At 38.3% G+C, this 67,808-nt stretch overlaps 1 protein-coding gene across 1 annotated transcript; it reads right to left on the bottom strand.

Annotated features, from left to right (window-relative positions):
• Nucleotides 1-7,097: 7,097 nt before the first annotated feature.
• Nucleotides 7,098-57,189, bottom strand: LOC150089711 (forkhead box protein L2-like). Its single transcript, XM_090368751.1, has 2 exons — nucleotides 57,075-57,189; nucleotides 7,098-8,427 (listed from the first exon to the last, which is right to left on the bottom strand). The coding sequence occupies exons 1-2, from the start codon at nucleotides 57,166-57,168 to the stop codon at nucleotides 7,550-7,552; spliced, it is 972 nt and encodes a 323-aa protein (XP_090224877.1). The 5' UTR covers nucleotides 57,169-57,189; the 3' UTR covers nucleotides 7,098-7,549.
• Between the last annotated feature and the right edge of the window lie 10,619 nt (nucleotides 57,190-67,808).

Here is a 67,808-nt window from a genome sequence, read left to right as displayed (position 1 = left end):
AGAATACACGCAATTTACAGACACAAATACGGGTTAATGTATTCAATTACGGGCAACCCTAAAATAATAATTTGATTTTTTTTTTTGTCAGTTTGCTGACGAAAAACCAAAATTTACAGGGTGTGGAGACAGTGCTGCCCACAATCATGTTTAACCGGTTTATCGAACATGGCCCCACGCTTAAATGGTCAAAACAATATTGTTGATTAATGTATTAAATATTATTCGTATTTAAAATTTTTGTTCAGTATAATATAAATTTATTTAATTATGTCTTAGCTACTGCAAAATTTGAAAAATTAAAAAAAAATCGCTATTACAAAAACACGCAGCATACGTTTTGCAGGGGACCTTAGGGGCCCCGCAAATTTTGGGACCGGCTCTGTGTGGAGAGGAAACCACGAAGCCTGAGATCAACTAACTCAGCTACGTTTTGAAAAGCTCAAAATTTCCTCACCTCATTTACGGGGTTCGAGCTCAATAGCCTTTTCCACCCAATGTGTGAGGATGTGCCAAGTAGCAAACTTAGTTTTCTCATTGTTACATAAAGAATGGTGCCATGTGTTGTACTTGAACAATGATGCTTTTATGGGTTTAATTACTCGACAAACCTGCAGTACAGTAGCAGATTTAAGAAAAACCTCCTTGTCAACAACATTTGTTTGATATACATTGTATCAGAAATGCCCCTTTTACTGTCTGTTTTTCAATTCTCCAACGTGAATTAACTCCACAGATTATATAATAATCAGTGAATTAACTCTATCATAAAATTCCATGGATCAGTTTTTAACCTTCGTCTCTTAATGTGTGAGTACTGCATTCGACTACTTTTGCGTGTATTCTCTGGTCGGTTTGCCTGGTTTTTTTTTTTTTTTTTTTCAACAAAAAAACCCCGAGTTTTGGGAGAAAAACATTGCTGTCCTTTCTAGCTACTGCCCAACTTGGCCACGGATTTTAAAAAATGGCGATAAAAGCTCCTTGTGCTTTGATACGATTCAAACCGGCCTTTCCATCTGACGTGAGGAGGACGTTCAAGTAATCATAACTACTATCTTCGAGAACGTGTATTCAACTACTGTGCGTGTACTAGCAGCCGTCAATATTTTGTCTTAAATGAATTGGCAAGGAACCAAAATAAAATCGAAGGAGTCGTCTAATAGAACGCCAACGTGTTAAAATGCATAGACAGAAGCTTAGACCAAAATTCTGTTAGGAACCAGTGTCAGTCCGTATATCACTGTTCTTCGGAGAAACAGTATCGATTTCTTTCCTTTTTTTTTTTTTTTTTGTTCATTTTAGGGATGACAAGATTCTTGCATGTAAGAATGTCCTTAATATAGCGAAAACAAAACAAACAAAAAAATAATAATAATAATAAATAAATAAAAATTAATTATATAGGTTTATTAAAATTTAGAAAGTGAGCATGTTAATTGGAAATCAAATTAACTAAATATGTTTTGTATCAATGAATTCATTATTGTATAATAGAAAAGAATTTATTGTTGTGATGGGAAGGAAGTACCCAAACATGCGTGCGATTGAACAATTATTTATTATATTTTTAGGAAATACAGCTAGAGGCCGAACGAGAGTTCTGTTATAGCTTCTTAAAAGTTGGCTACATAATATCTTATTACTTGTTCGAAGCTGTATTTTACCAAGCAACAGTACTCTCGTTATGCTTCTTACTGGTGCGAGATAAGCACTGCGAAAGGAAAAATAAGGGTAGGAGTGTGTTATAGGCCTAATGACTTGAATGAGTACAATGAACAATTGTACAGAGAAATAGTGGGCCAGTAAATCAGAATGTCTTATAATGGGGGATTTTAACTTCCCAGATATTGACTGGAACTTGTGGGTTGGTCACTCACACACCAGTCAGACTTTTGTGGATTTATTGGATGATTGTTTTCTGCAGCAGCATGTTCGAGAGGCAACCAGAGAAAGTAACACTCTTGATCTGGTTATCAGCAGTGATCATTCGTGTATTAAGAATTTGCAGATAAAGGAACCACTAGGTGGCAGTGATCACAATGTGCTGAAGTGGGATTTACTCAAAGAGGTAACTACCGTCAGGGGTAAAGGAAAGGGTTTTTGCTTCCGTAAAAGGGAGTACAGTGGTCTCAGACAGTTTTTAAATTCTGTACAGTGGGATCAACTGACGATGTTACCAACAGTAAATTCTAAGTGGGAAGCATTCAAGGAATTAATCGTGGAAGCTACTAGACTTTATATACCGATTAAGAAATATCGTTCAAGGTTTAGGCCTAAATGGTTATCAAATGAACTAATGAGACTCGTGACAGAGAAGAAAAATGCATGGGATGCATATAAATTATCAGGTGACGCAGAAGCCTGTGGCAGATATAAGCTAGTCTGTAATCAGGTCACAAAGGAGGTTCGGCAGGCGAAGGCGGATTACGAGAAATCTTTGGCAAAGGATGCTAAGAAAAACAGCAAGGATTTCTTTACTTATATAAACTCTAAAAGGAAGGGGATGAATATGATTGGTCCACTTGACATCGATGGTTCGATTGTTGATGATCCTGCTCAGATAGCAAACAAACTGAATGAGTATTTTGCATCTACATTCACACGTGAGGAATTATTACAGTTTGAAAATGGAAGAAGGTTATCAAATTGTAGCAGTGTGCTTAATGATTTTGTAATAACTGAGAGCAAAGTGGAGGAGAAATTGTTGAAGTTAAACATAAGAAAGGCACCTGGGGTGGATGGGATCTATCCAGTTATTTTAAAGGAGGCGGCAAAGCAACTAAGCAAACCCTTAGCCATAATTATGAGAGCATCCTTGGACTCAGGGGAGGTTCCCACGGACTGGAGATGTGCAAATGTGTCCCCAATTCACAAAGGTGGATCGAAGGGTGACACGAGTAATTACAGACCAGTTAGTTTAACTTCTGTTCCGGGTAAAATAATGGAGTCACTGGTTAAAGATGCATTGCAGGATCATCTAGACAAGACTGCAGCAATAATTCAAACACAGCATGGGTTTGTTAAGGGAAAGTCTTGTCTGACAAATTTGATTGGTTATTATGATGTGGTCACAAAGGAACTGGATGCGAAAAATAATTTTGATATCATATACTTGGATTTCAGGAAAGCTTTTGACACTGTTGCGCATGGAAGACTACTGTACAAATTGGAGCAGAATGGTATTAAGGGTAAGTTGCTACAATGGATAAAAGGATGGTTAAGTGGGAGAAGACAGAGGGTGGTAATCAATGGGTGCTGCTCTTCGTGGACTAATGTTATTAGTGGAGTCCCACAGGGTTCGGTGTTGGGTCCACTGTTGTTTTGTGTATTTATCAATGATATTGATGAAGGTATATCAGGCTTAATGTCGAAGTTTGCAGATGACACAAAGGTTGGCAGGGTTGTTAATGACAGTAATGGCAGTGTGCTACTGCAACAGGATCTAGATAATTTGGGCAGATGGGCTAAGAAGTGGCAACTGAAGTTCAACCTTGACAAATGCAAAGTACTGCATATGGGTAGAAGTAACCCCAGAGAAAGGTACCAACTGTGTGGTACTACACTTAAGGTGGTAGAAAATGAAAAAGACCTGGGAGTAATTGTGCAGTCAGATATGAAGTTTTCTGAGCAATGCAGACAGGCTGCTAGGGCAGGTCATGGGGTTTTGTCAATGATATATAGGAATTTTGCTAGCAGGGAAAAGGAGGTGATTGTCCCTCTGTATAAGGCAATGGTCAGGCCACGCCTTGAGTATTGCGTACAAGTCTGGAGGCCTCATTTTAGGAAGGATGTAGATTTGCTTGAGCGTGTACAGAGAAGAGCAACACGATTGGTGAGGGGAATGAAGGGATTCTCTTACCAAGAGAGGCTTAAGTTCTGCAAATTGCAGTGGCTGGAGACTAGGCACCTGCGCGGTGATCTGATTGAGGTCTATAAGGCCTTGAATGGGTTGAGCACGCTGAATTCTGATGGGATCCTTCCACTTGTTCAGATTACGAACCTACGGGGACATAAGTTCAAATTAAGAAAGGACAGATGTAGAATAGATGTGCGGAAATTTGCCTTTAGCCAGCGGGTGGTTAATTGCTGGAACAAACTTCCATCTGTCGTTGTGGAAGTTGATAGGTTAAATAAATTTAAGTAGGAACTGGACAGGCATTTGGAGGGAATGGTGTGATGATTTTTTTTTTTTTTTTTTTTTTTTTGGCTGATGCTGCATAAGCTCCTACACTTGCTTTCTTGCATCATGTGCCACTACTACTACTACTACTACTACTACTACTGTATTCCATAATAAGTTAGAGATGATGTACCCATGACATTACATTTCAGGCGCGTTCGATTATTATTTGAGTATAATATAGAAATTTTTAACCCCCGGAGGTGCGCTATTTGATAAGGAAACGCGACTGAAATGCAATGCGTACATTACCAAACATATTGAAACGAGTTAGGCAACGTGTGCATTACTTAACTTGTTTCAATATAAGAATAGACAGTTTTAACACTTATACTCCCTAATTTCCTGATCCTTATATTCACCACTGGCACTAGAACGAACCTGGCACCAAAGGCTCCGTATCAGAGTGAACTCGGCGCATCACCTTCGAAAAAAGTTGAGTTGCCAGCTCCCCGATATAAATTTTCCGATCTCTCAAACCAACTAAAAACAAACAGAAATCTTCAAATAACATTCTTGAAGAGAGGTTTAGAACAAATACGACTTGTGTTCGGTTAGCATCCTTTTCAATAGAATGGTCAAGGTCATAGGATATTAAACCTTGGCCAAGGCCGGATTTACCGAGACGCAGTGGCAGAGTTGGGCATTAATGTGGGTTCAGCGGTCCCCACAATATTATTTTTAAGGCCCCAGACTTCTTAAATGCGGCACTGACCACGGAGAGTCAGTGTGTGGTAAACTGTGTAAGTGCCCTTAACAGTGGGTTTATGTTTTAGTGGAATGCAAGGTAAAAAAAAAAAACCGTCTGAGACCGGCTACCTAAAACCCACTTCAGCTCCTCGTATTATTAATGGAACTCCAACCTTTTCCAACTGATAGTGAATGAAAAATCCTTGTCATAGAGGAAATTTCAAGGAGAGTAGGTGCAAAAACAGAACCAAAAAAAAAAAAAACACATCAAGTGGATTTTGTAACTTTATTTATCAAAAGGTTCTAAACGTGTGTGACCCTAAGAGTTTTCCTAGTTACGGTCGTGCTCGTAGAAACGGCACATTTTTCTCTTCTTTTTTTTTCCTTGCTCCTCTTAACATTAAATAATCTTTACGCGCTGGATTTGGCCTATCAGTTCCGTGATGCGATATGAAGAGAGTAACTATAGTTCAAGATGCCGCTCTTGTATTGCACGTGCCTTAACGAGCCGATTAATCGTTGAGTAACGGTCGTCGGCGCGTTGCTCTTTATGTCTCGCTGCCGAGGTAACGAGACCCAAGCTACTCTGCAAACGCTCCGACAGCTGCCTCGATATTTTGTCGTTTCTTCCTTCTTGCTTTCTCCGTTGATGACGACTCGTTGACATGGGTCGTTTGTCAACTCCTCGTACCCCGCTGCCGACAGTTTCCGTTTGGTATCACGGATGGAAGCCAGCAGCGTGTTGTGGTGATGGTTGATCTGTAGACGAACAACGCATTCATCAGGGAGTTGTTCATCTGTAGCGAGATGTCTGTAAATTAGCAAACTGCAGTATAACAAAAATACTACTAAAAGCATAAACAAAAGATAACTGATAAAACTGCTTTATTGTATTTCACATGAATTAATTAAAATACAGAACGTTACAGATACATTATGTAATACAGAAAAAATATTAATATTCTCAATTTCCAAAGAATGCACTTTTGGTGAATACTAAGACCATAAATGATCAAAGGCAGACACCTACTGAATCACAGTCAGTAGACGTCGTTGTCAAAATAACAAACATTAAACACAAACAGTTCAATTTGACCATGTACATACATTACATTTAATGTCAGCTTTTCATTTTTTTCTCTTTTAAAATAAAAAAAAAAATAAAAATAAAAAGATTGAGCGAGAGCTCTTTTCAACTGTTTTCTCCGAGCTTTGATAGTTTCTTCTACTTTCTAATGTTCATTGGCTTAATACACTACATAAATTTTATATTAAAAAGCACTGAAGCTGCAGTTTTTACATGTAACTGCAGTAGTTTGTGATCTACGTCAACTTCTATTATTAACATTGGAAACACGGAGTAGTAAGATATCTTACTGCTCTGTGATTTGAAAGGAAGAAAGGCAACATATGATGGTATAAACACAAATTGTCTCATGTGATGAATTAAATTGGTCTTAAGCAACACACTGAAATTTTCTATATTCTGTGAAAGAGCAAACAAAAAAAAATTATAGTAAAAGGAACTAAAAGTAACAAAATAAAGTAATATTTCAACAGCTAGAAGCAAATGCTGTTTTAAGGTTTTAAGAGAAGGAAGAGAAAGAACGTCTCTGTCGAAGTGTATCATCTGCTGCATTTTGATGTCAGTGAATCTTAGGAAAAAAAAAAAAAAAGGAACAAACAGTGCAAGGAACATTTTTATACAATATCAATTCACCGATCTTCACTTTTTAGTCCTGTAACTATAAATTCTTTCGTTGCTTTTATTGTTACTAGATCTGCACATTATTTACTTTGAAATATGAGTAAATCAATTAAATACGGTAATCTGAGAATTAACTACTTTCCTACGTAGTTTGTCTCTTGTGTAGCTCTTAATACAATTATTGTTATGGAACAAGGATTTCTTACAACTGTTAATATAGCTTTCTTTAGGTGTTTAGTAAACTGAATGTGAGTGTTATTTCAATCATCGTTGATTTTCCTACACGCATGCAGGTTGGTTACTTGAAGCAAACAACCCATAAAAGAAAAACTTTTCATTTTCATATTTTATCTTGGTACAATAAAGTCAGAAAGTTTTGTGAAAATTGAAAGAGGAAAACTGTTCTAACAAAGTTTGTGGAAAAAAAAAAAGTAGAAAGGAAGAACTTATTGCTTCTGTCATATTTGGTACTTTATAATCCTTGTTTTTTGACTTCATTGTTTTTTTTAACACCCACAACCTGTTATCTCACTGTTTATCTTTGCTCTCGTGACTGTAGTCTCAAAGCACCATCTTCTATCTAGCGTACCTGCACAGAAGTGCCAAACTTTGCATACTGATCTTATATTAATATTCAAATGATTATGGGAAACTTAGAATACCTTTTTGTTGCTGTCTCTGAACTTCTCGCCTCTCTCGCTTCTAATCTGAGATCGTCCTCTTCTTAACTGTTTGTGCATTGGGACTGTTGCAAATAAAACTCCAAATTAGTAAGTCTAGAATGTGTTTCTTAATCTACACAAACAGCTGAAATGCGTAAACAAAGTTGGAAAAGTTCGTAAAACTTCAGTAACAATGTTTCTTCTTTAGGCAGCCACTCCGTGAACTATCCACACTTCATCCCAAAGTTCAAGAATCATTTAAATATAATAGAAACTTTTCCCATTGTCAATGGTACGCACCGGACGAAATTAAATCTGTTTTTCTGTCCAAAAGGGATGGTAGTGAACCGTCGGCATAGTTCCTTCTGCATGACCTTGTCGACGACATGGACCAAACGAAGATGGGAACGTATTCGTTGCAGCAGGAGGACCACCAAAAGTATGTGGAGCGTAACTGGCCACAGGCCCTAGCTGAACGGACTGCATGGCGGGTTCGATCTGAGTCGATACGGTGGTGTATGGGCTGTGGAGACTCTGAGCCGTCATTCGTGCACACGGACTGTAGCTGAGCTGTGCTGCGGAACCCTGAATATGCGACAGCGGCCAACTGCTAACTGTCGTCTGCGGAGTCGGGTAGCTGGCACCGAAGAAGCCATTCGGTCCCAGAGCCAGGGGAGAGGAGAAAGGATCGGAATAGAAAGCTTTGTGCAGCGATGATGTACGACGGAATGGTCGCTTCATACGACGTCGGCGTCTGTAGTTGCCGTTCTCGAACATATCATCGTAATCCGGATGCAGAGTCCAGTAGCAACCCTTTTTGTCACCCTCTCTCTCTCGGGGAATTTTACGGAAGCACTCGTTGAGACTCAGGTTGTGTCGAATGCTGTTCTGCCAGCCGCTCTTCTTTTCGAAGTACGGAAAGCGTGTGCGGATGTAGCCGTAGATCTCTCGCAGTGTCAGCCGCTTTTCGGGCGACTCCTTGATGGCCATTGTTATAAGAGCGACGTAAGAATACGGCGGTCGGGTACTGTCGTCGGTAGGCGTCGCGTTGTCGGAGGAGGTATTGTGGTTCTGCTGCGTGGTCACAGGGGTCGATGTGGAAGTGAGAGAAAAACTGTCGTTGACTTTCGCATCGGAGGTCTTCACGAAATCTTTGCGCATCGGCGTAGGACGTAACAGGGGATGTGCTAAGAAAAAGAGGGAAAGCATAATAAGTATCACATTGAAAAGACACACATATACTTCCATAGAGACGTAGGCGCACCTACATGGAAAGAAAGAATGAAGGGAATAAAGTACCACCCCAAAGAATATTTTGTTTTGTATTATATAGTTATACTGGCACTTGTTGCCACTTGTAAAAGATACCAGTGTGTACTGTATGAGTCCCCCACCCCCCCAGTGCCGGACCAAGGTATTTTCGCGCCCCGGGCAGAAAGGTTTTTCGGCGTCCCCTTTACTAAGGATATATATATATATTTTTTTTTTCGTGATTTGTAAAAAATTGGCGCCCGGAGAAAGGACCCTGCTAGCCCGTGCCTTAATCCGGCACTGTCCACCCAAGGAAAAATTTCTGGGCACGCCACTAAATTGCACAGAGACACTCTCTCAGTCTCCCCACATCGGAGCATATGAGAAGGTGGGCACTCTGTCTTTTGTCATCCGAATAAATAGCATTGGATCTTCTTTCCTTTAATCATCAAAAAGACCCGCATACGTGAAACAAGTTTCAGGTCTTTATAATATCCAATAATGTTAAAAATCCGGAAATGTGTACGGTGGGGATGGAGAAAGAACAACTCCAATCGCAGCTAATATTTCTCCTCCCCAGAAATTAACACTTTACCCAGAAACAGAATTCAAAAAATTATAAAAATCATTGTAGAAAGATTTCAGAAATCCGAAGATTTCTACGATCTTTCTCAGAGGGTTTGTAAAATAAAAAATAAAAAATAAATAAATAAAAAAAACAAACAGAGAGAAAAAATCTCCCAACAATTCCTTCTCCATCCCTTCCCCCTATTTGAAACATTTGGATTCGACACTAACAGATATTCATTTTGGTTTACTGAAATCGTTTTGATATTACTTGAGGATATTCTAACGAAGTGTGATGCATTGAGCATAACATGGCAAGAGGAACTTATTAGTCATTTTGAAATATGCTGTTGCTTAGTGTTTTCGCTGAGGCAACTAAAGCCATAGTCCTTCAATATATTGTCACTCAACTGTGTATTATTCTCTGGTCGACTGACGAGACTACGCAACTCTAGCCTGTCTGACTAAGCTGTGAAAAATCACATGCAAATCCTCCCATATGGACAAGAATAGACTCAGACTCTCTCTCTCTCTCTCTCTCTCTCTCTCTCTCTCTCTCTCTCTCTCTCTCTCTCTCTCTCTCTCTTTTTTCACTACCAGCAATACCAATTAGTGGGCTAACCGCAAAGGTTTTTGAAATAGGCAGATACAAGGGGGTATCAAAAAGTTCGTACCTAAACTTACCTAGAAATAATAGCCCTAAAAAGGCGAACCTTCACAGGAACTTTAATCCTTTTCTGTGTACTCTCCATGTATAGCAACACATTTCTCTCATCTATTGATTAGTTTAATGCTTTAATCATAGAAGTCCGCACTTTTTGCCTGAAACCACGATTCCACTTCATTGATGACTTCCCGATACGAATCAAAGCGGCGTCCACGCAATGGTTTCTTCATTTCTCGAAACAAGGAGTCTGACGGTGTTGGTCAGGTGAATAGGGTAGGTGCTGCGCTAACACAAATCCAACAGTAAGCGAGAACATTGCATTCGACATTACTTCTGTAAAGACGTCAGCAATCTAGGAACCCATCGTGCGGATACCTTAGACATGTGCAGATGGTCATGTAAAAATGTTTGCGCGGGTAGAACAGTGGTATCGTCACCGTCCTTCCCACACCGGGTAGAAAAGGCCAGGGTACGAATCCCGTCGATGAAGCGAGGAACTTGAATGGGCTTTTTTCACAACGTGTAGTTAGTGGGTCTCAGGCGTAAATAGCAAGGCTTTTTACTCAGAAACTGGGATTTTTTCATCCAGTAAACAGACAAATCGACCATTTACAGACAAAATAAATATATGGGTAGATGTAATCATTTACGGGAGACCCTAATATCATAATTTGGTTTTGGTTTGGTCATGTAAAAATGCTGAGGGCAGACCCATAACTAACTCACAGTTCTATAATTACTTGTGTCAGCCTTTGATCCTCCTTTGTGAACTGGTGTCACATTTGCACATCTCCAGTCTATGGGTACCTCCCCTGAGTCCAAATAAGCTCTCATAATTATGGCTAAGGGTTTGCTTACTTCCTTTGCTGCCTCATTTAATATAACTGGATAGATCCCATCCACCCCGAGTGCCTTTTTTATGTTTATTCTCGACAATTTATCCTCCACTTTCCTCTCAGTTATTACAAAATCATCTAGCTCACTGCCAGAGTTTACTTCACCTCTGGCATTACCCTTTCTGAATAATTCCTCATGTGTGATTGTAGATGCAAAATAATCGTTTAGTTTGTTAGCCACCTGAGCAGGATCCTCAACTGTTGAACCATCAATATCCAGTGGACCAATCTGATTCATCCCTTTCCTTCTAGAGTTTACATAGGTAAAGAACTCTTTTCTTTTTTTCTTTGCATCATTTGCCAAGGATTTCTCATAATCTGCCTTTGCCTGTCTAATCTCCTTTGTGACTTGGTTACAGACCAGCTTATATCTATCATAGAAGCTTCCATGTCACCCATTGATTTATATGTATCCCATGCATTTTTCTTCTCTGCCATATGTCTCATTAGTTCATCTGACATCCATTTAGGCCTAAACCTTGAACAATATTTCTTAGTTGGTATGTAAAGCCTAGTAGCTTCCAAGATAAGTTCTTTGAATGCTTCCCATTTCGAATTTGCTGTTGGTATCATCACAAGTTGGTCCCACTGTATAGAATTTAAATACTGTCTCAGACCATCGTAGTCGCCTTTACGGAAGCAAAAATCCTTCCCTTTACTCCTGATGGTAGTTACCTCTTTGGGTAAATCCCACTTCAGCACACTGTGATTACTGCCACCTAGTGGTTCCTTTATCTGCAGATTCTTAATGCATGAAGAATCACTACTGATAATCAAATCAAGAGTATTACTCCCTCTAGTTGCCTCCAGAACCTGCTGATGTAGAAAACAATCATCCAATAAATCCACAAAAGCCTTGCTAGTGTGTGAGTGACCAACCCACAAATTCCATTCAATATCTGGGAAATTAAAATCCCCCATTATAAGACTCTCTGATTTACTGGCCCACTCTATTTCTCTGTACAGTTTCTTATTATACTCATCAGAGTCATTAGGCCTATAGCACACTCCTACTCTCAATTTTGATCTCCCAATGCTTATATCACACCAAACTGACTCGACACTGCACTGTCCAGCGATGTCGACTGGCTTCACTTCCTTGGATTTTATGTGTTTCTTAACTAATAGCATAACCCCTCTTCCCTTCCTATCCTAACTACCCTTTCTGTACACATTGTAATCCCCAAATTCCAGTTCTTCATTCCTTATTTCTGTGTGACACCAAGTCTCTGATATCCGGGTAGATATCGCGCTGAGAATGATACAATTGAACTGTGGTACGCTTTTAAAACATTAATTACAGATGCCTTGAATGCGTATATACCATTAAAAAAATACTCCACGAGAAGGGTTCCAAGTTGGATGAATAGTGAAGTTGCCACATTACTTGAGCAGAAAAAGGTGGCTTGGAAAGGTTACAGAGCAACAAAAAGTACTGAAGCCTATAACAGCTACAAGGTTCGACAGGCAAAGGCAGTTTATGAGAAATCACTAGCAAACAGAGCAAAGAGGGGGGATAAAGAATTCTTCACATATATAAATGCCAAGAAGAGCAGGACAAACCGGATCGGACCTTTACGTAAGGGAAAGGGGATAGTAATAAATACACCAGCTGCCGTTGCAGATGAACTCAACAGTTATTTTGCATCGATATTTACAAATGAAAAGCCTTTTGTGGCAATGGGAAATTGTGGGAGCGAAGTTAAAAAATATGTAATTAATGATATTGAAATTTCGCAAGATTATTTAATGAAAAAACTTTCGAGCCTACAGACCAGTAAGGCTCCTGGAGTTGATGGAATATACCCTATTTACCCTATAATCTTAAGAGAGGCGGCAAGCGAGTGCATTGAACCATTGAGGCTAATTATGCGAGCATAACTAAACTCTGGGGAGATTCCCTTGGATCGGAAAAGTGCAAATGTATCTCCCATACATAAGGGTGACTCTAAAAGTGAAGTTGGAAATTATCGACCTGTCAGTCTGACTTCAGTAGTAGGGAAAATCATGGAGGCAATGATCAAGGGTGGAATTCAGGATCATTTGGATCGAATTGAAATTCTCAAGGATACTCAGCATGGTTTTGTAAAGGGAAAATCATGTTTAACAAATCTGGTTCGCTATTTCGAAAGGGTCACTCACGAGCTGGATTTAGGGAATAATTTCGACATTGTTTATTTAGATTTCAGCAAAGCTTTTGACTCAGTCCCACATGAGGGGTTGCTTTATAAGCTGGAACAGGTTGGAATCACTGGGAAAATCCTTAGATGGATAGAAGGATGGCTTCAGGGCAGGAGGCAGAGGTTTGTGATAAATGGCTATTCCTCAGATTGGGTTGATGTAAGAAGTGGGGTTCCCCAAGGATCAGTATTAGGACCACTGTTGTTTTTAATTTTCATAAACGACATTGATGAAGGGATAGAGGGCGTGATGTCTAAATTTGCAGATGATGTTAAAATTGGTAGAGTAGTTAATGATCACTGTCAAGCTGAGCTTCTTCAGAGAGACCTAGATAGACTTCAGGAATGGTCAGAAAAATGGCAGCTATGCTTTAATCCAACAAAGTGTAAGGTATTACACCTGGGAAACAGTAATCCCAAAAAAACTTATTCACTTGGTGGAGTTCAACTAAACCCAGTACTGGAGGAAAGGGACTTGGGTGTTACGATACGGTCAGACATGAAATGTTTACCTGTTTACAATGCTCAGAGAGCATTGTAAACAGGTTTCAAGGAAGGGCCCATGGTGTCCTATCGATGATCTATCGAACTTTTGCAAGTAGAGATAGGGACGTGATAATCCCATTATATAAGGCTTATATTAGACCACACTTGGAATACTGTGTTCAAGTATGGAGACCGCACCTAAAGAAAGACATCGAGCTTCTTGAAAGGGTGCAAAGAAGGGTAACTCGCCTGGTGAGATCGGCAAAAGGGCGTCCTTATGAAGAAAGACTTCGAATATGTGGGTTGCAGAGTTTGGAAACTAGACACCTTAGAGGAGATTTGATTGAGGTGTTTAAGGCTCTGAGAGGCATCAGTAAAATGAATGAGGACAAAATTTTCAAGATTATAAATGATGCTAGAACTAGGGGACATAAATTCAAGTTACGGGGGGGGGAAATGTTTAGATTGGACTGCAGGAAGTTTTATTTTAGCCAGCGAGTTATAAATTACTGGAATAAGTTGCCTTCATGGGTGGTAGAGGCCGACAGTTTGGGGAAATTCAAAGGTCATCTGGATAGTACTTTCGGGTAAGGGAAGCGCATAGGATGATAGGTTTAATTTCCTTTTTATTTATACTTTATTTTATTTTTTTTATTTATTAATTATTATTATTTAGTTATTTATTTATTTATTTTTTGTTTTTATCATTGTTTTGTTCGGATTTTTTTTTTTTTTTTTTTTGGCTGGTGCAGCATAAGCCACAGGCTTTCTTGCACCATGCGGCCGTTACTAAAACTAATACTAATACTAATCCCAACAATATCTGCCTTTGATGTTTTGAGCAATACCTCAAATTCATCAAATTTATTTTCCAAACTCCTAGCAGTGTCATAAGATGGACAATTCTACCCATACACAGCTTTCATTTCTTCTTCAATTTCCTGAGCGTTCTTACCCTGCAAATACAGGAACTTGATCACTGCTCGATACTCCACTTTGTCAACCCTAGCACCCTTCCTCAGATTCAGGGCTCCATCTCTTATGTACGATCACCTACGGGAATGAAATTCACATGTTAGGTATTGAATATGTAGACAACTTATACAGTATTAAAAATGTCATCTTCCTGCTGATGTTTTATCTAGGTCAGAGTAGGAACTTTTTGATACCCCCTCGTACAGAACTCGGTTTTTCGTTTGGCAAAACAGGAAGATCGAACAAAGAACACATGCAATTTATAGATATTACACATTGGCAGATGAGTTCGTTCTAGTGTAATCCTAATATGAAGGCGCCTCCGTAGCCAGGTGGGAAGGAGCAGCGGTGCATAGCACACGCTTCTTGATTAGACGGGTTCGAGCCCGTCACCACCAAATACGGAGGATGCGGAAAGGTCAGGGAATGACCACCGCATATCCCGGAGCAATATGGCCTTAGTTGCTAATGCTCCTAAAAACCAAATAACAAACAAAACAATCCTAATATGACAGTTTTGATACCACAATTTAAAAATGCCTGAAATGTTCGACGTATTAAAGACAGTATTAATAGAAAGAAAAGCTCAGTAGTGTGTGATCAACACTGTCACAACGTACCCCAGAGGAACAAAACAAATATTAAGAAGTTACAGAGCGAATAGCATTCTATTTAAGTTATCATTGCCGGACTTCACATAAAAAGCAGAGTGGATTTTTAGACAAAAATTAGAAAGAAGAATACCTTCGAAGTGAAAGAATGCACTAAAATTGCGAATATTGGTATATATATTAAAAGGATTTGAGAATCCTTGGTACGAAAATCCACAGCATCAAAATGATTATCAACCTCAAATGGCAGGAAAAGGAAAGAGAGGGAAGATTAAATTCTCCAACATTATGGCAGAGACTTTCATATTAGTATTCAAAGTGGCCCAGAAAATGAAGTCAAGGAAAGTCTCTTCATCGGGTGGAGGCGAAATATACATTTTATAATAGATATAGTGGATATTACCTCTGCACAAATTCTAAACAACATAAAAAAAGAAAAATATCACATGGTGTGTGATATCTAGTATGATACCGTGTAACCAAAAGAGACCTGTTTGCAGATCATTATGCAGCACAATCCAATTCTCTTTAACACTGGTCTTTTTAAACGCATTCAAATATACGAATATGCGCCTAATATCTTCACCATGTCCGTCCTTCCACCAGTAAGTAACAACTCGACTTCCAGTGGGCGGATTTTCATGAAAATTTATGTTCTGGGCCTTTTAAAATTATTTGGTGGGCCGTTTCCAAATTTCAATAAAAGCAGACAAATAGAAAAATTATTTATTTTTTCCATACAAAGTGTATGTAAAAAAGCTCTTCATGGAATAAATGTAGTTTTAATGCAGCTTTGGACAGTTCATGCATGCTTCGCATGTAGTGTTACGCGTAAGACACGTGTGAAGATACCTCGTGACCGGTATTACTACCAAGTACACAGGGTGGTTGTTGTTATGTCTGGTGTTACTGTTGGTCGAGGAAATCTCTGACTATCCTACAGATTTTCAGGATTGTGACTTTCTGGAGTTCCTTGTAGGTGTTCGCTGGGAGTCTTATTGCTGCTAGGCTGTTAGTTTTTAGTTTAGTTTTTTTTTAGGAGCATTAGCAACTAAGGCCATATTGCTCCGGGATATGCGGTGGTCATCCATGACCTTTCCGCATCCTCCGTATTTGGTGGTGACGGGCTCGAACCCCGGTCTAATCAAGAAGCGTGTGCTACGCACTGCTGCTCCTTCCCACCTGGCTACGGAGGCGCCGCTAGGCTGTTATGTAGGGTCTTTGGCACCATACCTGTGGTTGACACGATGATCGGGATGGTCGTTGCTTGTTGCATATGCCACATCTCTTTGATCTCCTGTATTAGGTTCGTGTACTTCCTAATTTTTTCCCCTATGGGTTTCTGCAGGTTGCCAGTGTTGGGTACCGCTATGTCATTATTATTATTATTAGCCATATGGTGCAAGGAAGCCTGAGGCTTATGCTGCACCAGCCAAAAAAAAAATTCTGAATTACTCTGAGAGAGAGAGAGAGAGAGAGAGAGAGAGAGAGAGAGAGAGAGAGAGAGAGAGAGAGAGTCAGAAGTGGAAGGGAATCACCAAGAAAGAGAAGAATGATGATATCCAGCTCAGAACCCTGGGTGTGTGCCAAGCCCAAGCCATACTCACCATTTTAGTGATATTTCACATTTTTGGCTCCGGCTTTATCTCCAGTCTGTAATAAACCGACTGGAAATAACTCAAGTCTCCTCCCGTAAACAATTATTTATTGGCTTTTAATTTTAGCTGTATTTGCCCTTTGTCTGAGCAGGTAGCACAGTGGTATCGTCACCTTCCTCCCCACACCGGGTGGAAAAGGCTTGGATTCGAATCCCGTCGATGACGCGAGGAACTTTAATGGGCATTTTTCACTCCGTGGCTGAGTTAGTCGGTCTCAGTCGTAGATAGCAAGGTCCCCCCCCAAAAAAAAACTGGGGGGTTTTAGTCCAGCAAAACAGAAAATTCGCCTCAGAACACACCCAATTTGCAGACATAATATATAATACGGGTATATGTAAAAAATTACCGGTGGCCTTAATATAATAATTTGAATTTTTGTATTTGCCCTTTGGGGCTTCCAAGCTTGCCTGATAGCCCCAGTAAGAGTTTCAGTTAAAAAGCAGTCCCTGGCGCGCCTCCTCATGGCCAAGGTTGGGGGTTAGGGAACAGGGGATCAAGCATCCTAAACCCCCTGGCTACAAATACAATACACATACTTACTCACCTACATACACTTGCCGGAGACAGAGAGAGAGAAACTTGAAAAAGAGTACACAGGAGAAGGGTAATAAATATTACACAGTTGTAATTAAAGTGAATGGCTAAGTTTAGAGAATGTAAAACTCTAGAGTTTTATTGTGTTATAAAGAATATAAAGTTATATTCTTAGTAATTAATCGATAAGGTGACAACTGTATTTACTTTTCACTTCTAATGAATCAGAGAATAAGAAGTTAATTTAATTTAAGGAAAAAAATCGAACTCGTCTAAAATGTAATGAACTACATATATTAACTAATTTGTTTTCTTTTAAAGGCATCTCTCAGAAGAGACAATGTACAGGTCGAAACGATCCAATGTACAGTTATACTTCGACGTTATATAATGAATTCAAAGTGGATAATGCCTTTATAGTATTAAATAAAATAAAATAAAAAGTCTTGTCTTGTGCTATTCATATACCTGGCACTGTTTCATGGAATCCTCGCCCTACACCTGTGGCAATATATTAGGGTTGCAAATAGAAACTTTTTTGTTTAAATAGCACACAAACTAACATCCCAAGTGCTCAATCACCGGTATTTTACCGTTACTACATGTCAAAAAAAAAAAAAAAAAAAACAAAAGGGTTAAAATCATGGGCGTCCACAGAAAATTTTTCAGGTGGGGGGAGGGCAAAGCTTGGAGACAAATAATTACATCAATAAATTTTTATTTCATTTTTTAAATAATTCTTTAATTATTTAATTAAACAAGTACATTATAGAATACAGTATTGCATCAATACAAAAACATATACACATAATGTATATAAATTTAAAATATAAAGGAAACAAGAATTAGTATATATATATATATAGACAATAATAATTTCAATAATCACGTATCGTATAAGAATGGAATTCTCCGTCTATCGCTTGCAAACCCATTGATGACATTTTCAATAAATTTCTTCTTTACAGCTTCCTCTTCTAGTTTCTTCCTGTGCACACTAATCATACATAAACCTGATAAGAGAGTTTCTGAGATAGTGGACACCTTAACCATGTTTTCACACGTCTCAAGGTGCTGAAACTTCTTTCAATGGTACAGGTCGTAACAGGTAATGTCATACCAATAGTTATTGCCGAATTAATAGAAGGGAATAGTCGCAATGTTCCAAAACGTCTGGTAAAGTTTCGGGAATATCAGTCGATGAACCAAAAACAGGAACACGTGTTTTATTGCTGCAATAGATGAAACACGTGTTCTATGGTTACCCCGCCGAGGGCCGAAACCGGCTAACCCGTAATAAAATTTTAAGGCAGACAAAGCGTCCCATGGTCGAGGATGTAAGGTTATATATCTCAATCACTTTTACTATTATAATTTGTGGAATTTTTTACTCGATCCCAGGGAGGGGCAAGTGCCCCGTTTGTCCCCCTCTGCGGATGCCCATGGTTAGAATGCCTTATGTTTAACGGAATTTACCTCCTTAGCTGTGAACCCGTACTATAAAGTGATAAGTTTAACAATATAGTCTTTATTTTAAATACTATACATCTTTGTTGTTGTCAAAGGCATTCTTAGGGTATGTGGCGCCCGGATGCCAATCGAAATTTGGGCTCCCTTTAAAATTTTCTTCATATGTGTATGTAAGTTTCAGGTTTTCAGGCGCCCCTTGAATTGGCGTCCGGGTGCAGTGCACCCCTTCACCCTCGGGACGGCTCGCCCCTGGCTGTTGTACAGTATAACCTTCTTTATTGCCCTCCTAGCATATGAATACTGAGTCGGGACCAGTGTAACCTATTTATTTATTGAATAAATAATAATAATAATAATAATAATAATAATAATAATAATAATAATAATAATAACATGCATGCCTGAGTTGCATCGTGGGAAAAACTTAATACTTAATCACTAACAAACTTAAAACTTTTTATATTAACAACATTCATTTCTTCTCTTATCATTCACGAACCAACTAAAGATGACATTCGAAAGTTCGTTGTTCAAACTTTTGGTTCTACAGTATATTTTCAGTATGGGAAAGTCTCTATAACGAACACGGAGAAAGGTGTACTTTCCTGTGTGGGATTTCATTTTGAATACTTTTTAATACTCATAATCCTTTTTATTTAATTTTATTTCAATCAAATAAAAACAGATAAGGAGGTAAGTTCCACTTAAAATAAGGTATTCTAAACCTTTCCTTTTTTGTCAATATTTTTCCGAAAGATTAATCCGGAAAAAATAAGGTTAATCCATAATAAGGTTTAAGGTTTAAGGAAAAAATAAAGTTTAAGGTTAATCCATAAAAAATAAGAAGTTATTATCACATGCTAAAACTAGAATGTGTGCCGTGGCCTGGCGCTGTTGAAATCGCTACGACTGTGCGCCACTGTCAGCTTCTAAACATGTCAGGGCTTGTACGCTACTTTCAGATAAGTGTCTGAGTGTAAACGTAAAACGAGAAGAAGTTCTTGTTGTTATTGGGTCTTAGGAGCATCAGCGACTAAGGCCTGCGTTTTGAGGTCGATTTTCTGTTTGCTGGACGAAAAAACCAGGGTTTCCAGGAGAAAAAAAGCACGTTACCTTCGCTTGAGACAGACTAACTCAGCCACGTTGTGAAAAAGGCCTATAGAAATTTCTCTCGTCATCGACGGGACTTGAACTAAGTTTTTTCCACTGGGTGAGGGGAGGACGGCGATTCTACGAACTGTACTACCCCGAGGGGGGGTGAAAGAAAGAAGTTTCTTGAGTGTATAAGTGTATACGTAAAATGAGAAGTGTCGTGCGTTTTTATCGCCGGCGATCTTTCATGATATACTTCGTAGTAGTGCGTCTGGAGCTCTAAGCTAACTATAAGATTCTGGGCCACTGCTGCTACAAAATTGTATGTATTTGAAATTATTCCATTCTGAAGAATCCCATTAATTACCACCCCATCTTCTTTCACTTAACCATCCCTTAATCCACTTGAGAATCTTCCCAGCAATCCCAACAGCGGCAAGTTTGTACAGTAGTTTCTCATGGGGAACCGAATAAAAAGCTTTACTAAAATCTAGATATGTAATGTCAAAACTGTTTCCAGTATCTAATTGCTTTATGACTAGTTGTAATTAACTAGCTTTATCAGGCAAGGCTTTTCGTTCACAAACCCATGCTGAGTTCCCTTAAGGAATTCATTCTTATCAAGGTGCTTTCGGAATTGCATCCATAATCACTGACAGGACCGGGCAGGTTTTGGCAACAGCAGCTCCCAGCAATTTTGGTTCCATGTAAATACATCGCCTAATTGTTAACAGAAGAGACTGCTTGTTAACAGGAGAGACTGCTTCTACAGGGATGGGATACATTTAAATAGAAAGGGTGCAATAATATTTGCTAATGCTATCGAGGCAGAGTTAGTGGGTCGGAAAACTGCTGGCTTCGGGGGAAACACGAACTAATAGATTAACAGTAGCCGCTGGCAGAGGTAAAAGTGATTCTTGCACTGCTTCTATTGAAATGCAGAGCAGCAGCCTGGAAAGCAAGACAATGGGAATTTCCAGGACTGCTCGGAGTCATAGTGGAACAAGTAAATACATGGGCTGTGTTAGGGCAACGAAGAGTAGAAACAGGTGAATGTATACTTCATGTACACCAATACTTGTTAACAGGAGAGACTGCTTCTACAGGGATGGGATACACTTAAATAGAAAGGGTGCAAGAATATTTGCTGATACTATCGAGGCAGTGGGTCGGAAAACTGCTAGCTTGGGGAGGATACAAAGACTAATAGATTAACAGTAGCCACTGGCAGAGGTGAAAGTGATTCTTGCACTGCTTCTATTGGAATGAGCAGAAGCCTGAAAAACAAGATTCAGGATATTTCAGAGACTGCTGGGAGTCATTGCAGTATAAGTAAACACATGGGTTGTGTTAGGGTAGCTAAGAATAGAAACAGGTGCATGTATATTTGCTTGTACACCAATGCTAGGAGTTTGGTAAATAAATTTGATGACTTTGAGGTATTGCTCAAAGCATCAAAGGCAGATATTGTTGGGATATCAGAGACGTGGTGTCACACAGATATAAGGAATGCAGAACTGGAATTTGGGGAGTACAACGTCTACAGAAAGGATAGACAGGATAGGAAGGGAGGAGGGGTTATGCTATTGGTTAAGAAACACATAAAATCCAAGGAAGTGAAGCCAGTCGACATCGCTGGACAGTGCAGTGTCGAGTCAGTTTGGTGTGACATAAGCATGGGGAGATCAAAATTGAGAGTAGGAGTGTGCTATAGGTCTAATGACTCTGATGAGTATAATAAGAAACTGTACAGGGAAATAGAGTGGGCCAGTACATCAGAGAGTCTTATAATGGGTGATTTTAATTTCCCAGTTATTGAATGGAATTTGTCGGTTGGTCACTCACAAACTAGCAAGGCTTTTGTGGATTTATTGGATGATTGTTTTCTTCATCAGCATGTTTGGGAGGCAACTAGAGGGAGTAATACTCTTGATTTGATTATCAGTAGTGATTCTTCATGCATTAAGAATATGCAGATAAAGGAACCACTGGGTGGCAGTGATCACAATGTGCTTAAGTGGGATTTACTCAAAGAGGTAACTACCATCAGGGGTAAAGGGAAAGGATTTTTGCTTCCGTAAAGGCGACTACGATGGTCTGAGACAGTATTTAAATTCTATACAGTGGGACCAACTGAAGATGTTACCAACAGCAAATTCGAAATGAGAGGCATTCAAAGAACTTATCTTGGAAGCTACTAGGCTTTACATACCAACTAAGAAATATTGTTCAAGGTTTAGACCTAAATGGAGGTCAGATGAACTAATTAGACATGTGGCAGAGAAGAAAAATGCATGGGATACATATGAATTAATGGGTAACATGGAAGCTTATGATAGATATAAGCTGGTCTGTAACCAAGTCACAAATGAGGTTAGGCAGACAAAGGCAGATTTCGAGAAATCTTTGGCAAGGGATGGCAAAGAAAAACAGCAAAGAGTTCTTTACTTATGTAAACTCTAGAAGAGAAGGAAGGGGATGAATCAGATTGATCCACTTGATATCGATGGGTCAACTGTTGATGATCCTGCTCAGGTAACTAACAAACTAAATGAATATTTTGCATCGACGTTCACACATGAGGAGTTATTCAGCGAGGGGAATGCCAGAGGTGTATTCAACTCTAGCAGTAAGCGAGAGAATCTTGTAATAACTGAGAGTAAAGTGGAGGAGAAATTGTTGAAGATAACCACAAGAAAGGCACCTGGGGTGGATGGGATCTATCCAGTTATATTAAAGGAGGCAGCAAAGGAAATGAGCAAACCCTTAGCCATAATGATGAGAGCTTCCTTGGACTCAGTGGTATCCAAGAAAGCTCTCATAGTGGAGTCTTCCATGGACTGGAGATGTACAAATGTGACCCCAATTCACAAAGGAGGATCAAAGGCTGACACAAGTAATTATAGACCCGTGAGTTTGATTTCTGTTCCAGGAAAATTAATGCAGGCACTGGTTAAAGAAGCATTGCAGGATCATCTGGACAAGACTTCAGTTATAGCTCGGACACAGCATGTTTTTGTTAAGGGGAGGTCTTACCTGACCAATTTGATTGGATACTATGATGCAGTCACAAAAGAACTGGATGCAGGGAATAACTTTGATATTATATATTTGGATTTTAGAAAGGCTTTTGATACTGTTGCACATGGAAGACTTCTGCACAAATTGGAGCAGTGTGGCATTGCAGGCAAATTGCTGCTATAGATAAAGGGGTGGTTGAGGGGGAGCAGACAGAGAGTGGTAATCAATGGACACTGCTCATCATGGACTAATGTTATTAGTGGAGTCCCTCAGGGTTCAGTATTGGGTCCATTATTGTTTTCGGTATTTATAAATGATATTGATGATGGTATATCAAGCTTAATGTCCAAGTTTGCAGACGATACAAAGGTTGGCAGGGTTGTTAAGGACACTACTGACACTATGCTGCTGCAACATGATCTGGAAAGGTTGAGCAGATGGGCTGAGCGGTGGCAAATGAAGTTTAACATTGACAAATGTAAAATACTACATATAGGAAACAGCAACCCGAGAGCAACGTATCAACTCTGTGGTACTACACTGACAGGTAGAGAATGAAAAGGATCTGGGGGTAATTGTGAAGGCAGATATGAAGTTCTCTGAGCAGTGCAGACGGGCTGGCCTGCAAGAGTAGCTCATGGTGTCTTGTCAATGATATACAGGAATATTTCTAGCAGAGATAAGGAGGTGATTATTCCCTAGTATAAAGCAATGGTCAGGCCTCAACTTGAGTACTGTATACAGGTCTGGAGGCCTCATTTCAAGAAGGATGTAGAGCTGCTGGAAGGAGTACAAAGAAGGGCAACAAGATTACTGAATGGAACAAAGGGTTGCTCTTACGAAGAAAGGCTTAAGTTTTGCAAATTACAGTGTCTGGAGACTAGGCACCTGCGAGGTGATCTGATTGAGGTGTAAAAAGTCTTGAATGGTTGGAGCATGCTCAATGTTGATGGGATTCTTCCTCTTGCTCCGAATAATCGCCTGAGAGGGCATAAATTCAAATTGAGGAAAGATGGTTGTAGGATAGATGTGCGGAACTTTGCCTTTAGCCTGCGGGCGGTTGATTGCTGGAACAAACTTCCATCTGTCGTTGTAGAAGTTGATAGCTTAAATAGATTCAAGGCAGAACTTGACAAACATTTGGAGCGAGTGATGGGTGAAATAAGGGCTGTTTTTTTTAGGGTGATACTATATAAACTTGCTTTCTTGCATCATGTGCCTTTGCTAATGCTAATGTAATAGTTATGTCATGACTATTAGTCAATAGCCCAAATTTGTTGCTAGCCCCGTCGGCGATTGTCGCCTGTGCCAGTCAATCCCGTTCATCGATTCCATTATCTTACCCACTACATAAGTCAAACTCACCGGTCTATAGTTACTCATTACTTTTATGGGATTTTTTGATTTTGTGGATGAGTTAGTCTTGGTTGAGGATAGCAAGATTTTTCTAACAATCATCGGGATTTTGTCCAGCAAAACAGATAAATCGACCAGAGCACATACTGATTTACTAGTAAAGAGGATGAACTATCTACGTTGGACATCCAAGCAACGCGTTTTGCACGTGAGACAAACTGCGACAACCGCACGATACATAAGGACAACAATCTATTCGGCCATATTGTGCTGAATTGTGGGCGTCCCCAATCCCCAATCTCTACCTATATTAAGAGAATATATTAGACTGAATTTTAAATGCTTAAGTGGGCCAACAACAAGTACCATCTCCTCCTTCAGTTAAGGACCAGCAGCTTGCAGAACAACTGAAACTACAGCGTTTGCCCGACATTATTGCCTGGAAACGACTCATAACTACAATAAAGATGATGATGGGCGTGATATCCTCACCGTGCTTCTGGCAGATTTGTGAGTGGCACATCCCGCCATCTGCCTTAAGAGCCACTAAATCTCTGAGGATGAAAGCAAACAGACTGAAGATGGCTGATAGGTTCGTACCAGTCAGGGCGTTGGAATCAATCTGCTGCTTATCTCTAATTGGAATTGACTTGAAAATGCTAATAGAAGATCCGAAGTACAGAAAAAAAAAAAAAAAAAAAAAACCCGCGAAGTGGTTCGCTGAGGCTACTGTCAGGGCCACCGCAAACGGGTAGGCGAGCTACGCGCAGCTTATGGGTGGCAGTTCAAGAGGGCGCCGAAATTTTTTCGATGTTGTTTTCTGATTGGTTAACGCTTATCAGTATTCAACATTTAGGGCGGCAAATTTTATTTTGCTTACTGGCGGCACATAGAAACGCAGCGCTACTGGCTACTGTCGCTTAACAGTTGTGCGCATTTTTGAAGTGTGCGTGTGTGTACTGAATTGTGTGCGTGTGTGTACTGAATTGTGTGCGTGTGTGTACTGAATTGTGTGCTTATGTGAACAAGTGTCTATAGTGTTTTTAGTAGTTGTTGTTATACTGAGCAACTTTCACGTTAACTGTCAGGACAGAAATGCAGTAAATTTAATGAATCTATATTTTCTACTTGTTTTATATGTAAATCCCCTGGCATTTACTGCCGTGAAGGGAATTTGTCGCTCACCATTCTAACACTTTATTTAGTATGGTAGGACAAATAAAGATTATTTATTTAGAATATGTGCAGTTCACAGGCATACTACGCACACACGCGGGTAGTGAAGTAATTCTCTGGTGATCCTAATATTGCGCTTTTTTTTATAGTTAAAACATCCTTTAAATTAGTTCGAACTACTTTACTTATCACTTCGAACTTCGTCCCTCCCTTATGAATGGATGAGACATTTTCCTTTCTTCAGTTTAAAAAATATCATCCGAGAGAGCCTAGTGGTGATCTTAATATCGATCCAAATGGTACGATACACTCCCTCGGTGCATTCTTTAATATAAATGGATACACACCATCTACTCCTAAAACCTTGCTCTCTTTCATCGCAACAGTTTTTCAGATAGGTTACTGAAATATTCCATCTTTTGGGACCTACCAACTATTGGGGCCCCACAGACCCGCGCACCTATGCGTAAATGCGCCACTTAGGGAACGTTGTGTATATATCACGTAAGATAAGATTCTGGCTACTAAATGACTGCCCTCGTAGTATAATAGATTATGTACGTAACAGTACATCACGGAGGATAATTTACGAAGCAGTAAAAACCTTAGAAATATTTGTAAGACAAATAGGCTTACTGAAGTTTCTCTTAAAATGGGAAAATTTCCAGTGAAACAAAAATTTGTATCATTGGTCTGTTTCATTAAACCGATGATCAGATGTTGAAGATGATTAAATACACAAATTTAAAGAACAAAGTTCAAACTAATTTACCCTAGGTAATAAATGTGAAGAGCCAATAAGAAAGCGAACACTATTTTAAGTAGAGAAGATCTTCATATAACGAAAGAGCATATATAACAGAGGAGAAGCTACAAATTCTATCCCCACCTCACGCGACATTTTCGAAAGTTCACCCAGAAGGTTTCATACTGGCTTCATGAAAACTTGAACAATACTGGAAAGAGTAAGCTTGGTAAAAAACAAGCGTTTACCAATCTTATGACCACAGGCGGTAAGTGTAAAAAGTGTAAAGCGTGTTGGCTGTCTGACGGTACCAGGGGTTTCTCCCATCTCTGCGTTGTGTGCTCTGTTTGTGTATCATACACAAACAGAGCTTTAAAATTGCTTTAAAATTGCGTGGGGAGTGAAATGTCGTGTAGTGTTATATTCTATAACACTACACGAGGTGGCAGGTCAGACACCCAGTAGATATTTTAAGTACTCTGGCAGGCCCTGCCACCTAGTTTCCGAAGATGGGGATCACATCTTGTGAGTATAGGCTTGGCATATCCAGGGTCCTGAGCTGGATATCATCATTCTTCTCTTTCTTGGCGATTCCTTTCTACTTCTCTCTCTCTCTCAAAGTAATTCAGAATTTTTTTTTTTTTTTTGGCTGGTGCAGCATAAGCCTCAGACTTCCTTCACCATATGGCTAATAATAATAATAATTTCAGTGGCAAGGGCCTATATATATATAAAAAAGGGGGAGCATTGTGGCAAATTTACAGCCGAATTGGGGTATAGGTTTAAGTGCAAGGAGTTAAATTTTGCTCTAGTTCAATTAAGTTACTTTATGGGCATACTCGGTAAATTAAGTTTGAGTGGGGGAGAGACTGAAGGCTGGGGGGAACAGATAGAGATAAGAGGATGACCTCGTGAAGATCAGTGGGGACAGGTCCCACCAAGAGAAGAGGGGGAGGCAGAGGAGGGGAGGAGATGGAATCGTCTTATATCATCGCAAATGCAGACATAATCTACTGACTAATTCCTTAACTGTCTTTGCACTTAACATTTTTTCATCTGCAAATTAACATACGGAACAACAACTAACCTAGCTCTGTCTCATTGAATGACACCAGTTAATCTTCGAAATATGTATTTATGTTAATCAGCGTTCTATTCCCTTCGCTTTTCTATTTGTTATCTCTATGAACATTGCCTAACATGCAAGAAATGGTGCTTCTTCCAAAGAGTAATTTTTAAGGTTTATCTTTGCCGTCCAATTGAACATATTGTGGACTTCGCGGACTATAATTGCTTTTTTTTCAAGTTGAAATGGAATATCAACTTCACGCACACAGGAGTTCTTGGATGTATTTAGAAATCACTCAATAGTTTTCGAGCGAAAAATCAATCATTTGAATCGGAAAAGCACAGTTAATTCGCGTTTAATCAAAATACATTCTATTCTCCATGTCAACGGTGTGTTGATGATCATCTGATAGTGGCGCGCTAACTGAGACCAACTGCTCATCACAGAAGTAATTGTCTTAACATCCGGCCATTTTATTTTATAAATGAATTACGTTTCATAGCAAAGCATTTCATGAGCACAAGAGCATTTATTTACATGACTGCTCTGCTCATAGGTCGCTCTAGCAGTTCTTTAAGTTACCATCCTCTCCTTCCCCACTCATCAAACATTAATTATTGCGTTATTATGATCCTATTTTTTCGAACACCTGCATATATTAGATAGATTTTTCGTTGATGAAATATAGGACAAAGATCAAGGCACTTCTCAATGAATAGATATACTCTCTGAGTCCAAAGGGATTATGAGTTGTCACATGATATTCATGGATGTCGGACTGTAAGGCTGACAAATCGGAAATGAGGTTAGTACTCCGGTTATTTTATTACTTGTCATGAGTGCCAATCAACTTTTTGAATTCATCTGCAAATTATAGTGCAACAACTGGAACAAAAGGTTTTTAATCGTACTGGAATTCGAAACCAGTTTAAGTTGTGAGGGTGAAGCGTCACTTCAGACTGTCCCATTCCTGTGGAGGACAAAAAATTGCTTTTCAGGATCTGTTTTTACATTTTCTAACAATTCTGCTTTCTTTTTTTCTTTTTCTTTTTTTTTTTTTTTTTTTTTTCACAACGTGGCTGAGTTAGGTCCCAGACAGCTGATATCTCGCAAAAACTGGGGCTTTTCGTCCAGCAAATAGCAAATCGATCACAGATCACACGCATTATAATGTCTGTAAACCAATTTACAGACATATTATATACGGCGCAATATGGCCCAAGTTGCTGATGCGCCTAAAATCATACAACAACAACACCAAGCAGTAGTAAAATTAGAAATAAATTTTAAAATGAAGTAAAATTTCGCATTTAAAAAGTTTCAAAAATGTTAAAATTCATCAACTCTGCATACTTATAGTTGTACGTATTTTATTAAAGAAAGATTCAGTAGCATAGGGTTTCACAAATGCATGGTGGAGTATTTTAAGCGAATTTAAAAAAATTTTCTTACTGTACATTATGCTTTTGTTTATTTGAGTAGCCAACTCAGATAGCAATGATCTCAGGCGTAACTTTCAATTATTCTAGTGAGAGCTTCTTTTAAATGAGTCACATCACTAATCTTTTCGCTGTGAACAATGTTCTTCACATAGTCCCATAAAAGCAGTGGAATGCTTTTATGGGACTATGAATGCCCTCATGACCTGGCAGTTTGTCTTTTTCTCCCGATCCATCACCGGTCGGGGAAATCTGGCATAGAATCCTGCATAGGGTTTCTGTAGCTCGGGTGAGGTTTCAGTTTTTGAGTGTAAATAATATAGAACAATAACAGAATAAATTAATATATTACCTCATGAAATAGTTGTTTTCATTAGTTTTTCCTAAGTAACAGTAATTAATCAGGTATGTGTTTGTTTTTGTAATTTGAATTATCATCGATCTCTCGTTTTCTCAATATCGGCCGGATGTGAAAAGTAAAAAAGAAAAAGCAGACATCATTTTATAATTTCCGAATAATCTTCACTTTCTTATAGTGTTTGGATAATGAGAAATTGCAAAACTTAACTTCTTTAAGTCCTCTTCTTTCAGTTTTTGACTTTTTCTACCCCGTTGCACAGGCCAATTCTAAAATTTCATAAATTTCCTGTTAAGATTTCAAAAATTCCCTATCATAAAGACAGGAGAGCAGAATTAATTTACATTCGCGATTTAATTAATTTATATTCGCAATTCAATTAATTTATATTCGCGATTTGGACTCAATTCCATATTATTTACCCATTTTTTTGCTGCGTGGTGTAATTTGCATAACATTCACTATAGAGTTCTGCACGGAACTCTACAGTGAACAATAAATTACCATTAATTTTCTTAATTCACTAATGAACGTTCAGTGTAGATACACAATATATATTTTTTCGTAGTGGATTCGAAAGTACGAACAAAATATTGTGTATCTACACTGTCTACACTGAACGTTCATTAGTGAATTTCTAATTCGTAGTCCTGCTTTACGCACATATCACTGCATAAGTATATACTTATGCACACCATTAGGCATCTCTCATATTGTGAAAATATACTTCGCAACTGGATTGTCGTGATTAAAACACCAGGGTACCTACCTGCCCACCGATAATAGGCCAACAAGCCTTGAAATGGTGCCATCTGAGTGATGGTATCCGTCGAGAGAATAAGCAACAGTAGTCTTCTCTATTAGCGAAGTGTTACTTAATCGAGGTAGTGTATAATATCATGGCAACTCGTTGTGAAGGTAGTCGCAATATGAGATACAATTAAATCGATGCCATTTCAACTACTTTCGAGTTCACTACGAACAAAATATTGTGTATTTACATTGAACGTCCATTAGTGAATTTCTAATTCGTAGTCCTATGCTTTACGCATATATCTATTAATTTTCTTAATACGAATTGGCGTATTAAGAAAATTTGCATCACTAATAAATAAATCAATCAATTGACAATATTAATATTTTTATTGTGTATATTACACAAAAGTTTAAAAAAAAAAAAACCCAAAAAAAAAAACAACCTAGTGAAATAGAAAAACCATAACGAAAATATATTAGTTAACATAATATAATTTGACATAATTTATTTATGTATTTCTACTACATAACAGTTTCAAAAGGTGTCGTTGCTGTGTTAGCGTGTAGTGAACAAATTGGTGCCGTGTTGTAAAAGCAGTAAAAAAATTAATATTTTAATCTTTTTCTTCTGTCAAAAAACACAGACTGTCAAGCGGATAGGGGCCTGAACTTTATCAACTAGATAATAGGTTAGTGAAACGTTTTATCTCATAGTAGGCCAAGCTTTGAATATATTAGTTAACATAATATAATTTAACATAATTTATTTATGTATTTCTGCTACATAACAGTTTCAAAAGGTGTCGTTGCTGTGTTAGCGTATAGTGAACAAAATTAGTGCCGTGTAGTAAAAGCAGTAAAAAAACTAATATTTTAATCTTTCTCTTCTGTCAAAAAAACACAGACTGTCAAGCGGATAGGGGCCTGAACTTTATCAACTGGTTAGTGAAACGTTTTATCTCATTATAAGCTTTTCTGGCTATTAGGCCTAGCTGTTGTAGTTTAAGCTTAATACAGTACTAAATACTCAATATGGATTCACACTGCTTCTTACAGAAGGAGCGGGCTGATCCATTACAGAACAGAACCAAATGCCTCTGACAGTAATGGCAGAGGATTATTCCAGGCTAAGAGAATGCAAGTGAATTCCTCGAGAATCTCTGTACCAAATTTTCTAATAAATGCGCTTGACTGAATGTGATTGCGCTGTGGGGAATTCCCCCCCCCCTACCGTCGTTTGTACAGAAAAGTCTGAAAGCGATTGTTGGTTTGCCAAAAATGGTAAAGCGATACGGTTAGGGAATCTAATAAAAACAGCTCAAAATCAACAATCCGAGAAATTGCGGAAAATCATGAAAAAAAAAAAAATAATAATAAAATAAAAAAATTGCAGTATTAACTGTACAGTGACCCTACGCAACACTCATCAAAAGGAATAATATCAGAATATGATTTACTGATTTCTAAACATGAGATAACACAAGAATTAAGTGATCACAAACCTTTCACAATATTTACGCATCGAGTTTCATTCTCTGTAAGTCAAATACATTTTATGATCAGGTGAATTTCAAAGATAATTCGTTGTACTGAATGAATTTGTGATCCGAATTATTTCATTAGAATTTCAAAGCATTTTTAAATAAAGGAAGTTTCTCAGCACGTAGAAATTAGTATTATTATTAGTAGTAGTGGAATAGGATGCAAGAAAGCAAGCTTATAAAGCATCAGCCAAAAAAAAAAAAAAAAAAACCTTTTCACCTCACCTGCCTATCCCCTCCAATAATTTGTCAAGTTCTTCCTTGAATTTATTCAAACTACCAATTTCCACAACAACAGATTGAAGTTTGTTCGGACAATCAACCACCCGCTGGCTGAAGGCAAACCTCCGCACATCTATCCTGCAACCATCCTTCCTCAATTTGAATTTACACCTCCTCATGTGTGTAGTCTGAGCAAGAGAAAGAATGCCATCAGCAAATATACTGAGTGATCATCGATTTATGACCACCTACCCTAATACCGTGTTGGACCACCGTTCGCATGGATAAAAGCAGCTATTCGCCTAGGCATTGATTCAGCTAGATGTCTGAAGACGTCCTTCGAGATCTTCAGCCATGCTACCTGCAAGGCTTTCCACAGCGTTGGAATCGATGATGATTGTGTATGTCCATACACCTCACCTTCCTTTCCAAAACTTCCCATAGGTGTTCAGTTGGATTGAATTTGGAGCAAGCGCGGCTGTAGGGTTTTTGGCGCCCCTAGGCAGAAATGTATTTGGCGTCCTTCAGATGCTTTTATTAAATATTATTATAATAAAAATTTTGAATTTTCGTGCTCCCAGACGTTGGCGCCCCCTATGCCACGCTTACTAGGCTTTTCGTGTTCCGCCGGTCCCGATTTGCAGACTAATCAAGATGGGTGATAGTTTCACTATGTGCCTAGAACCACCTGTGCACAGTGCGAGCCAGATGACGCGGCGCATTATCGTCTTGTGCACCCTTGGCTTACCACAAAAATCCACCTTGCGTAATCCTTTTACAATTCTATCGGGGTTTGACCCGTTCGACTCCATTCTTTGTGCACCCTAATCACAATGGGTCGTAACTAACCTACAAGACATGCCGTTTCCGATATGGAAGCACCCAAAGCACGAGCACTCACAATCATGCCCCTTTTGAAACTCCGTGATATCATTACTGTCCCATAATTGCTATTTTATCACTTTGATTTGCATGACTAGATACAAATTACCACTACTCTAGCGTAGGAAGCTGTTCGGCTTTTTATATCGCGTGCTATGCAGCATAGTCCGTTACGGATCGGGTGATAATAATTCAGTAGTCACTGAGTTAAATATTTTGAGTTAAATTTTTGTTAAAGCAATATTCATTGTGATGGAATTTTACTGTGCGTGTTGAATTCTGCTCTTTCTGCTAATATAACTGATATTCAGAAAAGGCAGATATTGGCCCAATGCATTTGTGTAGTGCGCCAGTGATGACATTATATGTAATGTCCATTGCCGGGAGAGTCATCAGATTAAGATGTCATTGATCTCCAATGTTAAATTAAATTAAATTTTCTGTTTATACTCCGGCACGACAACCGGAGAGTTTACAATAAATCGTTAATACAAATATTTATCGTATTAAGTATTCACGGGCTTAAACTCCGGTCCACTCAAGGAACGCGTGCGATGCACTCTCATTCCTGACCACTCGGCTACGTCAGGCCAATGCGTCGGTGTGTTTTACTGCATTTTTAATGTTTCGTATGATTGAATACTAAGTTTTTACTGTTATCGTGACTGATCTTGCCTTCAGAAATCGCAGAGGTTATTTTTGTTATTTGGTTTTTAGGAGCATTAGCAAATTGCTAATGCTCCTAAAGGCCATATTGCTCCGGGATATGCGGTGGTCATTTCCTGACCTTTCCGCATCCTCCGTATTTGGTAGTGACGGGCTCGAACCCCGGTCTAATCAAGAAGCGTGTGCTACGCACTGCTGCTCCTTCCCACCTGGCTACGGAGGCGCCCGATCGCAGAGGACAACTGGTGTAACCGAATTGCTTTCAAGAAATTAATTATTCATACAGAAATGCAGTGCGAACCGCGTCAGCGGCCATGCATTTTAACACCAACCAAGCAAAACTCGTTTTTTTTTTTTTTTTTCTGTTTTTTTTCTTTTGCGTTGCCCAGGGAAATAACTTTCTTTCATAACGGTCAGTTCTTGGCCGAGTTGAACTGACGTTCAGGTGCCGTCCTACATAAGATACCATACATGTCTACATGTTATAACAGTCAGTTATGAAAGAAAGTTATTTTGAAGGAGCAAAAATTGCTCTCACTTATTAAATAAAAGCTTTCGTTAAGGGAAATAAATAAAAAAATAAAAAAAAAACTGGAAAATCATGTGAAATTATCGGAAACTTCATTTTTGTTATGTTGTTCTTGAGTTTTAGGCACATCAACGACTTAGGCCATAGCCATATATATATATATATTATGCTTGTAAATTGCGTGTATTCTGTGGTCAATTTGCTGTTTGCTTAACAAAAATTCCGAGTATCCGGAAGTGAAAACCATGCGAACCTTGCATGACACCGACTAACTCAGCCACGTTGTGAGAAAGGCCCATATAAAATTCCAAGGGTCATCGAACGGAATTCGAACGCAGATCTTTTCCACCCGGTGTAGGAAGGACCGCCGTCCTTCTACCAACTGTGCTACACACCAGGGCTAATTTGTTGGGGGGGGGGGGGGTTGTATAGAAGAAAACAGGAAAAACGAATTCGCTATTACTTTTAGATATACATATACAGATATACAGACAGTGCAAATAATCAATAAATTAATGAAGAAAAATAACATTTCTTTGAATATTACACACGGAAAAACAGTAAACAGCAAGTCAAATTTACAGCTAGCTGGACTCCAATTACGCAATGCCAAGTCAGCCTATATGACAATCACGAAAAGGAAATTCAGGAATGATATCCGAGTTATAGTTAATGGTGAGACAATTCCAAAAGTTTCATCGCATACTGACCTAGGGCTAACGTGGGATAAACACTTAAATTTCTAAGATCACTTCCTAAATACAAAGAAAAAGAAGACCTATGCTGCATTCTGGGCTATCCACCAGGAGCTCGTAGGCTGCCATAACGTCAAACTGATTTGTCAGTACATTGATAGGTGTCTCTCTCCTATACCTCTATATGCCTCTGAAATCTGGTCCTCCGCATCTACCTCTCAGTGTAACAGATTCCTGACAATGGAATATTGGATTCTGCGATGACTGAACTGTCTGGGAGGGGGAACCCGTTCGCCATCTCTAAATCTATTCTTCTAGTCAATCTAGGCATGACCCCCTGGGAGCTCACTGTTCTCAAAAAAAAAAAAAAAAAAAAAAGTCTGTCCACACTCGCTAAGCTGCTAGCCCTCCAGATTGATGCCTCATCGATAGAAGGCATTATCTCATTCCCAAAAACAAGGAAGAGAAACCACCAGAGCCAGCACCCTCCACTTAGGATTAAGCTCACTAACCTGAACTCCTTAAAAGACATGTTCCCAAGTAACGTGTTTCAACACTTCAGCAACTTCTCCATAAATCCAAAAAAGTTAGGAGAAAATAAAACATACAGAAGCCAAATTTTATAGTACTTCTGATGATTTGGTCCAGATTTGGACCAAATCACCAGAAGTACTATAAAATCTGAGCTTTATTTATATCAGAAATGTATAGTATGTAAATAATTTAATGTAATAATATTGTGTTAAAGCACTATATTAGTGTAAAAGCTAAACAAATCGTAATGACAATTACAGAAGAAATAATATGTAGGTCAAGCTGTGTATGTAATTACAGTATTAATTTAATATCAGTTTTATTTTAAAGTTCATCGTTACTTGCTATTAAGTAAATATAATTTTCTAATTAATGTCATTATTTTAAATATCGAAAATTTGTATAAAATTGTATACTGTATATATAAAAAAAATATATTTGTACATCCTCCTAGCCCACTGGCTGCTTAGGGGGTGAACCTAAGGTGAATAAACAGATAATAATAATAATAATAAAACATCGGTGAATAGTGGCGTCACTGCCCACTGACTTCGCCCTCTGACAATCGCGATTCAGTGACATCGTCGACTTCGCCCTCGGTGACTCCTCTCGCCAAGCCTGTCCCCGATACTCGAACATCGTCATGTGTTTTGTTATAATAAAAAAAATATAATGATTCTCCAAATAGCGTATTTTATTTAAAATAGAGTTGCATATCTAAAGAATTGTGACAGGCTGATCTCGTGACCTTGTTTATTTTTAAAGTAGTTCATGTAGTGGGAAAGGCTCAATCCCTTGATTAAAAACATTGCAGTATGTGATACAAGTATTAAATAGCGTCATAAGTTATATGCATTAAAAAAAAGCATATAATATAAATATTATAAAATCATATTCACCTCAAAATTATACGGAAGTTTTATTGTTTTCTCGACACTAAGACCCGGAAACTTAACAACAGTCCCGATCTCGAACATGATGTTCTTAAGCACAAAGATGGTAGGTTACCTGGAGAGGTGTCGATTCTATTCAGGTCTCAGCACTGGTGATGATTTTATTCAGAAACAATCCGTTTTTTGTGTCGTAATGGAGAAGATCCTCTAAAGAGAGTCCCATGTACATTTTCTATTGCTCAGTAAACTGTTTCGGTACTCATCGCGATGATGATATCTTCCTGTAATCAAGCTTGCCGTGGATGATTTCATTTCCCGTTGGTGAAATGTTCTATTGAAATTTGTCAAACTCTTAAGCATCGGTGGTCGTCTCGGATAAGAGCTTAAACGAGACAAAGACTCTTATAAATGTGGTCTTCATTCCTCGAACGATTGAATGATTTTTGCGCCGAGGTAACTAAAGCCATAAGGCGTCAATTTATTCTGTAGTCGATTTGTACGTTTCTTGAATGAAAACTCCAGAGTTAATATTAGGATTAGTAGTGGAAAATGATGCAAGGAAGCGAGCTTATACAGCACCAACAAAAAAAAAAAAAAAAGCCTTCCCACATCACAGTTCGATCCCTCAATAATTTCTCTAATTCTTCCTTAAACTTATTCAAACTATCCACTTCCGCAACGCCAGACAGGGCCGGCCACAAGCATGTTTAACCGATTCTGTCGAAAAGGACCCCAAGCTCAAATGGTCAAAATAATAATATCATCCCTGTCCTTTCCGCATTTCTGTCAACGAGCCTACCGCCATCTTAATGTCCGGCCGCCGTAGTCTAGTGGTCAGGCGCGTGGGTGCATAAGTACACGTGCCTTGAGTGACCGGGGTTCAAGCCCGTGACTGCTGAATACGGTGCTGTTTCTTGTATTCTGTCTATCTTGTGAACTCCTCTGACCGTTTGGTTGTCCTGGAGTATAAACAGAAAATTTATTAAAATTTATTATTTATTTAGTTACCCCATTATCGTCACTCCAAGAGCGCTTGCGCGAATTGACTTGAAAATTGCTAAAAAAATCACTATTCAAAAACACCCCGTATAAGTTTTGCACAGGACCCCAGGGCCCGCAAGTAATTCTTGGACAGACTCCACAAATTTTGGGGCCGGCCCTGATGCCATGTGGAAGTTTGTTCCAACAATCAACCACTCTTTTGCTAAATGCAGATTTTCGCACTATATCTGCCGCTATCCTTTTCAATTTAAGTTTATGTCCCCTTGTGTGTGTGTGTGTGTGTGTGTGTGTGTGTGTGTGTGTGTGTGTGTGTGTGTGTGTGTGTGTGTGTGTGTGTGTGTGTGTGTGTGTGTGTGTGTCCGAGAAACAGTTAGAATACCATCAGCGTTTAGTTTACTCAATGTATTTAAAGCCTTAAACACTTCAATGAGGTCTCCTCGCAGGTGCCGCTCTTCCAGACGCTGCATGTTATAAAAGTGAAGCCATTCTTGGTAAGAGTATCCGTTTTTCTCCCTCACTGATCTTGTGATCTTGTTGCTCTTCTCTGCGCTCCTTCCAACAAATCCATATACTTTTTAAAATGAGGCTTCCACACTTGTATGTATTATTCAAGATGCGGCCTATCTATTGCCTTGTATAACCACCTCCTTATCCTGCTGGCAAAATTCCTGTATATCACTGAACGAATCCAATGGGCTGTTCCAGCAGCCTGTTTGCCTGCTCAGAGAACTTCGTGTCGGACTGTACAATTTTGCAGTAATTGGCACTTGTCAACGGTAAACCTCAATTGGCACTTCTCAGTCCATCTACCCAATTTTTCTAGGTCTTCATAAAGTAGTATACCTTGTTTCGTGTCTTTCACTATCCAGCCGATCTTTGATAATTTGCAAAACTTAGTCATTAAGAGAAAATAAGCTTGAGTGCCTTCATCGGTATCGTTAATATTAAATCTGGGCTCTGAACTCTGATTGACTCCACTGATAACATTAGTCCGAGAAGAGAATAGCGATGCTCATTTATTACCATGCTCTCTTTCTTCTGCCACTGAACCATCCTTTTATCTATAGCAGGAGCTTTCCCCAAATGACACACTGCTTCAACTTGTACAGCAGCTTTTCATGTGGAACAGTATCAGAAGCTGTACAAAAGTATATGATGTCAAAATTATATTTTGCATCCGGTTCCTTTGTTATTGGATCATAGTAACTAACCAGATTGGCTAGATAAGGTCTCCCCCTTAAGAAACCCATGCTATGATTTCTATATAATTCCATTCCTGTTAAGATGATCTTGCAATACTTCTTTAATCACTGAACCATTATTTTCCCTGGAACAAAAGTCAAGCTTAGAAGTTGATTGCCCACGTTGCCCTTTAAACCCCCTTTGTGAATAGGGGACACAATTGCACACCTCCAATCTCTAGAAACCTCCTCTAAATAGAAGGATGCTTTCATAATTACAATCACCGCCCTCTCTACACAGTGTGGTAAAGGTATGGATTCGAATCTCGTCACCTCTTGTTCGAATGGATAGCAAGAATTTTTCTTCCGAAATCTTGTGTTTTTTCGTCCAGTAAAATAGACAAACTAACCAGAGAACACGGACACAATTTACGGACATTTACACTTGGGTGGGTGTGTTTATTCTGTCGGGTAACCTTAATATGATATATTTTTATTTATTTATTTTTGTCCTCTAGAAGACCAGATAATGATAATTTAGTAACTTCTGTGTTTCACAAAGAAACAGAAAATTGGTTAGCATTCAAGTGACGTAAAAAAGTTTCTGTAAGTAATTTATAAATCACACGACTACGAGAACATTGTTAACAAGAAGTGAAAACTTGTTTAGCATTCATGAGTGATGTAAAAAAAATTGTGTTTCTGTAAGTAATTTATGAATCACAAACTACTAGAACATTGTTAACGTTCTCGTAGTCCTTAAATTTTCGTAAGTTCGAAACTTACTTTTAAGTTTTAAATTTTTTACTCTTTTAAATTAGTAGTACTGTATTTCTCGTAGTTTTAATAGTTCAAAAAAACTTGGTTATAACATGAGTACGATAGTTCATTTTCTATACAGCCACCCTGAATACACTGTCCAGTCAAAAAAAAATTGACTGCACTGTATTCAGGTGACCACTCCGTGTTTTAGCAATCGACCGTTCCTCTCTGCCTAGTGACGCACGTGTCACGGTGAGAACTAATAAATGTGATACTACAGATTCTTGGCATGCGGTCCATGTAGTTGATTGACATGGGCAAGGAACGTGACCTGACGAGCTTCGAAAACGGTATGATTATCGGGTACCGGTTGAAAGGTGGAAGTGCTGTATTACGGAAACTGCGAATCTTCGGCTGTTCGCGGAGTGCTATTGATATGTTAAGGAAGTGGTTCCCAAACTACTGAGATTTACGGACCCTTTCAAAAGTCAAAAAAGTTTGCGGACCCCTATATATAACATATGCATGCATATGTTATGTGTATACGTATATACTGGTGTTCAAAAGAAGTGCATCACCCCTTAAAATTGTAATTGTCGTCCGACAATAACGTAAGTATATGACAATATTTCTTACAGATTGCATCAGATAAGATTAACACGCGTAGGTGATCAAATCAAATCGAATTATGTATTATATTAGGGCCACCCATTATTTCTAATATATACCCATATATGTATTTTGTCTGTAAATTGCATGTGTTCTCTGGTCGATTTGCCTGTTTTTCTGAACGAAAAAAATCCCCAGTTTATGGGGGGGGGGAACCTTGATATCTACGCCTGAGATCGACTAACTCAGCCACGGATGAAAAAAGCCCATTAAAGCTCATCGCGTCATCGACGGGAACGCATAGGTGATGACGTAATATTGCATCAGCTGTTACTTTCAGCTATATAAGCACACTCTGCAAGAGTTGCAGTCATTCCTTGCTTTTGTCAGGATGCCGAGTTACGTGCAGTTGACGCCACGAAGAAAGAGTGCTACTGTTGCTTTACGTGACGAAGGATATTTTCCCTTCATATTGCTTTTAGTGTCTTGTAATCATTCGAAAGTGAGTAGATTTATTTCCAAACTCAAGAATACTGCTGATAGGACTCAATCATTTCCTATCAGCAGACTCAAGTTCTGCTGATATGAAAAAAAGGAACCGGTCGCAAACGAGTTTCTACTCCAAACAGGACCGCGTTTTGAAGCGCTTATGCCTTAAAATATAAGGCAATGGTCAGGCCACACCTAGAGTATCGTATACAGGTCTGGAGGCCTCATTTCAAGAAGGATGTAGAGCTGCTGGAACGAGTACAGAGAAGGGCAACAAGATTAGTGAATGGAACAAAGGGGTGCTCTTACGAAGAAAGGCTTAAGTGTTGCAAATTACAGTGTCTGGAGACTAGGCACCAGCGAGGTGATCTGATAGAGGTGTATAAAGCATTGAATGGTTTGAGCATGCTCAATGCTGATGGGATTCTTCCCCTCGCTCAGAATAATCACCTGAGAGGGCATAAATTCAAATTGAGGAAAGACAGATGTAGGATAGACGTGCGGAAATTTGCCTTTAGCCAGCGAGTGGTTGGTTGGTGGAACAGACTTCCATCCCTTGTCGTGGAAGTTGATAGCCTAAATAAGTTTAAGGCTCAGCTGGACAGGTATTTTGAACGAACAGAGGGGTGAAGTGGAAGTGGTTTTTTTTTTTTTTTTTTTTTGGCTGATGCTGCATAAGCTTGCTTTCTTGCATCAAATGCCTCTACTAATGCTAATGCTAAAAACCGTAAAGCTTCTTCGTTGAGCCGAAAAGAGAATGGGAAGAACATACAGGAGTGGTAGCAAGTGCAGTAACAGTCAGAAGACGCCTCTTGAAAAATGGCCCGTCGCTCTAAGAAGATGCCCCTTCTCATATAAAAAATTAAAAAGGCCCGATTAATTTGGTGTAAGGAGTATATCAAATGGACCCTAGAGCAGTGGAAGTTAGTTATTTTCTCGGAGATGAGAAGAAATTCAACCTGCATGGCTCTGATGGGAGACAAACGATTCGCCGTAGACGTGGTGAAGAATACCATCCAGACTGTATAGTGTCTACAGTAGATAGTATGAACCAGAGCTATAATACTCAATACGCTCTACGTTGATATCAATATTTGTAAAATAATAAGAGGAGTTTAACCCAATATAGTACGTAGAACACTTCCGTATGATACTCTCCAGAAATTAAAACGAAAAAATCGAAAAACTTACAGTAGAGTAACAAATAGTTTAAAAAAAAATTAAAAATCAATTTAACACAATTAAAAATCAATTTAACACAATAAAACTCAGTTTAACGCAATTAAAAATAAGAAAATTAATTAAAAGAATTAATTCGAAAAAATCGTAATTTGAGAAAATCGTTTTGCAATTTTTTTCGTTAAATTCTTTTAATAAATTTTCTTATTTTTAATTGTGTTAAATTGATTTTTAATTATTTTTTAAACTATTTGTTATTCTAATGTAAGTTTTTCGTTTTAATTTCTGGCGTGTATCGTACGGAAGTGTTCTACGTACTATATTGAGGTAAACTCCTCTTATTATTTTACAAAAATGTGTCTACACTGAAATTCCCTACCAGTCAAATGATATGGTGCTGCATTTCGTATCGCGGAGTAGGTCACCTGCAGTTTATAAAAGATTCCGCAAATGCCAATGGATACCTGGCTATATTGGAAGGCAAATTGCTGCCAACCATTAGAGACCATTTCAACCTGCAGTTACTGCCAAGTAACTGCATCTTTCTGGACGACTCTGCTTCTTGTCATCGGGCGAAAAGTGTAAATAGGCACTTCTGTAGTTACTTTAGCTTCATTTCTGCATTAGAGGTTCGACAGTAATGTGTTTACATTTGTTACAGGTGAAAAGATGGTCGGAAGAACGGTCCATTACAACTCTTAGCTGACCAGAAAACAGCCAGGACCTGAATCATATAGAGAACTGGTTGGCATCGTGTGGAATCTGTTTGTAGTTGCCAGAAAGAAACCAAAGACCCTTCGTGAACTTCAGGAAGTCATAATTCGTGTTCGGAACCACGAACTATAAGTTGATTATCTTCAGAAATTGATCTTGTCAATGCCTCGATGGTGTGCTCCTGTCATTAGGGCCAGAGGCAGTTCAACTGAATAGTAGTTTGCACATGGTGAACTTTTCATTTTGTTTTTCATTTAAAATGATAAACTGAAGCAAATTGAGGGCTTCTGATTAACGTTTCAGCCATAATTGTCGTGTTTACCAAAACTGTTGTATGAAGGTTGCAAATGCTCATTTTGGAATATTTTGAAAGCACCTGTCAAATATTACTTAGCTTTGCCTTAACTATTAATAAATATCTTTTGTTTATATTTCTATTTGTGATGCTAGTCATTATTGTAACGTACCATCGCGAAAAAGGGTTAGAAATGTAAAATTCCTAGGTGATGCACTTTCTTTGAACACCATATGACCCTGTATATATACAGGGTCATCGAAAAAGGTATCCGTGATTTCCCTTTTAATTATCTTCGGAAATATTTGATCGATTGCTGTGATCGTATAAGCAAACAGCGTGGTAACTCACTAAGTTTCATTTGACACCTCAACAATGACTCTGGCTGCACCGTGAATGTGCACAGAATGACTCCTACGCGCACCACCTCAGTCAGTGTCAGTAAGATGGCCACCAAGAAGCCTTAACCTGACACCATTTGACTTTTTCTTGTGGGGCTACCTAAAGAACATCGTCTACGCAGAAAAGATTCCCGATCTGCACCCTTTAAGAGAGAGAATCACAGCTGCAATAGCAACCGTTACGCCAGAAATGATTGAGCACACATGGACAGAGATCGACTACCGCTTGGATGTTTGCCGAACAACGAACGGTGCTCATATTGGAACATACTTAAAAGTATGAAGTAAAACTTGAGATATCCCTGTAGATATTAACAAATAAATCAATTTATTGATGTATTTGCATTGTTATTTTATCATGAAATCACGGACACCTTTTTCAGTGACCATATAGATATATATATATATATATGGTGGTCGACCATATATATATATATATATATATATATATATATATGGTCGACCACCGTTTCGCGGACCCCCTGGACTGTTCTACGGCCCCCAGGAGTGACGCTGTGTTAAGGTGTTCCAAGAGTGGACGGATAGTGGACAGCGCAGCAGTCGCCAGGTCAATGGCGGGCGTCCACGCCTCATCGATGTTCGTGGTGAATGTAGGCTGTCTCGCCGGTAAATGGAGCCCTCGATGGTAGCAGAGTTGGTATTATCACCGTCCTCCCCACACCAGATGGAAAAGACCGGAATTCGAATTCAATCCCATCAATGATGCGAGGAATTTTATGGGCTTTTTTCACAACATTGCGGAGTTAATCGGTTTCAGGAGATGATAGCATGGTTTTTCCCTCTAGGAAACTCGAGATTTGTCCAGCAACCAGCAAATCGACCATAGAACCCGTAATTTACAGACATATTATATACGGTGCAACATGACCTAAATTTTGTCCAGTAAAAACCCGAAAATTTACCAGAGAACACATGGAATTTATGGACATTACACATGGGCTGATGAGTCTTGGTGGCTCTAATATTAGAGTTTTTTTTTTTTCCATTGTGGTTGATCAGATTCATCCTTTCAGGGTGACTGTCATCCCGCATGGCGCGGGTGTGTTCCAGAAGGATAATTCACCCTGCCACGTTGCCGCTGTTTACGAGAGTGGTTCGCGGAACACAAAAAGGACATTCAGGTGCTACCTTGGCCGCCGAATCTGGATATGAATACTATAGAACAGCTCTATGTGAACCGACAGGTCCGGCGCTTGGGAACCGCCACCACAAGCTGTTGCAGATCTATGGGACGCAATCCTGTCTATATTGTACCACATACCTCTTGCAACGTTCAGGGACCTTCCATGCCTCCCCGTGTGGTGGTGGTACTGGGGACATAAGGAGATATACCCACTGTTATGTAGGTGGTCATAATGTTTTAACTGACCAGTGTACTTTCCACACAACTTCGTCTCGTTTGGAAGGACTTTTATCTGTTGACCTTATCTTCTCGGTGTCGTCCCAACCCCCAAACCAACTTACTTCTCTCTCTCTCTCTCTCTCTCTCTCTCTCTCTCTCTCTCTCTCTCTCTCTCTCTCTCTCTCCAATGCGCAGTGAAGAAATTCATAAATCACCAACTCTTGAACTATATCGAAACTTTTTATTTGATCAGTGATCGTCATTATGAATTCCGATCCAAGTGGTAATGTATTGGATGTGTTCCTCAATGTTGAAAAATTCGATGGAAATAGTTGGTGAAATTCAAGAAATTTCTCGTGACATTCCTAAGGCATTTGATTGTGTTTCGCATAAAAATCTTCTAAACAAGCGCCCATCTTATGGGGCTGCCGACTGATTTTTGCAGTTGGTTACTCAGTTTTCTCTTTGTGGGTAATGGTATTATACGACTGTCTTCTTCTAACTTCTCCATTAATGCTAATAATCCCCAAGGTTCTGTTCTTTCTCTCACTTTTTTCCTCTTCTATATTAGACCTCGTGGGTAGCACAGTTGGTAGAATTGCCATTCTCCCAAGACGGCCGGGAAAAGACATGAGTTTGAATCCATTCGATGGTGTGAGGAATTTTATGGGTCTTTTTCACAATGTGGCTAAGTTAGTCGGTCTCAAGTGAGGGTAGCACGGTTTTTTCTCTCGGCAACTCTTTTTTTTCGTCCAGCAAACAGAAAATCATCGACCACAGGACACACAATATACAGACAGTATATACGGAACAATATAGCCTTAGTCACTGATCTTCTTCCAATGACTGGAAATCTTATCATCGTTTTCGATGGTAGGATTCAGATTCAATTTTTCGAATATCCGCCACCAGTTCCTTAAATGCCAAACTCCAGTTAACAGGGGCGTTCCTAGGTATGTGGCGCCTGGGTGCCAATCGCAATTTGGCGCTCCCCTTTAAAATTTTCTTCATATGTGTAGGTAAGTTTCATGTTTTCAGGCGCCCCTTGAATGTTGGCACCCGGGTGCCTTTCACCCTCGGGACGGCCCGCCCCTGCCAGTTAACTCTAATGAGCAAAAGAAAACTTAGTTAACTTCAATCCATCTAAAACTCAGTACTGTCCTATTTACATATTAAATAGGGCAGGATTGAGTGCATTTTGCAGTATGATGTACTGTATTTTGATGTTATGATGGACACCATGGCGAGATCCAATCTTTCTTGCATTTCAAAGGTACATTTGTAAAACGGTATTTGCAGGCCGGCCGCTAGATAGTCCACCAGACCAAACCTATAGGTAACTCTCAAGGCGGCATCCGGATTAGCTAATGTGTAATCTCGCTGCCTCTGCTCCGCCAGATGATGATTAGAGGGAGTAGTGTGTATACGGTGGAGCATTGTCGAGGCCACAATATGACAAGGAGCTGGGTATATTCTTACCGTGTATACACCATATACAAAAATTTCTTTACTTCATACATGTTCTTCCACCTTTTCTTATTACTGAACAGTCAAACTAATAGAACAAGCTTATCTGCGAAAAGACCTAAACACTTCCTGGTTCATTTCAAAAATATACGTGGTCTCAGTTCCAATCTCAATGATGTTTCCAGTTACAGTCTGCCAAGCCCCACTTAATTTTTCCGACAGAATCCCAATTATCGGTTGATGCAAGCACTGCTTATCCCAGTTGTGCTAATTATTCTCTGTACGATTCCTTTTGCTTCAAAGGTGGTACATGTGCATATCACCGCTCTGATATCCCCTATCAGAGGCTTAGTAACTTGGAATTTACCCTTTTTTTTTTTTTTAATGAAAACTCCAAACACGAGAGGTATTTGAACCTATAGTACTTATTACCGTGCTTGGGTTGGAGGTTGAGAAGACGAGAGAAGATATTTGTTGACATTAGACTTGAACTTCTGCAGACTGTAATTTTCAGGAGAGACATATGAAGGAAGGTTGTTCCAGAAAATGGCAGTTAAATGAATAAACGAGTAAGATGTAAAGTTGGTTCTGTGAGTTTGAAGTTGGACAGTAAATGAATGTTTTCTGATGGCGGCACATGTTTGGACCGTTTTGAAACAGAGAGCGGGAATTATAGAAGCCAATTCAGAAGAACAGTGCCCATAGAAGTATCTGTAGAAAAGGCATGCAGCAGAAACAGTACGTCTATGAGACAGAGAGTGGAGAGACTCTGTTAGAGATGAGTCATTAATTAGTCTAACTGCCCTCTTCTGAATGGAATCTAGAAGCCTGAGAGAGGTTTTGGAGGCACCGCCCCAGATGTGGGAACAATATTCCATGGTAGGGTGGATTTGCGATTTGTACAAAGTGAACAGCTGTTTGGAAGAAAAGTAACGCCGAGAGCAAAAGAGAAAACCAAGGTTTTTAGATGCAGAGGAAGCAATATTTGTAATGTGATTGTGCCAAGAGAGATTAGAAGTCAGGGTAATCCCCAAAAGAGATATATCATTTTGCCTAGAAATCGGAGTGTCACCAAAGATAAGCATAGCAGCAGAAGAATCCTTTTTGCGAAATATAAGACAAGACTGAGTTTTAGAAGGATTTAAATCAACTAAGTTGTCTTTGCCCCACTGGAGAATTACCTGGAGATCGGAATTTAAAGAATTGGTAGCGGATATTCTAGAAGTTGAAGCTGATCGAGCAGGGAAAGGTTTCTCAAAATGGAAAGTGGAATGCATTGTGCTGTCATCAGTAAAACTATGGATAGGATTTCCAGTCAATGGAAGAAGGTCATTAATATACAAGAAGAAAAGAACTGAACCTTGAGTAACACCGGCATTAGTGAAGAAGTTAGAAGACAGAGAGCACATTACAAATATTGCTTCCTCTTGGAAGCTTGTTTAGAAGACCTTTATGCCAAACACGATCGAAAGCCTTTGAGATGTCTAGAGCAACTGCTTGTGTTTCACCGAACTTTTCCATTGAATTTGTCCATAAATGGGTAACATTAGCCAGAATATCACCAGTGGATTGACATTGACGGAATCCATACCGGCGATCGTTGATCAGACGGAAGGTTTCTAGGTGGTTTAAGAGTTGGCGGTTAATTGATTTCTCCATTACTTTAGAAAGAGTAGAAGTAATTGCAATGGGACGATAACTGGAAGGGAGGGATTTGTCACCCTTTTTAGGAACTGGCTGGATATGAGAAAATTTCCAAGGAGAAGGAAAAACACCTTTGGAATAAGAAAGCGAAAAAAGGCGGCAAAGAACAGGAGAAGTTCGGTAGCACAGATTTTGAGAACAAGTGGAGGAATACCATCAGGACCTGGAGCTTTCTTAGCATCAAGATTCGGCAAAATCTTTCTGACATCCTTTTGAAGGAAGATCACAGGCATTGAATGGAGCATGTTGGGAATGGTGGGAGGTGTTTTACCAAGATCATTAATACACGAATTGGAAGAAAAATGGGATGCTAGCAGGTCAGCTTTATCCTTGGCCGAAGTGACAACAGAACCATCTGGTTTTGACAGAGGTAGGAGCAGAGATGGGCAAAAGTTGCGGCCAATAGCTTTGGCAAGAGACCAGAATGCCCGGAACCCTTTTTTTTTTTTTTTGGTCTTCTCTGGTTTAGAATATCTCTTTCCCATTTTTTAAATTCATCTGTTGCCTCTATCGTTCTCCCTACTCCACTAATCGCTTGGAATTCTGACTTTTCTTTGAAACTTGACTTTCTGCAGTCCAACTTTCTAAGTGAGGTAATTTTACTTGGTGATTTTATCAGACTTCAGCTAGCTTTCATTTTCTATTCATACGGACCTAGGTGGTCGGGTTGCTGAGGCTTTTGCAATTACTAATGACCTTGCAGATATTGTTCATTTACCTACCAAAATAGCAGACAATCCTAAACACAGTGCCAACACGCTTGATCTTTTTCTCGCAAACAACTGTAAGTACATGGTTTAGGTGACTGGTCTTCTAGTCATCTCAGTCATGGATCCTTTTGTGACCTTTCTCAACTTCGTGTTTTTGGCATTAAAAAGATGATTTGCGAGATTGCTATTTTTTTTTTTTTTTTGTTTGGCTTACTGTTTTAAATCTCTCGATGTCAATGTTTTCTCATATCGTCTAAGTAAAATTATTCTTGTAGGATAATTTCACTGGAAATTGTAGAGATTCCTAAAACCTCGTCCTTACATCCAAATGTCAAGGTGCATTTTCTTCTTACACAAAAACTTGCATCAATTTTAAAGCAGTTATTAATCAGTCCAAACTATATTTTGAACAGGTTAAGAGTAGAAAACTTCCTTCTTGTCAAAATGTAGTCGACCATTCTGGTCTCTTACGAAAGTTATCGGCCCAAACCTTTGCCCTCTTTGCTCCCACTTCTGTTAAAACCTAGTTGTTCTATGGCCACATCAGCCAAAGAGAAAGCTGACCTGTTAGCACCCTACTTTTCTTCTGACTCTTGTATTAATGATCTTATCTTGGTAATCCACTTCCTACCATTCACAGTACGCTTCATTCAATGCATCATGTGATCTTTTGTCAAAAGGATGTCAGAAGAATTTTGAACACTCTTGATGCCAAAAGAAGTGCCAGGTCCTGATACTATTTGTCAACTTGTTCTTAAAACCTGTGCCCTGATCTTACTCCTTTTCTCTGTCACCTTTTTACACTTTCTTATTCCAATGGCGTTTTTTTTTTTTTTTTTCTGCTAAATTGTTCATATCCAGACAGTCCCTACAAATGGTGATAAATCCCTATTCCATCCGATTATCGTCCAGTTGCACTTCTATATTGTCTAAAATAACAGAAAACCCATTTACTGTCAATTCCTAAACTATCTTGAAACATTTCATCTGATCAAAGATCCCAAGTATAGATTGCGTCAATGTCTACTCACTGGTGATATACTGATTTATGTTATCCTCCTATGGACAAATTTAGTGGAAAAGTCTGGTGAAACTCAAGCAGTTGCTTTTGTCATTTCAGAGGCTTTTTGATCGTGTTTGACATAAAGTTCTTCTAAATAAACTTCCATTTTTTTGTTTTTCTTTGTAGTTGGGTATTCAGTTTTTCTATCTGACCGTTCAGTGCGGGTGAAGGAAGACGGCTATCTCGTCTAACTTCTCCACTAATGCTGGTGTTTCCCACGGTTCAGTTCTTTCTCGCACTCTTTTCTCTTGTATATTAATAACCTTCCACTGACTGGCAATCCTACCCATAGTTTTGCTGATGATAGCACATTGCTTTCTACCTTCCACTTTGGAAACATTGTCCTGTTATACCCTTCAACTTGTCGAATATCCACTGTCAATTTTTTAAATGCTAATCTCCAGGTAATTCTCCAGTGGGGCAATGATAACTTAGTTAATATCAATCCTTCTAAAACTCAATCCTGTCTTATATCTCGCAGAAAGAATTCTTCAGCTCCTGCGCTGCGATGACTCAGATTTCTAGACAAGATCACATATCTCATCTGAGGATTTCCCTGACTTCTAATCTCTCCTGGCATATAAGCACATCACAATGTATTTTCTCTTTCGCTCTCGGCGTTATTTTTCTTCTAAACAGTTACTCGCTCTGTACAACTCTCAAATCCGCCCTATCACAGAATATTGTTCCCACATTAGTGCCCCATAACGCAATCTCTCTCTCTCTCTCTCTCTCTCTCTCTCTCTCTGGGCACTGTTCTTCTGAATTGGTTTTCATAATTATCCCTCTCTCTCTCTCTTCCAAACAAGTTCGAATACGTGTCACAACCAGTCAGTATCCTTTTGCTGTCCAACTTGAAACTCACAGAACCAACTTTTTTTCTTCTTGAATTTCTGCAGACTGTAATTTTTTTTAAAAAATTACAGTCTGCAGAAATTCAAGTCAAACATCAACAAGAGTCTTCGTTCACTTTCTCAACCTTCAGCCCACGCTCGGTACTAAGTACTATTGGTTCTACGTATTTGTGGTTTTTATTTAAAAAAAAAAAAAAAAAAAAGAGTGCACCGCTCTTATGCTTATCTTAAATGAAACTCAGATAGATTTTTAGACAAGATCACACATCTTTATTAGGGATCACTCTCACTTCAAAACTCTTTTGGCATGAGAACATCACAAATATTGTTTCCTTCGCATAAAAAAAAAAAAAAAAACTGAGTTTTCTTTTTCGCTCTCATTGTTGCTTTTCTTCTAAACTGATAGCTTTGTAAAAATGCCAAATTCACTTTACCATGATATATTATTCTCACATGTGAGGTGATGGCCCCAAAACTTCTCTCAAGCTCCTTAACACTATTCAAATGAGGACAGTCACATTGATCAATTACCCATCTTCTACGAAGTCTCTCCACTCAGCATTCATTCACTGTCCAATTCCAAACTCACAGAACCAACTTAAGCCGTACAAGGGGCGATTGTAACCTGCAATCAACCGAATAAATAAAATAAAATAAAAACTTTTTCTCCCCCTCATTTATCCCCTTTTCACTCCTGTTTTCCTAGAACGATTTTCCTTCGCATGTACGTATATCCCAGAAAAAGAAATTCAAGTCTAATGTTAACGAGTATGAGCTGTGTTTTCAGCCTTTAAGCAGTGCTCCGTACTAACTATAGGTTCTGATACCTTTCGTGTTTAGGGTTTTCATTAACAAAAAGCAGTAGAGCCATTAAGAAGTATCGGAGTGGAAATTTGGACCGATGAAGCAGTAGAGCCATTAAGAAGTATCGGAGTGGAAATTTGGACCGATGAAGCAGTTGCCAATGGCTTTGGCATAAGACCAGAAGGCAAGAGGGAAATTTCCTACTTTGGACTAAAGAGGAATAAAAATCACATATAAATTTTAAACTACATGTTGCGTAGTTTGTCTTGATCAAATTACTTGAAATGGCTTCACCTGTGTATAATTCATAATCTATTTATTACTAATAAGTCTAACAATAATACATTTTGTTAGACTCTATTCTCTTCCTCCTCCTCCTCCTCAGTGATTGTAATCCTACAGTTGCACTGTCACAGAAACTTGCAAGGTACTGAACATGGGTAACTGCAACCCCAGAGTAACTTATCAACTGTGTGTTACTACACTCAGGTTATTTGTAGAATGCAAAAGATCTGGTGGTAATTGTGCAGTCAGACGTGAAATTCTCTGAGTAGTAACAAATCCCAGCTGTTCTGGCAGACATGTGGCCAGGACAGCTGGGGTTTTGTTAGCGATATACAGAAATTTTGCTAGTAGGGAAAAGGAGGTGTTATCCCAGTGCTGTAGTCGTAAAATTACCAGAAGGTATACTCTGTGAATAAAATAAAATATAATTTATTTTTTTAATTTTTAGTAAATATTTTAATACTATTTGTTTTTCCGTCTTTCAAAAACCAGAAGGTATACGCTATTCACCTAAAAAAATCCAGAGGGTATACTGCGCATACCCTACACTACATCCCTGTGTATAATGTTAGGCCGCATCTTGAGTACTGTTTACAGGTCTGGAGGCCTCACTTTAGGAAGGATGTAGATGTGCTGGAACGAGTGCAGAGAAAGGAACCAGATTGGTGAAGAGAACAAAAGAGGTACTCTTATCTAGAAAGTCTTCATTTCTGCAAATTGCATCTCGAGACCAGACACCTGCGGGAAGATCTGATTGTGGTGTTTAAAGCCTTGACTGGATTGAGTATTTTATTATTATTATTATTATTAGCTATATCGTCCAAGGAAGCCTGAGGCTTATGCTGCACCAGCCAAAAAAAAAAAAAAAAATTCCCGAGTTACCCTGAGAGAGAGAGAGAGAGAGAGAGAGAGAGAGAGAGAGAGAGAGAGAGAGAGAGAGAAGGGAAGGGAAGGGAAGGGAATCACCAAGAAAGAGAAGAATGATGATATCCAGCTCAGGACCCTGGGTGTGCCAAGCCCATACTCACCATATGTGAGCCCCTGAGTAATCTGAATGTTAATGGTATTTTTCTACTTCCTAAGACTACACACATGAGGAGGTATAAACTCAAGTTGAGGAAAGATGGTTGCAGGATAGATGTGCGGAAGTTTGCCTTCAGTCAGCGGCTGGTTGATTATTGGAAAAAGCTTCCATCTGTTGTGGAAATGTGGATGGATTGAATAAATTCTAGGAAGAACTAGACAAATTCTTGGAGGCTATAGATAGGCGAACTGAGTTTTTTTTTTTTTTGACTGATGCTATATAAGCTTGCTTTTTTTGCATCATTTGCCATTACTATTACTACTACTACTACTACCACTACTACTACCAAAGGGCCAGACTGACAAACTAATCGATTTATCAGTTTATGAACAAACTACCAAGTTCCATGTATTCACTGGACAATTTGCGTTTCTGTGCGCTTTCGTTGGAACAGCAGTACTATTGCGTCGAAATGAATCAGCAATATAGAAATTCAAAGGAGCATATTCTGTTGCATGAATTGAATTCATTAAAGGGAATAACGTGAGTGTAGTGACGGAAAACATTCAAGACGTTTACGGAGGGGAAGCTGTAAATGCCTTCAAAATGAGTTGCCATGATACTGCGCTACCGAGGAAACTCGTAGTGTAGTCAAAGGACACTCGTTGAAAAGAAGTTAAGGAAACTAGTTGTGTGTGTTCTGTTGTGTGCATTATGACATTATGTTAACTACACTGCTCGACAAAATTAACAGAGCACAGAAAACCTGGTTTAACTCGTACAGATTGTGATGAACTGGACAAAATTTGGTATGGTGGTGTACCATAGAATAACGATGAAATTAGGAGACAGCTAGAAACTTCGGACAGGTATAAGGGACATTTATAGGGGTTGTATAAGAATTACCAAAAAGATCACATTACAGAAGCCGATACAAAATGCTGAAAATATGGTCACATGTTGGAAAATATGGTCACATCAGAAAGACGTATGATCCTTTCCAACGGCTAAACAGGCCTGACAGCGGCGAACCATGCTCCTTATAAGGGTGTCTATAAGATTCTGTGGCAACAAATTCCCATTCTTCCACCAGCGTAGATCTTAGTCTACGCTGGTGGAAGAATGCCACCCTCGGTCACCAAGTGACCGAAGGTGGCTGTGGACATGCAGTGCGGAGCCCAAGGGCGTCCCACATATGTTCGATCGTATTTAAGTCCGCAGATCGTGCTAGCCAGGGCAGTCGTTGGATATCTTCAGTTTCAAGGTATTCCTTCACGACACGTTGTTGAATCAATGCCACGTCGGATAGCTGCTGTACTGAGGGCAAAAAGAGGACCGTGGTCATAATTCAGTGATCACTCAGTGTATAACTACCTGTATATATATATATATATATTTTTTTTTAAGAAGTGTGATATTTTATTTTATAAGTTTAGTTCAAAGAACAGTATGTATTTAATGTATATTTTATATGCGAATATTTTTTTATATACAAAACATTTTAAAAAATGTGTGTGTATTGTTTGTGAGGGGGTTTAAAAATCCCCCCCCCTTGATGTCCTGCATTGGAATACTAGGGATCTGGTCACTTTACTGTTATATCAAGTAGTCGCTTCCTGTGACACTGTTCACAATAAAATATTCATGAAAAACAATTTGTTCTGTCAATTTTTTCGAGCAGTGTAGTTAGGTGTGTGTGTGTGTGTGTGTGTGTGTGTGTGTGTGTGTGTGTGTGTGTGTGTGTGTGTGTGTGTGTGTGTGTGTGTGTGTGTGTGTGTGTGTGTGTGTTTTAAACACCAAAGTAACTAAGGCATGAGGTAGATTTTTTCTGTAATTGCGTGTATTCTTGGTCTGTTTGTGTTTGCTGGGCGAAAAACCAAAGTTTCCAGGAGAGGAAACAAAACAAAAAAAAAAAACAAACCCAAAAACTGCACCCTACGCCGAGACCGACTAACTCGGCTATGTCAAAAAAAAGCCGATAAAAGCTCCTCCCGCAATTGATGGAATTCAAACCCGTGCAGTTTTCTTGACGTAATTGAGACCGTGAAGTGGACTGAAAAATATTGCCAGGATATTTACGCTTCATGCCTTTTTGGCAGATGAATTTGATTATTGTGGTGATATTGAGATGAAAATTGTGTGTGGGGGGGTGCATATAAGTGAAGTTTTTAGGTACGCTATACACAGGGCAACATATCAACATGTCGGTTGCAATTCTGTGAGATAATGCGAACCAAATTTCTGACCAACCAGACCTTGATAAGATCATCTCGTCAGATGAAGCCTTTTTCAAGTTGTCAGGCCACGTGAACAGGCATAATTGTATATACTGGGCAGATGAAAATCCTCATGTGACTATCACAACTAAACTGAACCAGCCAGGCGTCATTGTGTGCGGTGGGCTGTCCAACGATGGTGTCATGGGGCCAGTTTTTTTTCGATACAACTGTGAATGGTAACAGTTACCTAAACATGTTGCGCAATGTGGTGGTGCCACAACTCGCAACCAGTGCTGACTTTGCCGAACTGTTCTTTCAACAAGATGGGGCCACTCCTCATTTTGTTTTGACGGTACGGAGCTACCTTGACACGACCTTCCCACAACGTTGGATCCGGCGACGTGGCAGCATTGAATGGCCGCCACGTTCACCCGGCTTGACGCCTATGGACTTCTTTTTTTTGGGGGTGTAGTAAAGGAGAAGGTTTTTGAGAGGAAGCCCCACACAGTGGACGAATTCAAGGAGTTCATCTCTCAAGCATTTATCGACATTGGTGCTAACCAGAATTTGTGTGTCACAGTGTCGGCAACAGGTTCTAGGAATGTTGCAACGTTGATGGAGGACATTTTGAGCACCTAAGAGACTAAACATGACACGATCAGTACTGTATACCTACTTTTGGCCCACCCTGTATAATTTGTCCATCGATCCCCATTCGATCTCTTGGCATGCGTCGATCCCGCTTTCAAGGCGATTGATCCCCAGGGGTTAAATATCGACCATGTTGGGAATCCCTGATCTAACCTATGCGGTATACGAAGTTTTACAGAGTAGTTTCCCCTCCTTCTGGTTATCGACTTACTGTAAACACAGTGTTGTTCAGGTGAAAACAATTCAACTTTCATGTTTTCTCTTATTCTTATGACGTTTTGACTAATTAGTTGTATTCTTTTTTTAACAAAAAGATAATTAAATCTTTGCCATCCCCAAGGTTCGTTGCATATCCTACGCAGATGATCTTCAGAGATTACTAAACAATATAGCATAATGGTGTGGTGTAACAAATAGAAACTACTGCTAAATGTGGAAAATTTTCATGTCTTTCAGAGACAGACACAACTGCTATCCTTTTCCATAAAAAACTCTAGGCAACACTCTTGGGAACGTTGATTCTATCTGCCACCTGGGAGTAACTGCTCACTAAGGTTCCTTTAGATACCAGATCCTGAACACAACTAAAGTAGCATTTAAAGAGGTAGGTTTCATCACAAGAACATTCCAACGTCTTCAAAACTGATTACTCTGCTATCACCCAATACAGAGCCTTTCGTTCTTCCATTCCTCGACTACGTATTTATAATCTGAAATCTATACCATTGCTGCCTGATTGAAGAAATAAAAAAGCTTCAGAAAGCAATAAATAAACACCTATGCTACAAAAACGGGATTATCTTCCATAACAACGTCTATCCCGAGCTCTGCAAATTCTTTAATGTAGTGTTGTCTCTGGATGGAAAGAATATTCAGCCCTCACGTTGCTATGTAAAATAATTCTGAAATTGATTGTTCTTACTATCATTAGTATCTGATAAATATTCGTGTTCTTTACAAGGATCTTCACCTGAAAGGATCCTTATTGCTGAAAACTTCTAGTTACTGTATACTGTCATTCTAAATAAAGCGTGTATATTATACGAAACACGGTTTATAGAATTTCTAGTTATTTATAGAATTTATAGTTATCTGTATATATGTTGTATTGTAAATGTTTAAATAAAAATTTGTTTATTTATTATTCACCTTTAGTCCAACAAGCTTTCAAACTGGTTATGGTAGATGCGCACAATCATTAGGATTATCCAGGATGCAAACCTGCATGATCTCGATTCCTTCTTATCTCTCTATTCTTATAAATATTATTTTTCGCGTGCTAGTTTTGCTTATGGAAGGACTCTAGACTGCAACATTTACTATCACCTGTTCATTATTCATATACAAACTCTATACTACTTATACATTTACTGTAACTTTACTAGATATTTTGTAAAATTTGCTATATATGCGACTGATACTGCATTTATTCGTATCTACGTATAATGAAACTTCTATTTTTGCATTCTGCAATGGTGAACTAGTACAGTATTATTACCCTTGTATTATCAAGTAATACATAACTATACTGCAAATTTCCAATCTCAGTGTTTTGCCATCCATATGCTGTGTGGTAAGAGCAATAATTAATTAGAGTTTTACCGTTTGACTTCTTAATAAAATCAAATCAAATTACTCTTTATAAAGTGTAATTCGATTTGATTACAACGGCGTAAATGCCATATATGGCCTTTACGCCGTTGGTACTGGACTATTCCCTTGTAATTTGAAAACCACATCATCACTACATGAGTGAAGAAATAAATAAATCTCAGAAACAATAATAAATAACCATTTGATTTTGGAATTATTTTCCATAACAGCATCTATCCGCAGCTGCTATCTTCTGCAAGCTTTTCACTCTCCCTTTCATGTCCCTGTAAAGTGACGCACAATGGTTTTGACTATATAAATTTCCCGATCCTAATTAATATTCGCGTTGTCTTCCTTGCAAGAATTTTCGTCTGAAAGGAACCGAAAGTTTCAGAACCGATCAACTCTTATACGAAGTCACCAGGATAATAATCTCTCTGACCTCGACTTCGTTTCATCGCTCCACTCATTTTGAGGCAATCTTTCAGTTCCATCAAAGAATCTTGGTTCTCACTTGTTGAAATTAATTAATACCACTAATCTATGCAATTTTACGCCCGTTTAGTAAGTTTTCTACTGAAAACTTGCTTAAATGTTTTCTTTTTCATTACCGTTTATTAGACTTATTGTTTACTTCATTAGTGCTGTATACTGTTAGTAATATACCAGTGCTGTAATATGGTCATCATTTCGTCATGATTTATATTATAATCCGTCGGTAGTTTGTCATCAGCGCCATCACTTTTTTATTACTGTATATCCTATTAGTAGGACGTACAGTAATAAAAAAGAATAAAAAAGCTATGACCGAAGATACTGTGATTGCAGTAACATGCTGCTTCTGCATTTACTACCATTAATTGGTTTTTAAAGTCTGCTATCAATTAATCTGTTTTTACACTGTCATACAGTATATAAATTTCATTATCATTTGTATATATTTAATATTTACTAATCCGTTACGTCATTGCTATTTAAGTCCTACACATATGCAAAAAAGATTTATTTACCTCTGACCATTTTAAAGTGGAGGAACCAGCCAATTGCATCATAAAGAAACGAATGAAGAAATTAGATTGAAATAAACTGTAATTTTTAAGGTTTTCAGCGTAAGGTAAATCAGTTAAGCTCTATTTGGTCAGAAAATTTACGTGGCGTACTACACTAACTTTTAGATCAGCTAAAAGCTTTCTTACCTTCATTATGAGCACCAGCACACAAGCCTTCGATGGAATCTCTCTCCAGTTTTACTGGGATAGTGTTATGCGTGAAACCATGCAACCCTTCCATCTAAAAGATACACGAAACCTGTCTTTCGACCACTAGAAACGGAAGTCTGCGATACTTCTGAACCTTTTTTTTTTAAGTAGTTCTGGATTTTTATTATGTGTGCCCAAGATAACTTGAGGATACCGGCGATATCAAAACGGAATAAGATCCAAGAAAACTAGCGCACTCGTTAGAATATCGCTTAATATCCCGACGGCCTCTGTCGACAATAGAACCGCTCTCTGTCAGAACCCCCCTTCACACTTGTCACGCGAACTTCTTATGTGGGTGGGCAGACGTACAGAGGAATCCTCTTCCTTCCGAAAGGGGCGTTTCTGTCCCACCTGATTAAGTTAGTGGCGAACATCGCCTGGAAGGTGTCTTCATAATCGACATGTACAGCAGTGTTGAATGATTACCGTAAAGAAGACCGCCTAATTGGCTATCATCACCAACACGTCACCGAGAGAGTGACTCTCCTCACATTATTGGCCCGCATCACTGGCAAACGCCTAATGTTGTCAAATGTGGTCGGCACCTCGTGATTCCGAATTGGTCCTTGCCAAGGCTGAAGACCGAAGGAGCCTTCAATATAAATGGCCACCAGGTGCAACGCTGGGTGCTGCAAACCTCGCCACGAAAAAGACTTTTACGACTCAAGAAAGAAATGTATGCTCGGATACCGTACATAAGGAAACTTCCTCCGACTCTTCTCCCCCTTTAATTTTTTTAGCATCCGCAGAAAGCCGGCACATGTTCGTCCATGACATATTGCCCCTTCCGCTGCCATTGTCAGTCGGATGACCCTGCTTGCGCTCCGACTGCACTTGGACGGTTTTAACCTCCCTCATAACACGGTGTCGTGTTGTTCCTCGGCTCGACTGTACACAGTTTCTTTTGGGAGTATTAGGCCTCTGGAATCCTGTATATTTGGACGTCTCTATCTAACACACTATAAACTTTACTTTACTCGCTAACAGGGGATTTGTTAACAGTCTGTGAGTCTGTTTTGACAACAGTAACCTCCTCTTGTTAATACGATTGATAGTGAGAGAACCCTTTCGTGCATTTAACAGCGCTCTTAATCAGACCACCTCTTCTGTGGTAGACTATTGATGTAAATAAAGTGTTTCTTTTATAAAGTTGCTGTTGCAAATAAGAATCAGTTATACAAATCTATGTATTTTGAATAATAGATGTGTACGGTATGATGCATATCTGTGTCTGTTATTCTAAATGAAATCCAGTCAGATGAATAACTCTCTCATAGTAATGTCTAGCTCCTTTGTTATCAATAAATGAAATATCATATTGACTAAAAAAAAAATTTTTTTTTCATACTTCCGGAGCAAAAGTTGGAAGATTCTAAAGGAAATTGATCCCTTTTTGTCTCTATCACGTCTCCATTGAAAGATATACTGAAATTTTAGTAAAATTTCGAACGACCAATTTGAAATATCATACAGTTATACTACTATCTGAAAAATTAACCTTATTTGTTTTAAAATACTTTAATCAAATATTTCCTTAGAAGTGTTAACGAAAATTTTTCTTATAGTCCATTTTGCTTTCTCTCTTAAGAAACCAGAAATAATCTCCCGTCATGATGGTATCCCAGCGACCTTGGCACCGCTTTTCCATCTTGCGTTTGTCCTGGTGAAAGCATTTCCCTTGCTCATCACTTGTACAACTCCCAAATTTTGAGGGAAAAATGGAGATGGGAATGAAGAAAGTGAATTTTCAAAGACATTCTGCAGCCCATATCTTTATAACATTGCAATAAAGTGGACACCAGAGATTTATGGTTATCTTCTTTCCTCCTTCCAAGAAATCTATGAACAACTACTTTAACTGATAGCAAACTGATAGTTCAGTATCCTGCAACCTTTGTTTCAAATATATCATCTTTCAGGAGCTTCTTTATTTGAGTCCCCAATGAAAATTCCATATTTTCAGTTTTGCATCTGTTAAATTGGGGAAACACTTCTTTTAGGTAGCAGAATCCACTTCCTTCTATATCCAGAGCTTTAACAAAATTCATCGTTAATCCAAGCTTCACGAAATAAGTCATTCAACCTCTCTTGCTTAATTAAGTGCGGTGCGTTATAATTTTCTAGTTGGTAGTGAAAATTTGTTGAAATGAGACGGTCCGGCAACATCTGTAACAAAAGAATCCTCGCTATATTCATCACTGGTTCCGTTATCCAACGATTTCAGGGCATGTGGTATCGGCAGGTCTTCGTTATGTGGAGCAGTCCTTATTGTAGTGATATATTGGGATATTTGATGATGCGCCTGCTTTTTCTGGATATCCCTGTTATATAAAAATATCAGGGATATCCAGAAAAAGTATCATATTTTGATGTATCTGAGGTGTGGCGGTTCTCAGATACATCAAAATATGCCACCTCCTCAGATTTGTGGTGCAGGTAATACAGCACATGTGTGGAGCCCAAGTTTTGTCCCTGTTATTAATCTTGCATCTAAAGTACAAGGAGTATGCACATTAATACTCGAAATTTTTTCCTCAGTTTTTGTTATGAACCGGCTAAACACCTAACAAAAATTGTCAGGGTGATTCAGACACTTCCTTTGCTTCTCCTTAAATATTTTAACTATACAATTCTAAGCGAAACACATAAGAAACAAACAATATTCAATAGATACGCCTTTTTAATTCAGTTATTTCTGCTCTTTCTTTAAAAGATTACGCAAAGCAAGCGATAAAAAAAGTAAGCTTGCCACTTCATCGCCTACGGGCTTAGGTGATGAAGTGGCATCGCTGTTATTGATGGTATATGTGTACATTCGAGGCTTTGGTTATAAGCAAGCCATTCCTTGTTACGCGTTTAGTACTGTATTGCAAATAGGTTTCTCTGTAAACGATATCGCAAATAGGAAGAGCGTTTTGTAAAAAAAAAAAAAAAAATTTACAATCTCGATATCTTTTTATATTACCGATGTTTTCTTTCAGTTTCCATTCAATCAAAACAAAGTGTTGATCTTTGAAATCGAAAAGAAAGACTTTGTGGTATAGAGATAGCTCTCGATTGTTGCAGATCCACAATCAATAATTTTCTTAATTATAATACAGATTTCTGGGCTTATTCAGTTTTTGAAAATTTACTCAAAGAAGTTCTTATTCTCATACTTTGCTGAACAAGGTTACTTTATTTAAATCTGTTACACTATCGTCCGATACATCCCGAGGGATTTAGACCATTAAAAAATTATTATTTGTAAGCTCCGTAGCTTGTCGATACCGGTGTGTGTGTGTGTGTGTGTGTGTGTGTGTGTGTGTGTGTGTGTGTGTGTGTGTGTGTGTGTGTGTGTGTGTGTGTGTGTGTGTGTGTTTGTGTGAAGTGTGTGTTCAAGGACCGATATGCATGTTTTGTGGGCTGAAAAACCCGAAATAACTCAAGGAGGAGGATAAACCTCTGTTACCTTTGCCAGAGATCAGCTTACTCAGCCTCCATTGAACAGGACTTTAGAAATTTCCCCGGTCATAAATGGGAATCGAACCCAGACCTCTCCAAACGAGGTGGCAAACAGCGTTAGGGATTTGTTAGGGGTCACAAATTAGTTTTCTTCGCAATCAGAAATTAGAAAAAATATCTCATTTTGGCCAGGTTCCCTTTATGACATAATATGAATAAAACGTCACGGAAGTGTTATAATTAACATAATTTTATTTTTTATTTCCTTTCATTAATTATTGTTACATATTGTATATCCAGAATATAAACAGACTGTTTGAAGCACTAAAAAATCGTCTATTTATACACCGGATATAAAATAATAAGCTTGAATAAAAGGCACGCGCTTAGGGGTTATAAAACACGAATTAATACCAATATATTTACAATTTATTACAGGTATATTTTTACACAAATATACATTGTTATTCACCTTTGAAAACCCAAGAATTTGTTCATGTTTTTTGATAAGACGAAATCAGTTCAAGGAATTCGTCGGGAGTTATGTTTTCGGATTCACTTTTGAGTACTGGAAATGTAGAACCATAGAAATGTAGAACAAAAATAGAACCATCATAATTAGCTGAGGAATGTTGAAAATTCATCCCTATCTTTCTTAATGTTTATTTATCGTGTGCAATCCCATTTTAAATGTTCAGTTGGTGTGAGATTTCCTCACCGTATGAATGTTTTTAACTGAAAAAATAATTGATATAATTTCCTTATATCCCTTATAAGGGATATAAGGAAAGGGTGGGGAGAAGTTGTATACCTTTCTCCCTTAAATCGAGAGCTAATTTAAAAGAGAATATTTCATATAGTCCAACGTAACTACAAATTCTGGGCCTACCTCAAGATATTCAAACGGATTCCCCTGACCTTCTTTAGATAATAATACTAAATCATACCTTTGGTCCCACCCACTTCCCCTCCCTCGATGGTAGACCTGGCTGAATAGTAATTTTATACTGTACAGAGCGTACTGCAATACGATTAGTGTAAACACAGACCGGTGCTTTAATAAATTGTGTACGCCCTGGTGCCCATAGAGTGGTCAATGCAAGAATGTTGTAACACAAGCATTTTAGTTGACTATGATCGAGCTCACGTGATTGCTAAATGCGATTAATGGTTACAAGTATATTCTTGTCAAAATGGCTTAATTGTAAACTGCTTAACTTAATTAACTTATTATTATAATATAAACTCCTTAATTTATTATTATAATTATGTTTATTATTAGAAATAATAATAATAATAATAATATTTTATTAGAAATTTTTAAAAATTCGTACACGTTAACTCAGTAGGAGAGCTCCTTACAAATAACAATGTTGTTTGTTCGTTTGTTTGTCTGTTTGTTTGGTGATTTATTAGGCGCTTCGGCATATGTGGCCATAGTGAGCCACAGATAATGTTACAAATATCAATTTACAAAAAAGAGGGAACGCCAATGGGACAGAGAGGCCCTGACTAGAGGAGCTCTTAAAGACCAAAGTCGGGATCGTAGGTAGAGAAAGTATATGGGTTTTTCTTCTCAAGGATTTTCAGCCTTCAGAAATGCAAATCGGTCCGTGAATACATGGAATGCATAGGACAAAACTATATGAATTAGAATATCACAAAAACTGATCAACGGTGGCCTGCGTAGTCGATGAGCCAAAAATTCCCAAGGACAAAATTAAATATATAATTTTATCACAGTTTATCCCAACCGCTAGCCAGTATCCTAATGATTCTGAGAGCTATACAGGCGGTAGCGCTGCTATCAGCAGGACCACCCAAACCGGGCAAGTCCCTGGTGAAGAATTAGACTAAAAGAAGTACCCATCAAAGAAGAGCCATTAATCTATCTCCACGATGTAAAATCAAAAACACTCAAGAGATCCACTCAGAAGAATAGTCGGATGGACAATTTGGTACAGACTGGAAAATAAAAAGGGATACGCGAGATAGAAAAAACGGATAATAAAGATGGATGTTGGAACGTTAGGTCCATTAATGGCAAAGAAAACAGCAAAAGAATTGAAAAAATATGAAATAAAGATTTGCGGAGTCTCGGAAGCAAATAAAAAAGGGAAAACAATTATAGAAATATAGGATTATATATTCCTAAATAATGAGTAAACATAAGCATGGTAAAGGAGACGCTGGAATTTTGAATAGTAATAGCAAAATTCAAGGGAATGCCAAATAATTTTACCCTCATTAGCGTCTATATTCAAGAAGAGGGGAACCACAGAGTGAAATAGAAAAATTTTACAACACCCTGCAAGAAATAGTAGATGAAATTAATGAAAAGGAACATACAGTGTAGAAATAAAGTTCTCGAATTGGTGCAATAAACATACAGTGAAAAGAGCTTTTATTTTTATTCAAAGTAATCACCGCTTGATTGAACGCACTTGTTACACTGTCCTGAAAGTTTCTGAGAAAGAGTCAGCTAAGGCGTCCAAAGAGATGATGTTCAGTTCAGCGTTTATGATTTTCTTTATGTCTTCAATATCCTGAAATCTCTTTCCTTTGAGGGCAGTTTTCACTTGGGGGGAAAGGAAGAAGTCCGCTGGTGCTAGATCGGAAGAGTAGGGTGGATGGTTGATCTGTGCAGTGCTATGTTTTGTCAGAAATGACTTCACAAGAAGTGCGGAATGGGCGGCGGCATTGTTAACAAGAACCAGCTGCCTTTCTCTCGAAATTGTGGTCTCATCAGGAAAAAGAGCTTCAATAGTTTTTAAAGTACATAAAATGCAACATTGACTCTCTGTCTCCCCTTCAGTTACAACTTCCTTGTGAATCACACCCTGTTTGTCGGAAAACGTGATCAGCATCGTCTTGATCCCGGACTTCTGTAAACAAAACTTTTTTTGGCCTTGGTGATGATTTTGAAGTCAACTGTATATTCTGATGCTTCGTCTGGTCATACTGAAACACCCAACACTCATCTCCAGTGACAACACAGTGGAGGAAATTAGGATTGTCTTGGCAAGTCTGGATGAAGTCTTTGCATGATGACACTCTTCGTTGCTTTTGCTCATCCGTGAGGTTATCGGCACAAATTTTGCACAGACCTTCCTTTTAAATCTTCATGCAAAATTTGACGAATCGTTTCCTTATTCATATCCAACTAATCAGCCATCATTCTGAGGATCAAAGGACGATCTCTTGCCAAATTTCTTGAAATTTTGCAACTCTGTTCTCATTTCGAGAGGTTAACGGACGCCCACTTCTTGGATCATTGGAAATTTCTTCAGGTCCTTCTTTGAACTGCTTATACCATCCAAACACACTGGTACGACTCATCATTTTATCATAATTCATTTCATTATAAACAGTTTTTGAAATTTCAACGTTTCTGTTACAGATTTTCCCAGTTTAAAGCAAAATTTGATATTCATTCGTTACTGTTGCAAAATCGTGACTCGGAATGTTAATACTACTAATGAAACTGGTTGTTATTTGCAACTTGTCAGCCTACTGAACAATCTCTGTACCATCATCTGTTGGAGGAAGTTTGAATTACAACATACCACTTCAGATTATTTTCAAACTCATCGAACATGACTGCAAAAGCACTAGTCCGGGAACTTTGTTGCCATATCTCGTATAATAATTCAAAATTATACTAAAAATTCAAAAATTGGCAATATATCCATACCTGGAGTCAACCTAAAAATTCAATGAAGAGACAAGAAACAAAAATAGTGACTATTTACTGCAGTTTTGAGCTGAAAATATGAACTTAGGATTAACAACACAATTTTCTCTCACAAAATTCAACAGAAAAAATCTTGGAGGAACACTCGAGGCCACTCATCAACAATTGACTGCATAATAACTAATAAAACAGAAGGAAATTATTGATATTAAAGTCTTGCCATCTGCATAAATTGCAACCTCCTAATGGGCATAATTAGATTTAATCACTAATCCACTGAAATTTTAAGACATAAATAAATATTTTACAGAAAAATTCAAAGTAGAACTATTCAGTGATGATTTGATTAAAATACTATATCAAAATAGGTTAGCCAAAAAGCTATTAATGCAGAAGATAAAGAAAATGATGTTGAAGAAAGATAGAGCAGATTGAAAACGATAACAGGATAACAGAAGCGGCAAAAGAAGCGTTATAAATAAAAGCATCACAAACCCAGACATTGAATACCCTTGTTTAATGAAGAGATAAAATAAATGGCTGAAAACAAGAAGAAAACTACTTGGTTGAAATTTTGGGAAAAAAAATCTACATGAAGTATTTACAAACAAAAACGGAAGGAGATTATGAAAATTGATCTTTAAAGGGAATTTGGCAGAGGCACTTTGTGCTACTTAGGCCAAATAAATAATTCTCGTAAAATCTCATAATGGAAGTTCTCGAAAAATTAGTTATAAAAATAGAAAAAATATACAAAAACTTGAGAAACGAAGTAGTTGCTGCAGTGCAGAAATCAAAGCATGACTTAGAATAATTACTCTTATCGATTACAATATGACGTTTCGGTATGCAAAACAAACGTGGAGATCTATCAGAAATCAAAGAAAAGAAATTAATGAAAGTATTAACTTGGCATTAGAATTGGAAACATATTTTCAGAATATTTATGCAGAGGATAGGAATATAATACAGCATGTGGAACAAAGTGAAAGTTATAACAGATTTTTTTCTGTAGAATGGAAGGACAAAATCGAAATCTAAAAATCAGAAAACAGCTGGCATTGATAAATTTAATAATGAACTTCTCTGATATGAGGGCCCTAAATTATCAGAAGAAATAGTCAAACTTTTTACAGTTATATGTAACACAGAAAAGATATCTACTGAATAGAAAAAGAGTCACAATACAATTCTGAAAAGCCTGAAAATTATATAGGAATAAATTAATTATGTACCACATTGAAATTATACAAAAAAAAAAAAAAAAAAAATAGTGTCAGAATATCTTATAAATAATTTGGAATTTCAAGATGAACAACAAAGATTTAGAAAAGGAAGGCCCCCAATTAAGGCGGGAGTATGCAATCAGGCTGGAAAACTAAATAGGCTCAACAAATTGCGGAAAAGAAGAAGAAGAAGTCATAGTTTTTCAACACATTCACACATTTATCATATTCACTAATTTTCATTGATTCTAATATTCAAATACCACGATGAATTACGTAAGTGCTCGAATTTGTAATCGGTAATGACCATTTTAACATTTAGGAAGACTTTTTGGAAAGATTAACAACCAGAACACTTTGAGGTTAATTTTAAAACAAAGAAATAAACTTATCAACGAGAACAGCATTCTGGCTCAATCCAAGTACACCCATCAATGTAAATGTACATTTTAAAATATGTATATAAAAATAAGTTAACAACTGATAATCGCACTGCCCGCATTATCAGGTTCTGCAGTTGTAGGTACTGCTTCCATCACACTTCGTATTGTTCGCATAACAATCGGCATATTGGATAAGAAGTCGAAATCAGATAAGTTAACATCGTGGATAATCCTGGTGATTGTGAGTATCTGGCATGACAGTGACCAACAAACACTTATTAGTAAACAACGGCAACGATCTGGAAAATATTTGGAATGTTTAAACGGAATTTGGCAGACGCATTTTGGCCGGGCGTAAATAATTCGCGTAAAGTGTGTTTATATATAGTTTAAATATTACTGGATATTTTAATATTTTAGCTGTTTTCCTATCAGAGAAGTCTTGAAAAATTAAGTTTTTTTTTTCTTTTTTCAACTGCCGAAAAATTCTAAACGATTTAGAAATTTGGGAAAGATAACGTATGTAATTAAAATCTTACAATGAAAATGCAGATGGAATACAATGATAAAATAGCTTGGCTGGTATGTTTGTCTTGAGTTGTCAAAATAGAAAAAAAAAATGCTTGCCATCTGTCCTCATGCGCTGACCTACGCTCTAGCGATTTTTAATCGCCATAAAAAAAATAATAAAAAAATAAAAGAAAAAGCTATAGAACAAGCTGCAAAGGCAGTATCGCGTTTCCTTGAGACTGTGGATATTCGACTCTGTGTGGTGAGACAGCTACATAAGGATAAGAACTATAGTTAAAAATTTTAAATATGTTAATAATAAGAATGCGGTTATTGTTTAATAGATTTCCAAAAAAAAATAGTCTGGTTGGAGGTCAGAAACTACAGTTTTTTTTTAAATTTCATTGTCTGTTGACAATGTCTAATGTCCATTACTATAGTTTACATAATTTAATTTATTTTAATAATTAACAAGGATTATCAGACTACCTGTAGCACCATTTTGTGTGTGTGCGTGCGCGTGTTTTCTATCGGGAGAGCATTCAGCTGTATACCAACCATTATGCAGCTCCAACTCACTATATATCAGTATGTAGCACTAGCAATTCTTAAGGGGTTCGAGGATATCCGACTTTATCTTAGGATAGTTCCTCTTCCGTGCGTGGCCATGTGGCTTCTGTAAAAATGCCTAGAAAGTGTAAGAGGTTGGCAGAACTAACAACTTGCAGGCAGTGAAATTCCACCTGGTCCTATACTTATATCGTTTTTCTTTAATTTAAAAAAGTAGTTTCGTGATACTCGTTTCAATCACTTCGCCTAGAAGAAATCAAGGGCGATATGCATAATTGCCTGTAAGAGTAAAGGGCATGCATAATTACAGGATATGCATAATTGCCTGTAAGAGTAGAAGACGAATGTTGAGAGAGAGAATCTGTAAATTGCGTGGGTTTTACGCGCATCTGCAAATTAGGCCATATTGCGCCTTATATATTATGTCCGTTATATCTTTTATAGATACACACATCTGGATATCCCTCTTTAAACAACAGACTTTTCCAATTCAATGTCTATTTTACTGATGCCTATTCTTGTGGCGCTACCGTGGACAGGAAACATGTAACCTACTGCTCCTCCTTATCAAGACGTTAGGTAAGCTCTCTCTCTAGGTAATGAAAATAATCTGGTTTCAAATAAAATTACCTTTGCTGTTTTCCAGGGGTTAGCGGTAAACTTATTTAACAGACATCAGAATACAGGGTGTCCCAAAAGTCACCGCATATTTTGGTGAAACTGTGATTTTCAAATAAATTTCATCACAACACGTATATTTATTATTTTTTTACACACAGCATTAAGTATTTGTAATGATGTTGTAGAGATGTTATTATAATTTTTATTAATTTTTAATGTT

Source organism: Mastigoproctus giganteus, chromosome 2 (genome assembly GCF_048544385.1).
Source record: "Mastigoproctus giganteus isolate SK-2022 chromosome 2, ASM4854438v1, whole genome shotgun sequence".
Classification (NCBI taxonomy): Eukaryota; Metazoa; Arthropoda; class Arachnida; order Uropygi; family Thelyphonidae; genus Mastigoproctus; species Mastigoproctus giganteus.
The sequence above is the reverse complement of the archived record's forward strand: the minus strand, read 5'-3'. Positions and strand labels throughout refer to the sequence as shown.

Excerpts from the sequence above, each read along its gene's own strand:
- LOC150089711 (XM_090368751.1), bottom strand. The coding sequence starts at position 57,168 with ATGGAAGGGTTGCATGGTTTCACGCATAACACTATCCCAGTAAAACTG. Across the intron at positions 8,428-57,074 it reads TGCTGGTGCTCATAATGAAG|CACATCCCCTGTTACGTCCT; the intron begins GTAAGAAAGCTT and ends TCTTTTTCTTAG.